The following is a 60,948-nucleotide window of genomic DNA, read 5'->3' as shown; positions in this document are numbered from 1 at the left end:
TTTTGGGGACACTTTCACATCTTCAGCCAGGGGTCTGCAGTGAGGGTGCCCAGGGACCCCTGCTTTGTAGCTGGCCTGTGAAGCAAGGTGGCCATGGAGGACTCTTCCCTCAGACTGCGCAGCTGGCCTCAGTCCCTTGAGATGCCTCTTCACAGAATTCATTTTAAAAAATTTATTCACACACTTGTTACCATTCATACTCAGGTTCATAAAACCAAAAACGTTTTAATTATGAAACATAAGAAAAGAATGTTTAATTTCAAGGCCAGACTGGCCTCTGATCCGCCTGTGTCGACCAACAGTATTCAGCAGGTGCCTACTCAGGCACGCTGGTCGGTAGGTGGTGGTCAAGGCCAGTGGGCAGGAGGCAGGGCCCCGAGGGGGACTTGAGAGCACGTTTCTGTCACTCAGTCTCTGAACAGACATTATGGTGTCATTTATTTTGAGCTGCACGGCTTTACCCATCTGTCATGGGCTCCCAATTTATGGTGCTGTGCTCAGATGTGTGGGGGGCGGGGGGACCAGGCTCCTCTCCGAGCTGAGGCGCCCCTCCCTGTCCAGGCCTTGCTGGGCGGCTGGGGGCTGGGGGGAGAGGAGCGAATGGAGGAGGGGCAGGTGAGTCTTGAGGGCTGCCAGCAGGAGCCCCAGGGTCAGGGATTCTCCGAGGGCCGGGTGGCTGCTGTCCCTGCACCTGCCTGACCACCAGTGAGGCCATCAGGCTGTGGGTTACCCGGGGGCCTGGGGGCTTGTTCAACTCGGGCCCCACCTTGGCTGTGGCTCTAAGTCAGGATCCTGGTGGACCCCCCCAGCTGCCAGGGCTCCCGTTCTGTTCTTTCTCTCTGACTCGTATTTTCCTGCCAAACCATCCACTTGTTCCTAAGTTGGGGGTGGGTGGGAGGGTGTCCCCAGTAAGACAGGTTGTTCCTGACCCCCCATAACCTTCCCTGGAGAGGAAGTCAAGCTGAATTGAAGTCATCAGGGTGGGCCTTCATCCCATGTGACTGTCCTTATGAAAAGGGGAATTTGGACCCAGACCCATGCAGGGACCAGGCTGTGTGAAGCCAAGGGCAGAGGTGGGGGTGAGGGTTCTGCTACCAAATCACCAGTCACCACCAGGAGATGGGGAGGGGCCTGGGTCAGACGATCCCTAGAGCTGTTGCCTGCTGGCCCTTTGTCTTGGACTCCTTGTCTCCAGAGCCATGGGACAATACCTTCTGTCACCTAAGCCACCCACTCTGCTGTGTTTGCCGGGGCATCCCTACAGGGGTGAAGGAGCGGGTGTGTGTCTTCTGAAAACCTCCCACCCTTCAGGTGACTCCCAGGTCCTGCTGGCACCAAGAGCTGGACCCCTGAGGTGTCCCTGCTGGGCAGCACTGTGGTCCATCTCCCCACCATGGAAGACCAGGAGCCTCCCCAGCCAGAGGGGAAAGCCCATGGCTCAGGCTGCTCCTAGGTGACCAAGAAAGATGACGTATCAGGGACGGTCACCACCTCAGTGTCACTTCTGCGTGGCTGAGAGTCCTAACAGACTCACTCCAGGGTTGCGAGGTGGAGTGGTGGGCTCTGCACCCCGGGGGCCAGGTTCCCCAGAACTCCCGGGCCAGGCTTGGGGGTGGGGAGCTGCAGAACAGGACTCGGGGTGACGAGGGAAGTGACTTCCTGATTTCCTCCTGCCCCTCCTTAGGGTCTGCTGTGGGCTCTCCCTTGCCTGTAGGTCAGGACCATGGAGAGCAGTCCCAGAGAAGGCCTGTCCCCTTTGTGCACCTGTAGGCTGGGAAGCTCTCACTCCTAGCGGAGACCCACTGGGGGAGCACCCAGGACAGGCGCGTCATGTCCCAGGAGCCAGCAGTCAAGGCCGCGTCCAGGGTCTGCAGTTTCAGCATCACCATCGTGTGGTCTAAGGCCTGCAGGCTTCCATTTCCCTTCTTCCACCAAGTGCACAGCAGGAATGTCACCATCCAGGGACAGAGGCCACCTGTGGTGTTCCCAGGCAGACCTGGGTCCACGTCCATTCCACCGGGGAGCAGTCCTGTGCCCTAGCTGCAGAGCTTCTGCCCAGGAGGAACCGGGAGTGGCCTGGGGACAGGACACCGGCAGTGTGTCTGCCCTGGTGGACATCTCGGGGGCTGCCTGGGGCCAGAAACCCCGGGAAAGTGCTCAGCTCTGGGAGCCTGCCCTGGCCTTCAGGAGTCCACCGCTGAAGAAGAGCCTCATCAAAACGCTCCCACAGTGAGCTCCTGCTGTCCCCTGCCACTTCCACCCTAAGAGGGTGCCCACGCCCAGCAGATGGAGAAGGGAGCTGGCCGGACATGAGGGAGTCCAGGGGAGGGCAGGGCTGGTCCCTGGAGCTGTGGGGAAGGGGACAGGATTTGGGGGCCATCAGGGTGCCCGGGCTCTCCCTCAGCACAGCTGGCTGCTCAGTGCTCCAGCTTGAGCTGCACAGCTGTCCCTGGCGGCCCCTGGGCCCTGGAGCTTTGGCTCTGCCTGAGCTGCAGGAAGCTGTGCCTGCTCCATGCCAGATGGTGGCTCACAGGCAGCATCTGCTCTCATCGTCTGGAGGGCAGAGGTGTGAGTGGAGGTGTCAGCAGGGCGCATTCCCTCGGTGGGAGGAGAGCGCGTCCCGGCTTCTCTCCCAGCTTTTGGTGGTTGGCTGCAGTCCCCAGGATGCCTGGCTGGAGAGACAAGCGGCCTGGCCTCGCCTTGGTCTTCCCCGGCTTCTCCTGGGTGACGGGCTGTGTTCCGTGAGCCTTTGAGGAAGGAAGTCTGCATCACTCCTCTGTGACCTTGTCCTGGTCAGTGACATCTATGAGGACCCTATTTCCAAACAGAGGAACATTCGGAGGCGGCAAGGGCGGGCGAGGACGTCAATGGTGGACTTTGGGGGAATGCAGCTCAGTCCCTACCACAGGCCAGATCCCAGGAAGAACTCCAACTGACATGATGGCTCGCCCTCGTCACCAGGCCCCAGGACTTGAACACGCAGTGGGAGGGGACAGCAGGCACTTTGCCCCACGCCCCTGTGGGGAGAACCACCTTCCACTCGGAGAAGCCAGGACTCCCGTGGACAGTCCCCTGGGCTCTGGTTGGCAGGCAGGGCTCTCCTGGATGCGTTTTGGCTTTGTCCCCTGAGAGCACCGGGGTTCTGGCCTGGAGGGGGGTCCCCCCTCCCTCATGGCTCCTGGCTTTTCTTCTCTGAACAAGGATGTCACCTGGGTCCAGATGAAGTTGGTGAACACACACTGACTCAGCTGGTGACCTCAAACAGGAGCTGGAAGCCCCGTGCCCAGCCCCTTGGCCTTGACCCTGCCCTTGGGGAGAGAGGAGGGACAGCCCCTTCTGGGTCAAGGCCCTTGGGCAGCGGATCTTCCCTGCTGTGCTGTGGAGCAGCCGCCTGAGCGCCTGTGCTTAGACTGACCCAGGAAGGCTGGTCCGGGCCAGGAGGGCCATCCTGAGGCTCCCTGCCTGGGAACTCTGTCCCAGGGAGAGCACAGGTCTTGGGGTCAGGAGGCCAAGGGGACACTGCTGTCTGCCTCCTCTGGCCAGGAAGCCCCAGCAGCTCCAGCAACAGACCATGTGCGGCTTCTGAGGTTGGTTGAGTTTTCCCTGTTTCTCAAACAGGGATTCGCTGAAGGCTCCGGTGTGTGTGAACAGGATGTCCAAGGAGGGTCTGACGAGGCCCAGGCTTGAGCAATTTACAGCCGTGGAAACTGGGGCACGGTGACGTTAGGGACTCGCCTGGGTCACTGGCTGTGTGGGCTGGAGCCTGGTCGGAGCCTGGATCCTCTGTCCCAGGAGTGAGGCTGTGAGCCCCACCTTCCCTTGAGCCTCCTGGGCCTTGGTGTCCTTGTCCCCGTGGGCTTGCTGTGTTGACCACGCGAGTCAAGCTGCCCACAAGCCACCTGCTCCAGGCTGCGGTGCTCCCCTTCACTGGGGCTGGGGGCCGCTCCTGGCCTCTCCAAGTGGACCTGCCTCTGAGAAGGCTGGGGTTGGCCTTGGCTTCCTCGCTCCCCCAGCTAGAAGCCCCTCCTGCCCAGCCACCAGCAGGCCACCTGGAGCCACCAGCTGGTCATGGCTTTGCACCTGGGCTGGGCAGGTCACCGGCACAGCCTGGACCTCAGTGCCAACAGCAAGGCTGGGCAGCCGACTGGCTTCAGAAGAGGCCTTCCCCTGCCGACCCTGGAAAGGCCATGTGATCTGGTGGCTCTGGGGCTGCAGGTGGGTGCCTGGGAGGAGGAGGAGAGGGTGGTGGCCTTCCCCATCACCTCCCAGTGCCAGCTGCCCCAGCCTGGGACCCGCCCTGACTGCTTTCTCCTTCTGGCCTCCTTCTCCCCATGACCAAAGCTCGTCCAGAACATTCCATGCTACACCTGCTGCCCCCAAGCCCACCCCTCTCCAGCTGTGTGGTCAGCTAGAGCCGAGGGCTCCCCGTGGGCCCATGAGGGCCACTCCTCTCTCACCACACCCTTCCCGAAGTGTGCCTTCAGGGGGCTCAGCACCTCACTCCAGGCAGGTGACAGACTGTGGAAAGAGGAGAGTCGCCAGCGCTCCTGCTGGGGCCTGTGCTTGGCCCTCTCTGGGGGGTGGTTGTCTAACAAATCCTCACAAGAGGGTGTGTCCTGCACCCGGGAGCCACAAGGCTCCGTGATGCTGTGGTCCTAACAGATGTGCTGTGACTCCCCAAGTGGACTTCTCGGGGTGCCTTTGGTCACCTGCATTGGCTGTACTTCAAGTGTTCACAACCATGTGTGGCTGGTGCCGCCATGTTGGACAGTGGCCACCTAGGTGGTTCCACACCACAGGAAGTTCCACTGGGCAGCCCAGCCCTGGATGGCCCAATGGTGCCACTGACTTAGCTGCAGAATTCTGTGAGTGTGCATGGGGTAGCCCTCCTGGGTAGCCATCCAGGGAGTCCACGGTCATCTCCAGCTACCCAAGGGCATCCCCAGGTGGAAGATCCAGCACCATCAGAGCTGGCCCCATGCTGTGTGACCCGGAGGCAGGCCGGGAAGGACTCTCCTGGGGACACCTGGGTGTCAGCACCAAGCTACTGGGCCATCTCTGACTCTCACCATGGAGAACGAGAGCAAGGCTTTGGAAAAGTCCTGACTCCTGACAAAGAGGTCAGACTCCTGATGGAAGGCCAGGGGAGCCTGGAGGGGAGTCCCCTATGTCCCTTGGTGATCAAGGGTCTTTCTTGCCAACTCTTGGTGGACTTGAAGGGGTTTCTTCTGGTCCCACAGCCCTCCTGGGAGAAATACAGCCCAGGTGTTGGGGAGCAGAGGCCCCTGTGTGGGGTAAGCCTCTCTCTTCCCTCTCCACCAGAAGGAGCTCCGGAAGTCCAATAATGAAGAGCTTATCAAACTCTTGAGGTCGGGCTGGGTGAAGGTCTGCCTGGAGCACAGGCTGCTGCTAAGCTGGACGTGAGGTCAGGAGATGCCACAGATGGAGCTGAGACCTCACATGCTCAGCCAAGAGGCGGTGGGGCAGGAGGCACAGTGGGCGGCCCCATCAGCGCTCACAAACGCTGTCCAGGGCTTTCCTCTCGGGGTGCAAACCACCCAAGGGGTCCATGCAGGGGCCCCTCTCAGCAGCCTCTCTGTGTGAACAGGCCTTCCTCGACCCCTGAGGCTGTGGGTCCCCAGAGCACACGCACACACCCACACGTACACACACGGATGCACACGCCCATATGCACACACACAGAGGGGTGGAATCCCAACTCACAGAGGTGGAAAGGCTCCGATTCCTTCTTCCGGTCCCCACAGCACACGGCTGGCGTCCCACTTTGATTTGGTAATCATCTTTTCTCCTTTCAATAGCTGTCAACTGCCAGCTGGTCCTTTGAAAATAATACTGAAAAAAAAATGAAAAAAAGCACATGAGACTTTTCAGAAAGTTTTCCCTGGACAGCCCAAGCCGCTCAGTGGCCCATGAGGGGCCACTCCTCTCTCACCACGCCCTGCCCAAAGTGCACCTTCAGGCTCATCACCTTACTCCAGGCAGGTGACAGAAGGTGGAGGTTGGACTGTGGTAAAAGGAGAGTCCTACGCGCTCCTGCTGGGGCCTGTGCTTGGCCGGCTGGGGGGAGGGGGGTCCTCTAACACCCTCCTCCTCACCTGCTGCCCCATCTGCCCTGCAGCTGCCCCCCTGAGCCGCCTCCTCCCTGTCTGCACCCCCTGGCACCCTCCGCTCCACCCTCACTTCCTGGATTCCTTTCCCGGGTCCAGTCCACTCTGGACACAGCCCACAGCTGAGAAGCCCCAGTCCTCCCAGTCCTTCCGGGTGAAGTCCAGGAAGGAGCTGGCCTGGTCCCAGAAAAACAACTGCACACCTCACACCTCACACAGCGGCTTACCCGATTCTGACTGAGATGTTAATGGGATCACGGGGGTTTATTTAAATTGTAAATGACAAATAATTGACCGCATTGACTTCGCTGCTCTTCCTGGAGGCCTCCCTGCCGACTATTTTGGGGTCCCCAGGCCTCAGAGGTTAATTATCCAGGATGCTCCTCCTCAATATGCAAGCCCCAACCTCAGTGCCCGGTCAGTGCTGAGTGTCCTTCATAAACACCGCCGCCCATTCAGGTTTCTCAATCAATGTCACTTAGAAGACCAGGGACTGCGGCATGAGGAACGCTTAGCTCACAAAGTCAGTGTGTGGGGAGCCCGTGTTGGAGGAGGGCTGGAGGGAAGCCTGGACGCCCCAACCCTGCAGGGGGCCCCCAGACCCTGCCTCAGGCTCCTCTGTGACCCCCTTTCCAAAGTTCAGCTGCCTCCCCTCCGGGCCTCCTGCTGGTTTTAGGGGAGGAGAAAGAGAACATTTAGAAACAGCACAGTTCTGACCCACACCAAAAATACCCACATCAGAGCCTTACCCGTGACTCGGCTGGTGTGAAAGACGGCCTCCTTGTCACGGCTCAGTCACATGAGCTCAGAGACCAAAATAGAATGTTTGGCAACTAGTCAAGTATCATCCGTCGCTGCACAGGGAAGGAGGGAGCGCCAGGAGCCCGGGTGCAGGGGTGGGGGCTGCGGGCTGCCTGCCACCTGCCCTGTGCTGGCCCCGGGGCCTGGGGCAAGGCAAGCCCTGCTTTCGTCAGGACAACGGAGACCGAGGGTGGGTGCCTTCCACAGACCCGCAGAGAAGGCTCACGGTGGGGGATGGCCCACTGCCTCAGAACGTCTCGGGCCGGCATCTTCTACTCCCGTGAAAGAGTCGAGAACTCAGGTCCCATGGAGACAGGGAGCCACCTCAGCTCCTGAGAGCCAGGCCTCTCCTTGCCAACTGTGCACAGCTTTCGTCAGTCCATCAGCCGAGAGGGTTGAAGACCCAAAGCACAATGAGGTGGTCCTGCTTTCCAGAGGGCAGCTCAGCAGCAGGGTGACCACTTCCCCCAGTCCAGCTGCCTTGGCTCCCCTGCCCTGGCACCCAGTCTTGCCTCTGGACACCGTGTGGCCTGTGCAGGGGACCTGCACCCCAGGGCTCCCTCTTTCCCCTCCGGCACCTCCTGGCTTTCCCCACGGGGCCCTCCGCGTCCACCCCACATGCAAGCGGCCCCCTTTCTTCTTCCTCCAGCTCCCGCTGCCTCCTCACATGGTGCAAGGACGAGGGTCTCTCGGGCCTCTTTTATCAGGGTGCCGAGCCCTCCTGTGAGACTCGTGAGCCACCCCCAGAGCCCCACCTGCTTCACCCCTGCGTGGGGTCAGGGCTGCACATGCTGAGGGGCCGTAGCGGCCCTCACACTGCGCCCACTGCTGTTCTCCTGGTCTGCTCTTCCCGTATCATCACCTGTGAAACCTGCCTGCTGGGGTTGGATGGGGTGGCCCCCCGGGTGGATGTGGAACTGGTGGGGGTCCTCAGGTCGCTGTGGTGTGCCCGACCCTTGCGAGACCAGGTTACTGGTAGAAGCCTGTGCCTGGCCCTACACAGCCTCCCAGGCCTCCCATTTCCAGATGTGATGGCTCCGCCATTGCCATTGCCGAGAGGTGGCACAGCCAAGAAGGCCCTCCCAGAGCTGGGCCCACTCAGGAACCCCATTTGAACCTCCCAAACTGTGAGCTGAACAATCTCCTTTTATCAGCAGCCCGCCTCAAGTTTTTAGTTATAGCAACAAACGCTGATGATACGCTGCCCAACGTCTAGACCCAGTGACGGTCTTTAGCGGTGCTACCGACGGGAGCTCCCTGGTGAGACGTCCAGCCACTGTCTCCACACCCCAAGCACAGAGGCTGAAAGGGGCTCCCGGATACAGATCACTGCTGCAGCTGTTCACTCACAGACCACGTACGCCCTTGGGAGGGTTCTCATCCCTCAATGGGTTCTCATTCCCCTCCCGCAGGCCTGGGCACAGGGTCTGCGTAGCTGGGCTCAGCCATGACCCAGGAACCCAGATCCACTGGCCCAGCCTGAGATGAGCAGAGGGTGAGCCTTCCAGGCCCTGCTCCTGGCCTTGTGATTGGTACCTGCTGACGCAAGGGTCCGCCCCTTTCCCACTCTCTCCTGCAGTGCATGAGGGTCCTGCCGCTCCACATTCTCGCTGGCCCTGGAGCGGCGGTGTCTTGGATCTGGTCGCCCTGATGGGGCTGTGCTGGCATCGCATCGGCACTTCCCTGGTGCCCTGCATGTCTGGCGAGGCGTTGTGAGGTTTTCTTGTTCTCTCCTCATTTTCTTACTGCTGAATTAGAGTCCTGGGCACGACGTGGGTAACGGTCTTTTATCAGATGCATTTTTTTGCAAACATTTTCTCCCGGTCTATAGATGGTTTTCTCGTTTTTTGACATGTTTTTAATTTTGCACAGGTTTTTAATCTTGATGAAGTCAGCTTATCGGTTCTCTCTTCCACGGATCGTACCTTCGATATTGCTGTTTAAAAAGTTACCACCAGACCCAAGTCACCTGGGTCTCCTCCTGTTATCTGCGGGGAATTCTGTAGTTTTACATTGCACACCTTGACCCCTGATACATTTGGGGTTGATTTCTGTGGGGGGAAGGTCTGTGTTCACATCCAGCTGTGCCAGCACCATTTTGAAAAGACAATCTTTGCTCCTATTTCAACTCTACCCTTTTGTCAAAGATGAGCTAACTGTATCTATGGGGGGTCCACTGTGGACTCTCTATTCTGTTCCATTTATCATTTGTCTTTTGTTTTTCCAATCCCACACCGTCTTGTAGCTTTATGGTCAACCTTGGAGCTAGGTATGGACAGTCCTCAGACTGTGTCCCTTTTGCCTCTCCAGCTAAACTCTAGGATCAGTGTGTTGATGACTACAAAATAACTTGCTGAGTGTGCCATCACATTTCCATGACTGTGACAAAAATACGGGAGAAAACCAACTTAAAGGAGAAAGGTTTGTTGGCTCACAGCTCCAGAGGTCTCAGCCCACACTTGGCTCCATGCTGCGGGCCTTTGGGGAAGCGGCACTTCATGGCGGGGAGTGTGCAGCAGAAGAGATGAGCTCACCTCCCAGCATCTAGGAAACAGAGAGGAAAAGAAGGAGAGATTAAGGGAGTGTCCAGGGACAAAGTGTGGTTCCCAAGGGCACAGTCCCCAGGACTCTCTCCCCTCCACTGAGCCCCACCTCCTGTAGCTTCCGTCACCTCCCTGTATCCCATCAGGTTATGGGTCCATCAATGGGTCGATTCATTGATGATGTTAGAACCCTCACGAGGCCATCATTCCCCAAAGCCCCTCTTCTGAACTCTGCTGCACTGGGGACCAAGCCTTTGGGAGTCATTAGAGATTCAAGCCACAACACTGAGATTTGAATTGTGATTGTTCAAATCCGTAGATCAAGTTGGGAAGAACTGATGTCTTGGCCACATCGAATCTTCCTATCCATGAACATGGGATGTCCACTGATTTAGTTCTCAGGAGATGTCCTTCTCTAGAGTCACATAGCGTTCCTCATACGGCTCATGTAAAAATGGGCTTAGCTTTATCACAAAATATTTCCCTTTGCGAGTGCTTATATATATGGTAATGTGTTTTTAATTTTAAAATCCATTTGTTCTTTGCTGGAATATAGAAAACCAATTGGCTTTTGCAAATTAACTTTGTGTTGTGCAATGTCTCTATATAATCAGGTATTCACTCCAGGAACTTTTGTCAATTCTTTGGGGTTTTCTACATAAATGATCATATCTTCTGTACACAAGGACAGTTTTATTTCTCCCTTTCCAAACTGTGTACCTTTAATCCCTTTCTTGTTTCCTTGCAGTGTGTAGGCCTCCCATGTGATGTTACAGAAGATGTGAGAAGGGGAATCCCCCCCCTCTTGTGTCTGATCTCAAAACCATTCTAGAGTCAAGGCTTCCTGCAGAATGCTGGTTCTTGGAGTCTCAGCAGAGCAGAGGCGAAGAACTGGCTACTGCTGCTTAGTAGGTGAGGTGAGGCACAGCTTGGCTCACCAGTAGCCAGGCTCATGGACAGGGCATGCTGGGCAGCACGGTTAATTAGCCATCCACTTTGCCATAGCCAACTGGAAGCTTAGAAGTGTGAACTGTGTGGACTCAGGGGGAAAACCCAGCTCTTGCTCATGGGAGGGCTAAGCAGGGAGAAGGCGGGCAGGATTGACAAGCTCTTGAGGGGTTGGTGTGACTTCCCATCCCTGGTTGAATCCGGGAGCTCAGCCCCAAAAGAGATGCTGGCCCCTCTGAGGTGAATGTAGGAATGGTCAATGGGAGGGAGGGGACCCTGGTGGCTCAGGGCACCTTCTCGAGAAGAGATGTGGAGGGGAAGATGTCCAGTCACAGCACCCTCGAGGGCAGCCAGAGGGCAGAACCCAGTAGCTGGGATGCTGAAAGGGTGGACACATGGGGCAGTCCTCAGGCCTGCTCCTTGTGTCCACTCACTGCTCCTCTGGGGAACCCTGGACATGTGCTTGAGATGGGGGGTTCTGTAAAGTGGGGGGCGAGGGACAAGGTGTCAACAGAGCCAACAATTGGAAGGAATAAAATGAGATTCTTTTTTTGAGGTGGGAAAATCAGTGCCCGGCAAGGACCTGACCAGCCATCCTCAACATTGTCAAGGTCACAAGAGACAAGGAAACTCTGAGAAACTGTCCCAGCCTCAAGAATCCTAAGGAGGTCTGAGAGCCGAAGGTCACATGGGACCTGGGAGGATCAGGTGAGGCCTGAGGAGGTCCCGGTTCAGCCTGGGCCTCAGTGGATGGTATCCCATCTGAAGGGCCCCTTCTGTATCGCAGATCGGCAGCCGACTCCTGATGCTAACGGCAGGGGACACAGGCTGTGAGGTGCAGGGGAACCGCTGGTCACTGTGCAGATTTTCTGTAAGTTCATGACTGCTCCGAAATAAAGCGTTTCTTACAAATCTCCCTCCGTTTATCTAGAGTGTTCAAATTCATAGACGCAGACGTAGGGCAGTGGCTGCCAGGGGCTGGGGAAGGGGCACCGGGAGCTCGTGTCTGATGGGGACGGAGGAGTGCTGTGGGTGGAGTGTGGGGACGGGGCGCAGCAGCTGGGCCTGCTGGATGCCGCTGAGCTGTGCAGGCAGCCTTGGCCAAGGTGGCCTGCTGCACTCGTGTGTGTGTGTGTGTGTGTGTGTGTGTGTGTGTGTGTGTGTGTGTGTGTGCCGTGATTGATGGTTTTTAATTCCCTCCTTCCTCCCGCTGTTGCAGCCCCACCCTGTGTTATGGGCTATTCTGGAAACCCGCTGACTGGCATCTGTCCTCCAAGCCCTGGGGTCCTTGGGGTGCCCAGCTCAGGAACGAGCGTCTACACCCAGTGCTGTCTTGTGCTGGGAAGGCACGTGCCGGCCAGGTGTCTGCACCCCTGTCTGCAGGTCAGCACCCCGTGGACCCAGCCTGGTGCTGCACTGCTGCTGGCCACAGCTTCACAGCCTCCCAGTGTCCTGCGGAGCATCCAATAGGTAGGTATGTGGCCGCCTGTGGTTGATGGTGGCTTCTTCAGGACCTTCATGGGGGGACTCTGCTGGGGGACTCTGCTCTGGGCCTCTCCATCCCTGCCAGAGTATGGAGACCGTTTTCCTCACAGTTTCCCTTTCCTGCTTTCACGGTGTCTTTCCCACCCAACGTCCCCTCCCCTCTGGTGACAGCCGTTCACTGCTGGTGGCAGGCTTCCTCCGGGCGTGATAAGTCGTCCTCATTGTCTTTCCAACAGCCCCACAGCCAATAAAAAGCAGCCAAACAGTGAAAGGACACTCAGACTGGTCCCCAGAGGGCCATGCAGACCTGAGATGTTGCTGGTGGTGATCAGGGGTTCTGTGCCTTTAAACAAACAGCCCAGTGACAAGGAGCCTTCAGTGAGCAGGGGCAGCGCCTGGGGGCAGGCGGGGCTGGGGCTGGGTGCACTGGGAGGGGTGGGAGCTGCCTCGGGGGTGGCCTAGGACACAGGGCTCACCCAGCCACTGAAGGGCAAGGACTGCTCTTTCTGTCCCTGACTGTGTACCTGTGGTGACTGGGCGTGGCACCCCTAAGTTCCCAGGGAATGTTCACAAAACCCACGTCCAGGTCTTGGCCTCCTCTGCTCTGGGGCAGGTGCTTGGGGTGGGGGGCGGGACTGCCAGGATCTGTGGCTTGAAAGGCAGGGTCACCAAAGGCAGCCAGGTGAGGTCACAGGGCAGCGACCTGGGGCGGTCAAGCTCATCTCCCTTCTCAGGCGCCTGGCTGTCAGCTGCTCCCCATCTTGTCCCCCTCAGCAAGGGACAACAAGCCCTTTCCTGTCTCACCAGACGTGGGAGGGGAAGGAGAAAGTGCAAGCTCTGCCCGATCCCTGTGCCCGTCCAACTCCTCTCCCCTCCCAGTCCTCCCTGGGCCTGGATACAGAGGAGGACCTGGCAGGGCAGCACACCCAGGTCCCTCCTGGCCCTGCAGCCCACACCTGTCCACGCTGGGGTCCAGGATGAGCCCTGCCGGGGTGGGGACAGCAGAGGCTGCAGCAGTCCGCCAGCCGGGCCTTCCCGGGGTGAGCGGCAGAGAGGGCTGCCGGGGGCAGGCTCGGGATGGGACCTGAGGTCCTCAGAGCGTCCAGAGAGGGCAGAGTGGGGGAAGGGGCTGGGGTTGGCGTGGGGGGAAGAGGAGGGGAGCTCCAGCGGGCTGTAGGGGTTGACGGAAGGCCATCTCGGGGCACGAGGACACCCAGAGAGCTGGTGGAACACTGCTTCCAGGAGCCTCAGTGAGGGCGCGTCCCCAGGAGGGTGGCCCGGAAGTTGTGCCCTGAGCAGGGCCTGGGTCTCGCCCTGCCATCGCTGGGGTCGGGATAGAAGGGAATGGCAGAGTTGGGGCCCTCGTCCTCTCCTGGCCTTGGACATCAGGAGCTGCAGAAGTGTCGTCCCCCTGGGCACGGCCCATTCGACGTGGCTCAGTGGAGCCACTGCCCAGTTTCTGGCACTAAGGACTGCCTCGTCACCCAGGGCTGCGGGCTGCACAAGTCCATCTCCCTGAGGGGGCGCTGAGCCCTGGCTTCCTTCCCCCTCATAGGACTCTGAGGGACACGCAAGCTCCAAACAGAACCCCGAATAGAGATGGTGGACAGAGGCTGCTGGGCTGCTTCTAGGGCAGGCAGGGCCACAAGTCCTCATCTTTGTGGCCCTGCCTCTGGCCTGTGCAGGACCCTGGGCCAGCTGCGTCCTGCTTGAGGCCACAGCAGTGGCCCATCGATCCCATCTGTCCCCGGAGTCAGGAAAGGACCTGGGACTTTAAAAATCCCCAGAAGTTGACACAAAAGGCCCTTTCAGGGCATTTCAGCTAACGAGGGACCTGAAGTCCAGGTCCTGAGTGGACGATCTCTGTCCACACTGCCCTGAGAGAAAACAGACATCAAAGTCAGCCAGGCCCACGCTGCAGGTCTCCCTGGGGGCTTCAACCCTGGCAATTGCTGAGATTTCCCCCTTCACCACACAAGCTGAGTGTCTGGATGTCAGCCGCCCTGGGCACCCACCTCCATGTAGAGCAGATGTGCAAACTGGTAGCCCAAACGAGGTCAGGTCAGCCACCTCTGACACCGTAAGTGCTGCCTCCAGTCAGGCTGCTTTCTTCTGTGGGATCTTTGGGGCTTCCTTTGACGTGGCTGTGGGCACAGGGCTTCCATCCCGCAGAGACGAGCCAGCATCCAGAACGCAGCTCTTGGAGTCAGTGATGGATGGGGTCATTTCTGGAGCACCCCAGCTGGCCCAGCTTGGCCTGGACACGGGCCCTTCTGCCTCCCCATCAAGGGCATTGGTGGAGGCTGTGGGATCCACTCAGGTATCCAGTCATTGGAGCTCACGGGGCGTGGTGATGCGGTTCACACTACCAGCCCCTGTTGTGCACACGGTGGGCATGGAAGGAGGTGAGCACAGTCCTGCCCCACTCCAGGTCTGTGCGCAGAAGACCGGAGGCCATTAAAGCACACCAGAGACGAGCCGGCTGTTAATGGAGAGGCTACTCAGTGCTCCACACTGTCACAGGCAAGTGGCCTGAGGTTTGGACACTTGGCTCCACTTTGTAGGTGGGGTTTGAAGACCCCAGAAGTGGGTCGGGACGTGGCCTCTGCCCTCACTCTCCCATCAGGGGTGGCTGTCGCTGGGCTGTCTCCACCATCAGCCAAGGGAAGCCCCGGCAGGGATGAGGGCGGGCCCAGGTGCCTCTCGGGGATGAGCAGAGGCTCCTGGCACTGCCAGCACAGGGCACACGCTGGCCCAGGGTGGGTAGGGTTTGGACAAGAGGAGAGGGCCACTGGATAGGAGGCGAGAGCCGAGAGTGGAGCCGGGGTGGTGCTGGCCGCCATCAGAACCACAGGCTTGGAGTCCCCGCTGTGTGCAGAGAGCAGCCCAGGAGACCAGGGAGCCCTGGCTCACACCGCGCAGTGGACGCCCCCACTGGCCACACCTACTGGACCACGTCAGGACTCTGCAGAGCTGGAGGACACAGAGCCCTGGCCCCGGTGGGGACCCACAGCTCAGGTCCCAATTCCTGCTGCTCTGCCCCCAGACTAGAAGGGTGCTCTCCAGGGAGTTTCCCATGGGTGGAGACCCTGCCCAGGGCCTTGGCCACAGCAGCCAGCTCCTTCCTGCCTTTCAGCCTCCTGCCAATCCAAGCCCAGTCCCCGGGTTGCAGTCTGCCACAGCCGGCCTGCTCCCCACTGCAGGCTGCTGGGTGCCGGGCTGTTAGTGCTTTACGTTAGTTTAGTGCAGTTGGAGTCCAAGTGAAAGGAAGCTGGCAAAGCTGAAGCCCCAACTCTGCTTTGGATAAAAGAGGCAAAACAATTAAGTTGTACATAAACGTATCAAAAAAGTGCAAATAAAGAACTTCACAATGATAAACAATTATTAGATCTGTGGTTAGGAATGACCTTCAATATTGCTACAAATGATGATCTGTTAGAACACATAAAATAAATACTTAACACTTAATATCTATATGCAACACATTTAAGATATTATGCAATATATTAATATATTAATAACACTAATATATTATGCAATATATTATAGTGAATTTAATTTGATCATATAATAAAATACTTTGCATAAGAAATTGCTGTTCTAAATGAAATAACTAAATTTGTCTGACTTAAAAAAATAAGTTAAGAAAACATCTTCACAAAACAAATATCCTTCAGTTTTTCTTTTTTAAAATATTTCATTGCATATATGACATACTGGGGTAATAATGATGCCTGACACTGACATACCCCTGAAGACTGCAGAATACTATTTGGTCATGATCTTACACAACATATTAGATACGTGATCTCAATTCTAAGATTTTTCTGGCTCACTTTTCTTCAAATTTAACTACTGTTTAAATTTAAATTTAAAATTTTAGCTGATAAAACAAAAAGCACCATCAGTCAGAAGTTCACAATGATTTCTGATAATTTTTCATTTTAGGATGGATTTTCCTAGTGGTACAACTGTTATTGGCACTGTGACAACATTGGGATAAGTTTCTGATATTTTATTTCAAAATATAACCTTTAGTATATCTAGAGCCGACGATTCTCACACAATTTTTCTATCAAGATTTAACTCTCCATACAAATCAGTTTTAATTAGATTCAGTGTGAATCCGATTTTAAATATAAATAAACACAGTAGCATTTTCCCTTACAGACACTTATTTTTCTTACAATTATTCAGCCATATTGATTGCACAAATCAGTGGCTTCCACAGCTGTATATGACCCTCCCTCCAGCCCTCTCACCCCCTCCCGTCCCCTCGCTCTTCCCCAAGACTCTCTCTTCTGTTTTCTTGTCGTTTTCCCCACATATGAGAGAAAATATGTGATATTTGTCTGTTTCAGGTTAAGTTTTCTTAATATGACTTCCTCCAGTCCTATCCGTTTTTCTGAAAAAATGACAGGATTTCATTCTTTGTGGCTGAATCATACTCCATTTTGTACATTTACCACTTTTTTTTGCAAGAGTTAAAGGAGTAAGATTTATTTAAGAATAGAAATAGGAGCAAGACTCTCGCAGGGTGAGAGGGGACCCAAACAGCAGGTTTCCATATATATATAAATGTGAGTGTGTGTGTGACTGTGTGTGTGTGTGTGTATTCGTTCAATTCCCATCATATACATATACATATGATACTGGGAGTTGATGCCAGGTATGCCTAGCCATGGAGTGGCATCCATAACCCTTTTTAAAATTCTATTTACAGACAAGGTCTTGCTGAGCTGCTTAGGGCCTCGCTAAGTTGCTGAGGCTGGCTTTGAACTTTCTATCCTCCTGCATCAGCCTCCTGAGCCTCTGGGATTACAGGTGTGGGTCACTGTGCTCGGCATACCATATTTTTTTAAAGCCATCCATCTGTTGATGGACATTAGGCTGATTCCATATCTTGGCTATTGTGAATTGTGCTGCATTGAACATGGGTGTGTAAGTGTCTCTTTTGTAAATTTTTTTTTAGTTGTAGATGGACACGATTAATTGATTGATTGATTGATTTATATTTATTGGCCATTTGTACTCCTTTGAGATGGGAGCTCAGATCACTTACACGCTCTCATTCTTTTCAGCCTTTTTGAATCCTTTGTATCCTCTGGATAGCAACCCTCTGTCAGACGAAGGGCTGGCGAGATTTCCTCCCCGTGCAGGCTCTCTCTGTACTCTGTGGACTGTCTCCCTGGCTCTGCAGAAGCTTTTTAATTTGACGCGATTCCATTTGTCAATTCTTGCTTTTAGATCCTGAGCTGTTGGAGTCCTAGTCAGGAAATTGTTTACTGTGCCTACATCTTGAAAGGCTACCCCTGTTTTCTTCCAGCAATTTCAAAGTGTCAGGTCTTACATGAAGGTCTTTGATCCATTTTGAGTTTACTTTTGTACAGGGCGAGAGGTAGAATCCAGTAAGGAGAAGAAATTATGTACGTCCCATCACCAAGCTCATCTTTGCCAGTTTGGTTCCTTTTTATTAAGTGAAGGGTTTCACTCTTCTGTTATGGGTTTTCCAGCGGATTCTGGTTCCTGGCTGTTGTCCTGCTTGGCTTCTTACATGTGCTGGACACTGAATCCTGCAGAGGACTTGCCACCTGTATCCTCCTAAAGGCAGAGCCTCCTCATCAACAAGAGTCCCAGTGCCCTCAGTTCTCTGTCACCTACCTGGAGAAACAAGCTTGACTCCGGACTTGTTACTACGTTGTGAAATAGGGTTTACCTTTTTTTGTCTTTTTGCACCTAGATTATTGGTGAGGTTGGTCTGGGATTTTCTAGTCTCACAGTGTCCTTGTTCAATCCTGATCTCAAATCATGCTAGTGTCAAACCGAGTCAGATATTTTGTTTGTTTTATCTATTCTCAGGTACAAGCTGTGTAAGGGAAACAATTCTCTGTTCATTGAAGCTTTCGTAAAATTCTCTTTGAAAAAATCACCAGAACCTGGCATCCGAATGATTTTTATAAATTTGGTTTTGCTTACAATGCTGTGTAAGTTTTCAATTTTACTACCAGAAACAGCTACTGATGACGTTCTCGATGCCTAGCGTTCCTGATGCGTCTGTGAACCCTTTCTATACTCCTCCTGTTCCTGCACTTCCTATTTTATTCCCTTGACCTTGACCTTCCTACTCAGTCGATTTTTTTTTCCATTTGTTTCCAAAGAAATAGCTTTGATTTTATGGATCGTCCACAGTTTGTCTGACTTTTGTTTGTTAATTTCTGCCCTTATTTATTATTTCCTTTTTCTCTCTAATGGATCACTCTGTTTTAGAAGGTTCTGAAATCAAATAATTAACTGGTCGGCTTTATAGCCTTATTTTAAAAATGCATCAAAAGCTATGAGTTTACTTTTAAGGGCTGCTTTAGCTATGTCTCAGGAGTTCTAATGCCAAGTGGCACTTCATCCCAGCAGTTTTAGATATTTGGTTATTGACACCCTGATTGGTTCTGTGATCCATGAAGTATGGTTTAGTGAATCTTTTTCTAATTATTGTCAACTTTCTCGGCTACTTGGATTCCAGCATTTCTCCCTCCAGGGGCACATAGAAGGTTCGTGCATTATCTAAGTAGGTAACACAGACTCCAGAGGCTTTGGAAGGTCATTTGGCCGCATTGACCCTGCTCTACCCAGTACTTGCTCATGTTGTCTCCCTGCCGTGGCTCTGGCCGCGGGGATGCAGTTTTAGTGATCCTGTCTGGCTCTGGTTTGGGAGCCATTGAACTACCTCTCCCCGTGTATTCAGTCAACTACAACACAGGGTTCTACCCAGCATTTTCACGACTATGACTGAGAATGCTGACAAGGGCCATTTTAGAGGAGGAAACACCTATTTGAGGCTCGCCTTTTCAGAGGTTCCACCCACAGGTGGCCGGCTCTGCTCCTCAGGGCTTGGGCACGTCATGACGGAGAGCGGGGCAGAGGGAAGTGCTCCCAGGGTGATGGGGAAACAGAGACTGAGCTCAGCTCACCCATATAGAAACCCCAAAGCCACCCCCAGGGACCCACCTCGCTCAGCCACACCCAGTCCATCCTATGGGGGATGAACCACTGACAGGTCAAGGCTCTCCTGACCCAGTCATCTCACCTGGGAACCGGCCTCACTGTCTCTTCCATGAGCTTTTGGGGGGCACCTCTTCCCTAAACCACAATAAACACAAGCTGTTGATATGACAATGTTTTATTTTCCTAATTCAGTCTCAAGTTATTTCATCTTTACCTCCTTCTCTCGCTGGTCTCACCCCGTATTTTGATTCAATTTTCTTAAATAAATAATTCTCGTCAGGGGTTCAATAGATTGGCCACAACCCTTTTCTCCATTCCTCTGCCTGGGATTGTCTGTAGCGGGCTGCTCTGTCCCCTGCGGTCACTTATCTTCTGGCTGGACTATGTCCCCTAGCAGCTTTCTCCTTAATGATCTCCAAGGGGGAAGCTTGTTCCCCTCTCTGAACTCTGAGGACCTCCTCTGCCCTTGCCCCTGAACAGCAGTTTCAGGGAACTCCGAGGACCATATCCACAGTCCTCCTGGCACGTCGAGGCTGCTCACTCCTTGTCCTCACACACACATCTCATTGCTCTTCTTTTGGAATGCCTTTTCTTCCTCCTTTCTGCACTGTAACTGTCATCGTGATCGACACACTTCCTGCCTAGCACTTGGTCTGCTCATTAACTCAGAGCTCCTGATTCTTTGTCCAACCTCGAGGATTTCTGGCCACCTGTCTTCAAATGTCGCTCCTTTGCTATGTTCTTATTGTTTTCCGTGTGTACGTTGGAAGCTCATTTCATTTTCTGTATCTCTTCTCTATTTGAAGTAAAAAAAAAAATCATCAATTAGATATGAACTAAAAATAGATCCATTATTTTAAGAAGCCAAATTAAGGATCCTAGGAATAAAAAATAGAATCATTGGAAAATCATTTTTTAAACCCCAAGTGGAAGTGAAAGAATTTGTGAACTGGAAAGCGGCCCCTGAAGCTCATTCTGAATAAAATACCTGGAGGCAAACCTCAAGACGTGGGGGTTGAAGAGATCCAGAAAGCGCACTGGGCGGTCAGTCCCTGGCCCTCACTCCTGGTGCTGGGTCACTCTCGGCTTCAGGTGGACTTTTGTCGGAGCCCTTGTCTCCTCTCCACCACGTGCTTCTTCTTCCGGTCCGGGGAGGGCCGTCTTCGCCGTCTGAGTGTCGATAATCCCTGATGTGTGTAAATGATATACATGTAACATATGGCAAAGGAAAGGTGTTCCAAAGAGCAGCGACGGGCGTGCGGACGAGGAGGGAGCAGCGTTGGAGAGGAGGCACAGTTCCAAGTCTGAACTGGATGCCGAGTGTCCTGGAGTCCAGCCCCATCACCCTAGGCCTCCTCACTGGAGGTGTCTGGGCTGAATGAATGTGGAGGAGCCACTTCTCCAAGCCCCTGACTCCAGGGGCTCTGGGTCGACTCCCTCTGAGGTTGAGGCTGCAGAGAGCCAGCCTCCGGTGCCAGAGGGGACCAGGGCATGGTGCATGTCCAACCCCGAGGCCACCATGAGTACAGGTCGGGGTTTCCTGCCTGCGTCTTGAGAGCAGGCTGCTGGGCAGCCTAATGAAGATGGGGTGTGAGGCTCTGCTGCAGTGGGACCCAGCGAGGCTGCATGGACAGGCCAGCCAGGCCGCCTTTCCCATGGGGCACAGTGAAGCTGACCAGACCGACTGCACTGACCTGAAGAGGTGGTCAGCCAATTCCCGTCTTGAAGTCCATGAATCAGCTGCTGCCTGGTAAAGAAACACTTGATCTGTCAGTGCTGTGGGCTGGCCAGAAGCGGCCGGATTGCTGAGGGTGTCCGCCATGGCAGGGAGAGGTGGATCCCCAAGCAGGGCATGCTGCCCCTCTTGGTAGAGGTTGCAGTTACAGATCAGCGTGTCCCACCTACTTAGAGCCAAACCCATGACTTCGTGGAAATTGGTGAAATATTTGTGCCAAGGGGCCCCTGCTGAGTGCCCTATGGAGACAGTCTGCCATGGGGCAGTGCTGCCCTGACTTCAGGGGACGTGGGAGGGGGGATAGCAGCACGGGTACCAGGTACCTGCACCATGCATGCTCAGCACAGTGTGACATCCGTTCTCCATGCCAAGGGGACTGATGGGCATACTTGCAGCAAGCGGAGGCTGAATCAGTGGCCAGTGAAACAGTGGCCACACCTTGGCCTTCTAAAAATCCCATCAGTTTAATCTCATTTAACCAAAACCCCATCCTGGGAGGATCTGCAGGCAACTGAACGGCGTTAGGCTGTGCTGAGCCGCGAATCTGACTTAGGGAAAAAGGTAGAGGCTGCCTCAGCCAAAGCCCAGCCACTTGCCCCCTGCGAAATCCTACCTGCACCAACTCTGGTGGACGAGGACCCGTCCCCTGGAGCATACCTGCAGCTGGAGCTCATCCTCTCAGGAAATGATGCTGAACCTGGGTTCTGTGTTTTAAGATATGCTGGACAGGCCTGACGCGCTGGTGCTCTGGTCACTTGGCATCAAGCCTGGCCCCAGCAGGTCACATCTGCAAATGAGCAAATCGATGAATCAGGGGGTTGTCAACTGCCTGGTTTGGTGGTGACTTTGAAATGACCTCAGCCATTACCCTGGGGAATCGACCTGCAATGTCCCCTGCTCCTTTCATGTACCCTGGGGACCTGCCCCGCAGGGGCCACTTCCCGAGGGCGGGCTGTCTTGTGGGTCACCGTCCACTGCGATGCCCTAGACGCCCGCGTCAGCACAGGCTGCCGTTGTCTTGGAAGTGCGTTGCTCCCTCTGCAGTGAGATAGCGGCTTCCGTGTGGGTGCCTGAAACCCCCAGCCCCGGGCAGTGCCACCTCGGGTCGGGGTGGGCAAGCCAGGCCAGCTTCCTCATCTGGGGTTCCCTCCCTGCTCTCCCTCCTGCAGGTGCCATCAGAAAATCTGGGCCCCTGGGAAAGCAGGAGGAGAAGGCTTCTCTCTGTCTCCCAGGAAGCCCAGCCGTTGTTCTCATCAGGCTCAGAAGAACAGGACCCAAAGGCGCGGTGCAGCTCCTGCTCAGCCCTCTCCTTCCCCCCCCCGCCCCGGGGATGATCAGCCCCCGATGGAACAATGCAGGAGAGGACGCCCCAGGTTGCACTCTGACCTCCACCTGTACCTGCAGTCACTGACCTCCACTGGCAAGTCAGGGCCCCAGGCCTGGAGGGACTTTCTACAGCACTTTCCAGTAGATGGGGTCTCATCAGTGGACGTGAGACAAAGCGTGCGGCAGCTGCGGGCCGTGTCAAGGAGTGACTTAGAGACAGCACAGGGGACAGAGGGTGGGAATTCTTGAGTCCGCACCCTCTGTCCCCATGGGAAACTCCTTTGGCCCTTCTTTGCATGATGCCCTTCTATGGGCCGCCAATGCGCCAGAGCTGCTGCTCTTACCTGCAGACTTTGAGTCTGGGTCAGGCAGCACGAGGTGGCTGACCTCCTCTCGGAGCCCCGGGAGCTTCTGGCCGAGCAGGAGCGGCTTTCCCTGTAGATCATGTGACACACCGTGGCAATTGAGGGTAGAGCTCGACTGTGTGCCTCAGGTCTTTGACCTTCCATTTTCTCTTCTGCAAAAGGGAACACGGACCCCGAAGCTCACGGTTGCAGAGCACCTTGCGGGTTTGACAGTGTCCCTGAATGCTGGCCGGTGATGGCAGCTCTGGTGGCGGCTACCACGGGGGGTCACTGGGATGACACAGTGCTGTCACTTTGTGCAGGTCCTGTTGGTGAGGAAGGCTCCGTCACAAACATTTATTGATCAAATACCTGCTTCATGGGGACAGCACAGGGTGCCCACGCCACCAAGCCAACATTGTTCTCTTCTTCTTTCTCTCAAAAATCTCCAGTTGGGTCTGATGATAGAAATTTGCTCGGTAGATAATGATCCTCCAAAGACACCCAAGTCCTAATTCTAGGACTACCTTGCCTCATGCAGCAACTGGAGATGATCCAGGATTCTCTGGGTGGTCCGGCAGAACCTCAGGGTGCTCACAGTGAAATAGGGAACCCGGGAAAGTCTCAGAAAGAGGGCGGCAGGAGAGACGGGCGGGTGTGCTGCCTTTGGATGGAGGAAGGGCCCTGAGCCCAGGGTGTGGGCACCACTGGACGTTGCAAGGGCTGGGGGCTGTGTCCTGCCCCGGAGCCCCCAGGAGAGGCTGCCTGCCCCACCCTAATGTAGCCCACCAGGACCCACCTCTGACTTCTGACCTCCAGAGCTTTGGGCTGCTTTGTGCCACTGTTTTGGGGCACTTGGTTACAGCAGCCATAGACACGAACCCACTGGGAATCTGACACAAGTTCCCTATGTCCAGCCAAAACTGGCCAAGTGCTTGCTATAGCAGCCGCCGTAGCAGCTGCTGAATTCGTGGGAGGAAGGGGCCGGGGCCAGGCTCTGAGCCCCCGCCTGTGTGGAGCTCACGGTGCCACGGGAAGACCGTGTCCAGCACGTAGTGGGACACCTGGGAGGGGTGTGTGCTGGATTAGGACGTGGGGAGTCTTCTGTGGTCCCAGCCATGCAGCGGTCACTGAGACACTGCGGCCCCACCCGGCCACCTTCCCTTGCTGGCCGCAGCAGGTGGGCAGAGTCGGGGCTGGAGGCCACGGGTCCCGGGTGCTGGGAGCTGAGCAGGGGCAGTGCTCCATGGAGCCCAGCACCTGGCCGGTCGCCCCTGACTGGAACCCCTTCCTTCTTCTCCCTCCGCTGTCAATCAGTAGAGAAGACACAGAGACATCTAGGGAGCGCGGCTAATCAGCCAGGCACTCCATTAATGAGGCACCATTTTCTGCACTTGATTCTCATTACAGTGAGTTTATTTTCGTTTCTTGTGTAGGAGAGAAAAAAACAGGTGCTCACATTTAGCCTCATCAGCTTCCTGTTACTGTTTGATTCACTTATTATTTTTAAAATAGGTCTATTTTGGAGGAAATGTGACCTGGAAGAGACCCACGGTATTTACTCTGGCGGATGCTGGGCTGCTGCGGGAGGGCATGTTCCCGGCGGGGGTAGGAGGAACCAGGGAGCCAGCTGCAGCTGGCCACACACACTGGCCGTCGCTGGTGTCCTTTGTCTGTCTGCACAAGTTCCTTCTCTTCCTTTCTCAGAGGGAAGGGCCTGCGTTGACATCTCCAGGTCAGGTGACCAGGGCAGGCCCAGGGCAGGCTGCTGTGTGTGGGGGGGTTGCACCAGTTCCTAAAACGGGACCCTCTGTTCCCAGTCAGCTGGGCACCCTCCCTGAGGGCTCTGAGCCCACAACTAACCTCCTGCCCTCACCTGTCCCTGTCCGCAGTCAGGGTCCCTGTCCACCTGCAGATCCCAGATTGGAGGTGTAGCTTAGGGACTGCGGTCCTCGCTGAGGGGCATTGGCACACAGTGACCACAGCTCAGAGTCTTCTTGCAAACAGAAGGGACGCCCCGTCTGCCTGCCCATGCGGGATCCGTGACACTGGCCTCTTGTTGGAGGGCAGATGCGCCATCTTTCAGCCTCATCCCAGGATCGTCCCGGCCTCCCGCCTGCCCTGTCCATTTCCTTCGTGAAGGGTGGGCTTCATATAAAAATAGCCCTCCCGGGCATCGTGGGGCTCCTCGCAGGTTCCCATAGAAACCAGGCAGTGCAAACATGTGGAGGATTTTTTCTCAAATGAGCCCAAAATTTTATCCTCCAAAGATTCAGGGTCATTCTGTCTCACAATTTGGAAGAACCCTTGGCTGCTTGCAGAAGGTCTTTAAAAAGGAATTGATAAAGTGCCCTCGTCCTCTCCGTTTCTCCTGCACTCTCACACACTGGTTTTGTTCCATTTTAGAGGAGCCACAAAATGTCACTTCCTGAGGTTTCCAACTAACCCCTCAGGAGCTGGGAAAAAAGCCCTTTTGAGATAGAACTCTCCCTCCCCAGACTCGGAAGGCAGAATGGGAAGAGATGCGTCACTCCTCCCGTTTCAGAGCTTGGCCTCGCCCGGGTTAGGTCACTGGGAAACTGTCCATCAAGGAAGGGAACCTGGCCTCCAGCTCTGAACGGGTTGTGGGAGGCAGGTGACATGGAGAAGCAGGGCCCCTCACGGCCCGGGGCACCCTGCCTTGCGCAGCCCAGTTCAGTTGAGGTCAACTGCGCTTGGTCAGCGGAGGCCTCTTCAGGGCGTCGAGCTGGAGGGTCAGGAAGACGTGGAGCCAGGGCTTTCGTCCCTGTCCCTTGGTTTCCTTGGAGCTCATGCTTGGCACAGGCGTGGGGGGCCGGGCCGGCAGACAGGAGCAGAGCCCAGCAGCCAGGCCATGAGGTCATCCCTCCAGGCCCAGCCGTCACTGGTGGAAGCCGCTCCTTGCAGGGAGGACAGCCCTGCAGAGGTGTGCTCCGGCTTCGCCCTGAAACCAGGCCAGGGCCACGCTCCTCTGAGTCCCCCTGGCCCAGGACAAGGGCATGGCTTCCCTGGACAGCAGCCCCTGACTGAGTCCAGCCCTGACCTGCAGAGGTCCTCCCCATGGGTATTTTAAAGGAAAAGGAGCTCTCTCTTGGGTGGGGTGGCTTGCAGCCCCCGTGAGGCGGAAGTCCTGGCTCCCTGGACCTGCAGCTGTTCGGAGAAGGAAACAGGGTCTTGGTAATGTCAGGTTGGGCCCATCCAGGGCGGCCTCAGCCCAGGAGGACCCAGTGTCTTGGTCAAGGCCTCCATCCTCCACCAGCCGCCAGTCACACTCCTTCCCTGAGTCCTGGTCACCCTGACCTTGACCGTGGCTCTGCCTTGCCTGCAGCCTGCCCGCCCACCCTGCCGTGTGCTTTCTAGAAGTCTCCATCCACCAACCCCTGAGCCTCTCGCTCCCCCTCCCTGAAGGGCTCTGCTGCCCTGGGTGGGGCGCAGCCCCTCTGTGTGGGCACCTGGAGTCCTCTTCTCTCCTGTCCACAATTCTTCTCTGACACGGAAAGGGCACAGAGGGAGAAGGACCCTCACACACCCGGGGAGGACACCATGTAAAGACAGCCATGGCCGGGTGGCGACCCTACAGGTAGCAGGGCCAGCAACACGCAGAGCTGGGGGGCTCGGGGACAGGCGCTTTCTCGTGGGCTCACAGGGCCCAACCTGCCTACACCTTGACCAGGGACCACAGGGCTCCAGAGTCTGGCGAGGACCCATTCTGCTGGTGAAGCCCGCAGTCTGGGGTACCTTTGATATGGAGCAGGGCTTGCCTGCTGCCCAAGGCACCAGACGCCTGCAGGACGCCTGCAGCACTCGGTTCTGCACAAAGAAAGCACTTTCATTGAAGGCTGACCCAGGAGGGGGGCACACTGGGGCCGCCTCCCCCTCGGCTGGTGGTGGAGGAACTGACACATGGGGAGGGAAGTGAGTGGTTTGAACAGGAGTCCTGGGAGCCGTCCATCCCCGCAGCAGGAGGTCGGTGCCCAGTATGCCACTGTGGTGGGACTGGGGCTACTTAGGGTCCCTCTGCAGCTGTTGACGACACTCTCTTCTTATCCCCCCCGGGGACCCGCGCTCTGGCCTCGGGTCCCATTCGTCAGAGACCTCAGGTTCCACCCGACTCTCACGTCACCCCAGGCCAGGCCTGGGTCTGAGTCTGGTCCTGAAGACGCTTCTCTGGGCGTCGACGTTGCTGTTTCTAGGTCGAGCCTGGGACTGTGTCTTTCATCTGGCCTGTGCATCCCGGGCATCATGCCTGGCCCCCAACCTTGGCCCTTCTTGGGTAACTGAGCCCCGGGTCATCAGTGCCCAGAGCTGCATCCCCGCAGGATGTGGGTGGGGGGCAGCAGGGTGCTCAGGGAGCCCAGGCTGGTGGAGGGCTCCACTGGGAAGAAGGGGCTGCTGGCTGTGTGCAGAGGGGCCTCGTTATAAAGCCCATCTCCCCCTCTGCAGGTGTGCGAGGAGCACTCACCTGGGGAGACCTTGAGAAGCCATGTGCAGCCCGAGTCTGTCTGGAAGGAAGGGCGGGAGGGTGCCTTCCCCGCCGGCTGCTCCTCAAGGCACTTCCCGACTTGAAAGAGACAGCGCCCAGTGCTGCACCGAGCTGCCCGCCCTTGGAGGCACTTCTCCAGGGGAACGGCGATGCTCAGCTGGCTGTCAGTCGCGGCCCGTGATGGGCCGGGGAAAGCGCTACGCTGTGAATTAAGCTGACTGATGGGGACGCCAGTTTTATTAGCCTTCTTCCTTGGGTGATAATTTCCATCTAGGAGGATGAGTTACTAAAGAGGTCCTGCAGGCGCCTGTTTGGATGATAGAGGCGTTTTAATAAAGCCTGCCTTTCCTCCTTCGCTCTGGTTTTGAATATTTGATCTTTGTTGGGGGAATTGTTTCCATGCTGCTGGCCCAGGATTGGGCAAGAAGTCGACAGCGCAGGCCGTTGGGCGTCTGGCCACCTCAGCGTCGAGACTCATGGCTGAGGGGCCACGGTCCTGGGCAGGGTGCCTCTGGAAGAGGGTTACAGGAAGTCATAGGAAAACGGAGAAGTGGCGCTCAGACATCAGCGGTTGGCCGCAGGGACTCAAGCCCAGCCAGGAGTGTCCTGTGTAGTGAGAATATTTCAACGTGTGCGTCTACCCCCCATTTCCTGTGTGTCCCAAGCCAGGAACCCACTGAAGGCTCCGTGGACCCCTCCCAACCCCTGCAGGGACCCCTTGCTGAACAGACCCCACACCTTCCCCTCCAGAGCCGTCCGCTCCAGTGTTGGGCTGTGCTGGTGACCGTGACTAGAGCCTCTAGTAGTTACCAATCCCCTTGTGATCACCCGAGTTGCCCCCAGCCGGCCAGAGGCTTCACCTGCCCCCTTCCAGCGCGGTATCTCCTGAAGTCTGCCCCTGGGCCTTTGACCTTGCTCTACCCTCCTCCCTGTGCACCATCCCCGGAAGGCTCCATGGCTCCTCCCTTGTTGGATTGGTCAGTGTCCATTGTCCCTCAGAGGCAGCCTCCCTGAGCTCCATCCCACAGCTCTATGCTGTCGGGAGTAACCCCAGAGGTGGTTTGCACCCGTCTCCTGTGCACTGATTTCCTGCACATGCTGGAACACCCTGGAGGGGTGGGGGGACTTGGCCCTGGGTCAAGGACTGGAGCAGGGCTGGCACCCACGGGAGCCGCTCATAGGTCCTCTGCAGGCAAAGCCATCCTGGGGGCCTCAGTGGAGGGCAGGACCCTGTGACGATGTGACCTGGCTGCTCCGGAGGACTTAGGTCTTACCAAGAGCCCTAAGCTTCGTCCACGAGAAGAGCAGATGCCCTGCTATCAGAAGGGCAGCCGGCCCGCTCTGGTCCCGGGTCTGTCCCCTGACCAGCCCTAGGAACGAGGGCACAGGGATCGACACTCTGGGCTCCTGAACCAAAAGGCCTCTACCCAATTGGCCTCTGGCATCATTGTCCCCCCAAACCGAAGCCTAGACAGTGCGTGTCCCCTGCTCAGGGTGACCCTGTTCACCTGACCCCGTCCATCAGCCATGATCACTCCTTTGATCTGCACACACGGCTCAGCTCTGCACGTGTGATGGTGAGAGGCCGTGAGCATGTGTGAGAGCCGGCGTGAGTGTGTGCAGCAGGAATGGGAGGAGAGGAGAGTGCCAGGTGTGAGGGCTGTGGGTGAGCAGGCGGGTGTGCGGGCCCTCTGGGTCTCGGCAGTCTCGGGAAGTGTCAATGAGGGCGTGTGTGGAGTGAAGTGTGGGTGGGTGTGAGGCAGTGTATGTGTGTGTGACAGCCTGGTGTGTCGGTAGGAGTGAGAGATGCTGGGTGTGATGACGGAGGTGTGAGGAAGGTGTGAAAGTGCATGTAAGGTGGGTGTGTGCACTGTGCCAACGTGCACGGTGAGTGTTCACCCAGCATGGTGTGCATCCTGCCATGATGTGTGTGTGTAAAACTATACCGTGCAGTGTGAGTGTGCACATGGTGTGGGTGTCGATGTGTGTGCATTGTGTTACACACGTGTGTGCACAGGTGCGTACAGTGCGTGTGGCCATGGGTAGGATATACATGTATGCATATGTGGTCTGTGGATAAACGTGGGGTGTATGTGCAGTGTGAGTATAAACATGCCTTATGCATGTGTGGGCACATGCTGTGTGTGAATGTACATGTGTGACATGTGTGCACATATCAGTGTGTGTGCAACCCACGTGTTATCTAGGTATGCACACGTGGTGTGTATGAGCATAAACTTGTATTTTAATACACATGGTGTGTAAGTATGTGTGACTGCACACGTGTAAACACCACATGATACACTTGTGCACACACCTGGTGTGTGCGGGAGACCCTGCTGCTCGATGCACAGACGTCTCACTCCTGCCCCTGCAGAGGAGCAGTGGTGCCGGAGAGCCTTGTGCCTGGAGTTCCGTGCTGTGTGCCCGGTGCTGGGCTCGTGGCAGGGTGGGCTGGGCAGTCCTGATGTGACTTCTCTGGCTGCTGAGAGAGCCGCGGGCTGTCGTGTGCCTTTGTTTCCAGGAACTTCACCGTAGACACAGCAATTGTGCCTTGTGAGCAAAACCAACTGTCCACATTCGGTACTATTTAGTTATGTTGAAAAAGTCCAGCCTTTTGCACTGGTGCACTGCCAAGTGCCCTGTGGTCCTTGCCCGGTCCCCACGCTGCAGAGCAGGGGCTGCCCCTTGACATGCTGTGCTCTCTGCAGTCAGGATGTGCACGGCGCGGCTCTGCAGATGGGGCCAACTCTGCACCCTCTGTGCCCTCTGAGCCCTCTGAGTCCTCTGAGCCCTCTGTGCCCTCTGTGCTGGGTGCACCCTTTAGAGGAGCAGGTCCTGCCTGTATCGTGCAGCCTGGGGACGGCTGAGGATGTTCCAGGGCTCATCTCTGGCAGAGAATTGTGACACCAGCCAGGAAGGGACTGGGAGCTTTGCAGTCTGGTGTCGAGTTGGGTTTTCAGCTTTTAATCTCACAAGATCTCTGTGAAATAAGAAATGCATCTGTGCGTACATCTCTGTCCCCAGTTCCTGTCACACTGCACCTCACTTGTCACTCCCTGAGTGTCAGGGGCCAGGCGAGCCTTTTGTTGGATAGTTGGTCTCTGCCCTGGTTCCTGCAGCAGAGATCCCGACCCCGTGCTGGTTGCCGAGTGCAGGGAACATTTTCCATCCTCGTGAAACAGGGCTCCTGGGCTCCTGGGATTTGGCTAGCCCTCCCGGGCGTAGCCGGCCACCACAAGAGCCCAGCCGTGGCTAGAAGCCTGGAGCCATCAGGGGCCCACTGGATCAAGGGGAAGGAACATTCTGGTGGGTTCCCAGGTCGCTGGCAGGTGACGTGTGGGTTTCCAGGCTGAGGTGGCGACAGGCGCTCGGCTCACTTTGGGAGAACTGGGGGGCAGGCCAGTTCCTGCCTTCTCCCCCAAGGGTCCTGTCTTAGGACAGGTCTCCGGGACTCCAGGTGGCCAGCAAGGGTGGTTCCCCAGGTCCTGGCATGATGGGACCAGAGTCTGCGCCACCCAGATTTATGGGAAAGCCTCACCCGGGGAAAGGCTCCGGCTGTCACCAGGGAGGAAATTACAGAAGGAGCAGCCCAATAACTCAGAGCGCATGAAGGGTGACCTATCGAAATTTGTGCTCCTTCTACCCGCCACTCCCTGGCCTTTCCCCCCCTCTGGCTTCCAGGGGGCCATTTTTCAAATATTCCAAGCACCTTCAGACTTGCTGCATCTGCAGTCTCTGGGGTTAGAGGACGGAGGGGAAGAGAAATGGCCGAGCTGCCCCTTAGCCCCAGCCCCGGGAGAGGCGCACGCAGGCCGGCCCCACCGCAGCGTGTCTTCAGTCATTGACGTGGAGGGGCCGGGCAGGGTATGGGGAGGAGGACGAGAGGCCCGAGTCCCTGGTTCTGAGAGCAGCTCTGACCCGGGCAGCTGGTCCCCATAGCGCCCTCTCCTTGTCCTCAGAACGTGACTGTGTTTGGAGGCCAGGGCCACAAACGGTAATGAGGTCTGCGGTGTGGCCCTCTCCTGCAGGACCGATGACCTTAAAAGACGGGATTAGCACACACGGGAAAGACCACGTGAGGACCCAGGGAGAAGACGGCACCGCAAGCCCAGGAGGGACCCCAGAGACGCCCGTCTGCTGCACCTCGATACCAAACCTCCAGCCCCCAGATGCGTGGTCGAAGTCCCCTGGACTGTGGCTTCTGTGGCACCAGCCATAACCAAACCAGGTGGAGAAGTGGCTGTAATTGTGGAATCGCCCATTAACACAAGAGTGAGCCCAGGCTCAGCTTCCTTCTGGCCGGGTCCCCAGGGCCTGTGGCCTCTCCACCAACCCCCAGGCCCAGTGGCCTCCTCCACCAACCCCCAGGCCCAGGGTCAAGGTTCTGTTGACAGAAGACTCAGTGGAAGAGGCCAGCTGTGAGGACGCCCAGCTTCATTTCCACGGACGTCCTGGTGAGTCCAGCCTTCAGCCAGCCCAGCCCGGGGCCAGCTGAGCCACCGTGGTTTTGTAAGGCCCCGATGATGGGAGGGTCCTGAGCAGCTGGCCCCCGTGGGAGTCGGCTTCTTTGCCAGGCATCCAGCCAGCTGGAGACTGAGGGGGACGCGTCAGTGCCCCCCGTTCTGCTGCATTGTCCTGGATCCCACCACCCATTTGCTCAGAAGCTCTGGGATCCTCCACCAAGCCCCAGTCTAATACCCACACCGTCTGCGGGATGATGGACTGTATGAGAGCTCTGGTGGAATACAGAATCCAGTGACCGTGGGGTCTGCACACCGAGGGGAGCAAAGGATGGTGTCCACAGAATGGTGTGAGAAAGAGGTCAGAAATCTGAGAGCCCTGGGATAAAATCACCACAACAGCTCGTGGGTCTGCATTTTACAAGGCATTCGCTGGCCCAGATGTAGACAGGTGCCAACAGCTCTGCCTCAGTCCCTTAGGGCTGTGAGGCCTGGAGTGCCATCCTCACCCGGGGCCTCCCCTCTCAGGCCCAGGGAGATCCCTGCCCCCAGCAGGCGCTCATACGGAGGCTGAGCCCGGGACAGGGTCAGCCTTTCACTGCCCGTGTCCTCCCATGTTTCACAGCAGCCTCGGGAGGTCCGCGGGGCAGGGAGCAGAGGGCCTGTGACCAACTGTGCCCAACGTCACCCAGAACAGAGCCAAGTGGGCCGAGGCTGAGTCCTAGGGGGTGCACCTGGAGCCTGGAGCCAGGGAAGCACAGGGAACAAGAGCCACTGCCCGGGGCTCCAGCCCACAGGGACTCCTGGCCAGCGGTCACATGGCTGGGGGACAAAGGAATCCCTGCCAGCTGCCTGGGCCTCAGAGTCCCTCCACCTCTTTCCTGAACGGTGTCATATACCCGGAGGCCAACCATCCCCGACCTCAGCTCCAAAGTACTGGGTGGGCTTCTGGCCCCCAGCGTCTCTGTGGCCTGTCCCTAACCTCTCCAGGGTGACCCACAGATACTCTGTGTCTCAACATGTCACCACGTCCAAAACAGTCAGCGTCCCCCACCCCCACAGGAGGCCTGCCTCTGTCCCTAGGGAGGGGAAAGGTGTGTGTGGCCATGTGCAGGACATACATGTATGCACATGTGGACTGTGGGTCAACGTGGGGTGTGTGGAGGGCGAGTATAAACATGCCTTATGAGTGTGTGCACACGCACTGTGAGTGAATGCACATGTGTGACATGTACGCACATATCGGTGTGCGTGCAACCCACGTGTTATCTAGGTGTGCACATGTGGTGCACATGTGAGTGTAAACGTGTATTTTAATATACATGGTGTGTAAGAGCGTGTGACTGCACACGTGGGGGGAAGGGCACCTCCGTCCACGGTGGCTTGTGCCAGAGACCTGGGGTTTCCCTTGACCCCGTATCTCCCTTGCCCCAGAGTGGACCCCTCTTCAGGCCTTGCCAACGTGGCCTCCTACTCAGCCTGGATATTGGCTGGGAGATGGTTACCTGTGTCATGGACCGAGTGCCCCTGTCCCCAAAGCCACATGGTGAAGCTGGGACCTCCAGGATGGCCGTGTTTGGAGATGAGGCCTCTGAGGAAAGACTGAAGTGGAATGAGGATGTGACAGTGGGCCTGCGTGACAGCACTGTGTCCTTACGAGAGGGACTTACTGTCTCCCCAGGTCAAGCACAGAGAAGAGACAGGACTGTGACTGCCTGAGGTCTGGGCATGGGTCCGCAGCCCCGGTCATGGCAGCTGGAGTGGACAGACAGAGACAAAGGTCAAGCTGTGGTTTTTTTATTACACTGTCTCGTTTTGTAAGAGAATCTTTCCAGAAGCCTCGTATTCTAATGTCGTCAATGTATCCATTTCTTCTCAATGATTTTCCTCTTGCGTCTCATTTAAAAACACTTCTTCTCTGTGTGGCATGACCCTCTTTGTTTCACTAGAGATTCTGCTACCAACTCTCATACCTCTGGGATCTGCCTGAGGGGTGTGTGTGTGTGTGTGTGTGTGTGTGTGTGTGTGTGTGCGCACGCATGTGTGTGCGCTCACATGTGCATGTGACAGAGGGGCTCTTCTCCCACTGTTTCTGCCCCCTGCCCCCTGGGTTGGGTCGCTTTGCCACCCCTGTCCCCTCTGTAAGTTTGGGGCCATCCGATCGCAGGTTTGGAGAGCAGCCCTGTCTGGTAACTTCCTTTGCTCTCAGGAGCAGCTCTCTGAGCATTCCCTGGTCCTCCAGGGTGGTCCATGCTCTACCAGAGGGAGGCTGCCTGCCAGCGTATCTGGGACTGGACAAGAGGCCCGGCCACCTTGAGAAGGCCGTTAGAGGATTGCTCATTCCTGCGCTGGCTTAGCCCATTTCCTGCAGCTGTAACAAAGTATCAGAGAAGAAAGTCTATTCCGTTCTCAGGTTTGGAGGAGGAAAGCCCAAGGCTGGGCAGTCCATCAGGTGGCTTAGGAGTGCGTGACTTCATGGGGGTAGCGTGTGTCAGAGGGACATCCCATGGCATGAGAGGAAGCCAGAGTCCAGGACCTGGGGTCCTGGGGACACCCTCAGGCCACACCAGCCGGCCCTCCAGCTCCGTGCTCCCCAGAAATAAAGTGACGTTTGGCTTTTGCAGAGCTTTGTTCTGCGGCTGTTTTCCTGATCCACGTGAGTCAGGGCAGTGAAGGGCTCGCTGTCTCGTTTTGTCCCCAGGAGGTGACATGCAGCAGTGACCCATCAATGAAATTCCATCATTTTCTCCATTGTCGCCATTCACCCTGACCTGGTGGGTCCGTGGCCTCCTCGCTGCTCTGTGGCAGTCCCTGTCCTGGGGGTGGCGGTCTGCGTTCCTTCTGTGCCTGAGGACTGGACCACCTGTCCACCTGTCCCAGGGAGCACCCCGCTTCGTTGCCTGGTGTTTGGAGGCCCTCCATGTTCCCAACTCTCCCTTCTTCCTCGTGGCTCTCAGAGCAGGATCGTTGATTCCGTGAAGAGCCCTGTTTGGGTCTTTACTGAAGTGCGTGGGCTCTGGCCATGCACGCGGCGGGCGATGCCCAGAGACTGCGCCTTTGTCTCTGAGGAGCTCTGTGCATGGCCCCGTCGCGGTCTCTGGGGGCTTACTGTCCGCACCTGGGCTTGTCCCCTGTTGCCGAGGATGGGTGTTCCAAGCGCTGGGTTTGGTGTCCTTAATCTTTGGACAGAAGGCATCGGTGCTGGGCTCGGGTCGCTGCCTGGACAGGCCCTCTCATCTGGGCCAGAGTTGACCGCCGTTTCCCTGGGCTTTCCCTGTGGCTGCCAGGCCACCATGGACAGCGCTGACCTTCGCTGCTGCCTCTCCAACGCTGCATTGGTGGTCTGCTTCTCCGTGCGCAGTCTGGGCAGACCTCCAGCCAGGGCTGGGGACGAAAGCACGTCCCTCTCCGTCCTGACTCGACCATGACCATGGCTCCCAGAACGTCGTGCTTGACGCGTGTTCTGAGCAGAGACATGACCACAGTGGCCTTCACCAGCAAGACACGGTGCCGCATGACAGCAGCAGACGCTGCCGCGTGTCTGACAGGAGCCACAGGAGACATGTCTGGCCGACTGCCCTACTCCTCGCCCCAGCCCGCCGGCTCTGTTGCAAAATGTGCTGAGTTCTGTGAGGTCCCCTCTCTTGGCCCCAGGTGCAGGATCTGAGGACACAGCAACGGGGCTTCACGGTCTGGGGAAGTCCTTCTGCCGGGGAGTGTGTTGTGATTCAGTCACGAGTGGACCCGCTGGGAAGGCTGGGAGGCTGGGTGGGGGACTCTGGGTCCCTGGGTCGGGGTTGGGGGCTCCAGAGCTTGAGATTCCCGCCAGGACCCCGGGGGGTGCAGGAGAGGCCCAGATCAGCTCCTTCCCGTCAGCCGTGACTTTAACCCGCTGGGCTGCCTGGCGCCTCCCGTGGCTCCGCTGGTCCCGTCTGTCCTGAGCCCTCACGGTCCTCGTCCTCTCCTGCCTTGGTGGGGACGACTGGACACTCCTGCTCCCTGGGAGGGCCCTGATGGGTAGGGCAGGTCTGGGTCTGTGGCCATCACATCCAGAGGAGTCCCTCGGCCAGGAGGACAGCAGGGGCCCTGCTGTGCGCCTGCAGGACGTGAGGTGCGCTGTGGGCGCCTGTTGCCAAGGCAGATGCTTCTCTCCCAGACCCAGCATGGTGCTGGGCATCCTCCTCCCACCCCAGGTGCGCCACGTCAGGGCCACACTCTATCCGCTGGGTGGGTTCTGTCACGCCTGCTGTTGTCTCGCAAAGTCCAGCTCCCTGCCACCTCCCTGCCACCTCCCTGCCTCCTCACCACTCACCTCCCCTGCCAGCCTCCCCTGCCAGCCTCACTCATCTCCCTGCCAGCTCCCTGCCTCCTCACCACTGCCCTCACCCACTCACTCACCTGCCTGCCTCCTCTGCCTCCCTTAGCTGCCCACCTCACCCGCCCACCTCACCAAGCCTCGGCTCTGGCAGCCCCAGTTCTCTCTCGTGGTCAGGCCAGGGCCTGCCTCCCTCCCTCCCTGGGAGCTGAGTGCCTGCCACAGCCTTTGGTGGCACCGTGTCTGGCAGGTCAGGGACGATTTGGGGGAGCCAGGCCTTCCAGGACTATGGGTCCAGCACAGTCCGACTGTGACCTTCTCCTGCCAGCAGCGTCCCGTGGCTCTGCCCTCAGACTGCCCAGGCCTGCGAGCTGTCCCGTCGCCCTGGCCCCGGCCCACCTGGCCTTCTCCCAGCTCTGCCCCTGCTGCCCTGGCCTCCATGTCCCCAGGGCCCAGGTCGGGCCTTTGTGAGGAGTCCGGGAGCAGGAGGAAGGGCTGTATGATGCATATTTCTCCCTGGAGGGGCCCTGCTCCCCAGCGCCCGGGCAAGCTGGCACTGTGTGCGTGCTGCTTCCCACACTGTCACTGCCGTCCCCTGCCGGCAAGGGCTGTCCTGACCTGTTCCCTCTCCTCACCGCCTCTTCGGCACCCGTAAGGCTCTGTCCAGAGGCTGCTTCCTCCAATGACCCGCTCTCCTGCCCCAGGAGCCTTCCTGCCCAGGGCTGTGACCTCCACTCTGGGCCAGAGGCAGAGACAACCGCAGCCCGCACGGTGCACCTCTGCCTGGCCCTGCGTCTCCGGAGCCTGGCGCTGCGGGTGGCACACAGCGCAGAGGCTGGCACGGGAAGCTGGGCGGTGCGGTGTCCACAACTGGGGCACTATGTGACTGGGTTCTGGGTTCTGGGTTCTGGGTTCTGTGTGACTGGGTTCTGGGTTCTGGGTGACTAGGTTCTGGTGACTGGGGTTCTACGTGGCTGGGTTCTGGGTGACTGGGTTCTGGGTGACTGGGGTTCTACGTGGCTGGGTTCTGGGTGACTGGGTGACTGGGTTCTGGGTGACTGGGTTTTGGGTTTTGGGTGACTAGGTTCTGGTGACTGGGGTTCTACGTGGCTGGGTTCTGGGTTCTGGGTGACTGGGTTCTGGGTTCTGTGTGACTGGGTTCTGGGTGACTGGGTTCTGGGTTCTGGGTGACTGGGTTCTTGTGACTGGGTTCTGTGGACTGGGTTCTGGGTTTGGGTGACTGGGTTCTGGGTTTTGGGTTCTGGTGACTGGGTTCTGGGTGACTGGGATTCTGGGTGACTGGGTTCTGGGTGACTGGGTTCTGGGTTCTGGGTGACTGGGTTCTGGGTGACTGGGTTCTGGGTTCTGTGTGACTGGGTTCTGGGTGACTGGGTTCTGGGTGACTGGGTTCTGGGTTCTGGGTGACTGGGTTCTGGGTGACTGGGATTCTGGGTTCTGGGTTCTGGGTTCTGGGTTCTGGGTGACTGGGTTCTGGGGGACTGGGTTCTGGGTGATTGGGTTCTGGGTTCTGGGTTCTGGGTGACTGGGTTCTGGGTGACTGGGTTCTGGTGACTGGGGTTCTACATGGCTGGGTTCTGGGTTCTGTGTGACTGGGTTCTGGTGACTGGGTTCTGGGTTCTGGGTGACTGGGTTCTGGGTTCTGGGTTCTGGGTTCTGGGTGACTGGGTTCTGGGTGACTGGGTGACTGGGTTCTAGGTTCTGGGTGACTGGGTTCTGGGTGACTGGGTTCTGGGTTCTGGGTGACTGGGTTCTGGGTGACTGGGATTCTGTGTGACTGGGTTCTGGGTTCTGGGTTCTGGGTGACTGGGTTCTGGGTGACTGGGTTCTGGGTTCTGGGTGACTGGGTTCTGGTGACTGGGGTTCTACATGGCTGGGTTCTGGGTTCTGTGTGACTGGGTTCTGGTGACTGGTTTCTGGGTTCTGGGTGACTGGGTTCTGGGTTCTGGGTGACTGGGGTTCTGGGTGACTGGGGTTCTGGTGACTGAGGTTCTGGGTGACTGGGTTCTGGGTGACTGGGTTCTGGGTGACTGGGTTCTGGTGACTGGGGTTCTACATGGCTGGGTTCTGGGTTCTGTGTGACTGGGTTCTCTGTGACTGGGTTCTAGGTTCTGGGTGACTGGGGTTCTGGGTGACTGGGTTCTGGGTGACTGGGGTTCTGGTGACTGAGGTTCTGGGTACTGGGTTCTGGGTGACTGGGTTCTGGGTGACTGGGGTTCTACATAGCTTGGTTCTGGGTTCCGGGTGACTGGGTTCTGGTGACTGGGTTCTGGGTTCTGGGTTCTGGGTGACTGGGTTCTAGGTGACTGGGTTCTGTGGACTGGGGTTCTGGGTGATTGGGGTTCTGGGTGAATGGGTTCTGGTGACTGGGGTTCTACATGGCTGGGTTCTGGGTTCTGGATGACTGAGTTCTGGTGACTGGGGCTCTGGGTGACAATTCCAGACATGTGTACAGTGTGCACTGATCAAAGCCAGCCACACTCTTTCCACCCCACCCCAGCACCCTTCCCAGGCCCTGGCCACCACTTTCCCACTTGGAGGCCGATGCTTCTTCAGTGTTCACCTTTCTGTTCTGGCTCACTTCACTTAATGTCCTCCAGCTCCATCGAGTTTGCTGTAAATGACAGGACTTTGTTCTTCTTTGTGGCTGAATAGTACTCCATTGTGCATGTATCCCCTGAATTTTCCTGTCTATCCATCTGTTGACGGGGACCTGGACCAGTTCCTTAACTTAGCAACCGCGGATGAGGCTGCCATAAACACAGGCAAGTGTTTCTTTTGCATTCTGATTTTTCTTTCCTTTAGATTCCCACCCAGGCGTGGGTTGGCTGGACCAGGAGGCAGGCTGTCTTAGAGTTCCCAGGAAACTCCAAGCTGTACCGACTGCTACTCCTATCAGCAGTGCCCGAGGGTCCCTCTTCTCCACACCCTTGCCAGTATTTGTTGTTTTTTTGTGGTTTGTTTTTTTTTAAAATTCACATTTTAAAATGCATTCATTTACTTGTTCCAGCTGGTTCTACATGAGGACAGGATGTCTTTCAACTCGTAGTACACAAACGGAGCCCAAGTTTTCATTTCTCTGGTTGGACACGAAGTCCAGCCACACCATTCATGCCTTCATACATGGACCCAGGGGCTTTTCGGGTGCTGTATTTCCATGGCCCTGTCCTGGTTGGAATTTCATTTTGCATTCCCTGTGGACAACCACACCCATCACTTTTCTGTGCACAAGTCGCTGTTTGTGTTTCTTCTTTGGAGAAGAGTTCCACTCAGATCATTTCCCCTTTTTTTAAATGGGACTGCCTGGGTTTCTGTCACGAGGCCCTGGGTTCCTTGCAGATTCTGTCACTGACCCGCTGGCCGATCATGGCAGGCAAGACTTCCTCTCGTTTTCCAGGTCATTTCTTCTCACTGCTGACTGTGTCCTGTGTGGTGCGGGAGCCTTTTAGTTGGACGTAGCACCATTTGTCGAGTTTTGCTTGTTGCCTGTGCTTTGGGTCCTACCCAGAAGGTCTCTTTCTGCACCGGCATCTGGAAGCATGGCCCCCTTTTCCTCCGGTTCTTTCCTCCTTCACACCACCAGCCCCTGGCTGCTGAGCTGGAGGCCAGGGTGTGCCTGCTTTCCCAGGTTCTGCAGCACAGCCCTGTGGGGCCCAAGGAGGGGGCGCTCAGCCTCCCAAGAGCTGGGTCCAAACTGGAATCTTTCAGCAGCGCTTAGGAGCCTGGTGAGTCCACTGCCTCGCTAAAAGGAAAGTTTTCCGGAACTCTTTGTTCAGGAAGTGGGTTTGACTTTACTGACGGCTGATTCCCTGCAGGTAACAGGGAATTGCAAAAAGGCTCTGGAGTTAAGTGTCCACTTACTCTCAAAGACGAGCCAGATCTGCATATGAAATGTACAGTCTCGTGCTTGAGCACTCTTGGGGAGGTGGCTTTTAAGCCTCCGTGGCTCTTGGTGCCATCTCCCGCAATTTCCCACCCTGCCACCGTGGTCATGCTGGGGCTGGGGGGACGCCATGTCTGGCATTCCAGGGTCCTGGGCAGGTCTAAAGGGAATTCTTGATTCAGAAATGGATGAAATAAATCCAGACCAAAAATACTGCAGTGCGGGGGTGTGCACGTGAGCTATTTGTGAGAAATTTCAAGTCTTTTGAGGTAAAAATCAATTTACGAAGAAAACAAGCCCAGCCTTGGAAAGTCACCGGTTCTGTTCACTCTGGGTCCTATTTGCATAGAAAGCAAGCTGCCCAACAATGCTTTAGCCGAGTGCAGATTAACACTGGATTTGCATACTCTCGTGCCTTCCATTTCTGGAGAGGTTGAAATGAGTTGCTTGATTAAGCCTTGGTCCATCTCTTAATTTATTCGATTTTTTTAAAGTCATCAGCTCTGTTTAAGGTGGAGCACCTCGGAACCTTGGAATGAAGCACTGGCTGGTGGGGTGCTTTGTCCCCTTCCATAACCAGGTGTGACCCACTCCCACTCCTACAAAGGTGTAAGGGTCTGGCGAACGATGGAGGAAGAGACCACCAAGAGACCGACTCATGCAACAGCAAAAGGGGATTTATTGAGGATCCAGTGCACTGGGGCTCCAGGCTCACTCAAGAAGGGACAGCGGCCAAGAGCCCGGAGCAGGGGTTGAGCAGTGCTTAAGTACACTTTTTGGGGAGGGTGGGGGCTTTGCATACATCAGAGCAAATCATCATGAGGTGCGGGAAAATCAAACAACGACTCTCAAACATGATTAGTACATTCATTGGCGGGAACAGGTCGGGCGGGAGTGATAGGTCACTCCTAAGGAGGGGGATACATTCAAACTGATTGGTTTGGGCCCTGAGGTGCCTACATGCCTAGCTGCACAGGGTCCAAGTTGTTAAACAACTAAGTGGTCAGGGAGGATTATTTAATGGGCAGTCCCGGGAATTGTCCTAACAGCTACAGGAATTTCAGGCTTTGAGTGTAGCATAGAAACTTAACAATACCTGTTCCTTTACATTTTAACTCAGGCTTTGCAGCTTAGAAACTCTACAATACCTGGTCCTTTACATTTTAACTTCAGTTTCTTTTATCCTTTCAAAGGGACCTGTAAATGTTGAGGTGGGATTGCAATAAATCACTCAGTCAATCTCTAAGCCGGGAATGGAAACTTTATTCACCAGCCTGTGGTCCAGATCCACCAGCGGGCAGGCCAAGGGCAGGCTGCAGGTCTACACCCTTCGACCCTCTCGGGGTCTGAGTACACCTTTTATAGTCCAAAACCATCTTAAAGTAGAAGTGGCTGTTGATATGATTCAAAACCATAAACAAACGTCATGAGATCTAAAATCCTAAGCAGAAAAGGGAGTGGCCAAAAGGTCCCTAGTTGTTTACAAGTTACAGAATGGTCACCAACGTCTAGAGAGTCAGTGTCTGCCAGGGCACATGGTCCAGGGAAGACGGGAACTCAAGAGAGAACACTTTTACATTGTGTAAGAATCGCCATTTTGTGTTGGCAAACATGCTATGCTAGGCAACTGTTGACAGGCGCAGAGGCAGGGTTTTCCCTGGGAGAAGGCTTTCTAACATGACGTGGAGGCTCAGGGCAAAATGGAGTCTGTTTGTTCACTGCCCACATAGCCTGGGCCATGACATAATCGGGCCTCAAAAGTTCTTTTGTTGTTGTTGTTGTTTTTTATTTATTGTAATTTGTTATACCTGACAGCAGAGTGCATTATAATTCATATTACCCATATAAAGCACAACTTTTCACGTCTCTGGTTGTACACATCGCAGAGTCACCATCCATGTCTTCATGCATGTACTCGGGGTAATGATGGCCATCTCATTCCACCATCTTTCCTACCACCCTGTCCTCTCCCTTACCCTCCCTACCCTTTGCCCTATCTGAAGCTCCTCCATCCCCCCATGCTCTCCACTCATCCCCTTAATGGATCAGCATCTTTTGGTTTTTGGGCGATTGACTTTCTTCTCTTAGCATAATATTCTCCAACTCCATCCATTTACCTGCGAATGCCTGGATTTTATTCTCTTTAAATTCTGAGTAATTTTCCATTGTGTATATGTACCACATTTTCTTTATGCATTCAACTATTGAGGTGTATCTAGGTTGGTTCCACAGGTTAGCTATTGTGAATGGTGCTGCTATAAACATTGATGTGGCTGTGTTCCTGTAGGATGCTGTTCTTAAGTCCTTTGGGTATAAACCGAGGAGAGGGATAGCTGGGTCAGATGGTGGTTCCATTCCCAGTTTTCCAAGGAATCTCCTTACTGCTTTCCATATTGGCTGCACCAATTTGCGGTCCCACCACACCCTCGCCAACACTTACTATTGTTTGTCCTCACAATAGCTGACGTTCTGACTGGAGTGAGATGATGTCTTAGAGTAGTTTTGATTTGCATTTCTCTAATTGCCACAGATGATAAACATTTTTTCATGTATTTGTTGGTTGATTGTATATCCTCTTCTGAGAAGTGTTTGTTCAGGTCCTTGGTCCATTTGTTGATTGGGTTGTTTGTTTTTGTGGCGTTAAGATTTTTGAGTTCTTTATAGACCCTGGAGATTGGTGCTCTGTGTGATGTGTGTTGGTAAAACTTTGCTCCCATCCTTAGGCTCTCTATTCACCTCACTGGTGGTTTCTTTTGCTGAGAAGAAGATTTTAAGTTTGAATCCATCCCATTTATTGATTTTTGTTTTTAATTCTTGAGCTATAGGAGTCTTATTAAGGAAGTCAGGGTCTAATCCTACCTAATGGAGACTTGGGCCTACTTTTCCTTTGTTAGGTGCAGGGTCTCTGGTCTAATTCCTAGGTCCTTGATCCACTTTGGGTTGAGTTTTGTGCATGGTGAGAGACAGGGGTTTAATTTCATTTTATTGCATGTGGATTTCCAGTTTTCCCAGCACCATTTGTTGAAGAGGTTGTCTTTTCCCCAATGTATGTTTTTGGCTCCTTTGTCTAATGTAAGATAACTGTAATTATATTGGTTAGTCTCTGTGTCCTCTATTCTGTACCCCTGGTCTATAAGTCTATTTTGGTGCCAATACCATGCTGTTTTTGGAACTAACAGATCCACCCCAAGGCATATCATAATGAAAATGCAAGACATACAGTATGAGGAGAGATCTGTTGTGATTTTGTACATTTGGCATCCTATAAGCGTCTTGTATTGGATTTTCCAATTTATTCTTCATGTTTGGAAATTTTCTAATATTATTTCATCGAATAGATGGCTCCTTCCTTTGGTTTGGATCTCTATGCCTTCCTCTATCCCAATGATTCTTAACTTTGGTCTTTTCATGTTACCCCACAATTCTTGAGTGTTCTGCTCATGGTTTCTTACCGTCCTCTCTGTGTGGTCAACGTTCTTGTCAAGATGATATATTTTGACAAGAATTGTCTGAGCTCCTGTCTTCCAAGTGATCTAACCTGTTGGTGGGGTTGTCTATTGAGCTTTTAATTTGGTTTATTGTTTCTTTCATTTCAAGGATTTGTCTGTTTTTGTTTTTTCGGAACCTTTGTCTCCTTATTGAAGTAATCTTTTGCTTCCTGTATTTGCTTATGTAGCTCTTTATTAAAATGGTCTTTTGCTGCCTGGATTCGCTCTCTTATGTCATCCTTTAATTCACAGAACATTTTAATCACGTAACCCTGCACTCCTTCTCTGTAATTCCTTCTGCTGTAGTGGCCTGGAGTCTAATAATGTAGAACCTTGGTTGGTTTGGGGACACTTTCTTCCCTTGTTTTTTTTTTTTTATGTTGTTTGTGTGCCTTCCCTTCTAGTACTGCAATCTGAGGGTTTATCATTTTCACCCTACAGGCTTATAGTGTCCTTGCAGGGTTTAATACCTGTCCTTTGACGGGGAGGATAATCTTAACAGACCCCAATACAACCAGTACAACCTGAAACCAAATAGCTGCTATGAAGACGTATACAGTTTGGTCACCATGTTCGGAAATAGTTCAATTATTATCTTCAATATAAACAGTAGGTTTGCAAAAGGGTCTACAGTTTCTGATGTGAACAAAGAACTGGGGGTGGGGGTTAGGATGAGATGTTGAGGGGGAAGGAGGTGAGGATAGAGTTATTACATCTTAGAAAGCCTGAAAAAGAAATCTAAGGGAGTTGGTTAGTAGCAGGAGAAGAGAGCGGAAGTGATTGGGGTAGACAAGTGAGCAGGAGGTTAGTAGAGCACATGAAACAAACACACACCAATATCAAGAAGAATAAAAATGTAAAAATAGGAGATAAAAGAAGAGACAACACCACCGGAATGCACTATTCAGACCTCCCAGTCCTAGGTAGCCTGGTTCATGAAAAGCAGTTGGTTTCACAAATGTTGGGGACGTGAGGGCAGGAGAAGAAAGAGCAAGAGGAAAAACCTCGAATGAGGAAACCAGGATTATTTTTGTTGGAAATCAGTACCTCTCCCACTTCCCTTCTCATCCTACAGGGGGGTTGTCTGTCCTTAGCTGGTTTCTCCACCCTCAGGATGGTGCAGGTTATTCGGGTGGGAGAGCCGGTCTCAGGTGCGGGGCTCCTGGAGGTGGGGGATGGCACTTGCCCTTCCTGATGGGAGACGGCACCCCAAGGATCTCTTCTGGGGCCCGCTGGTCTGATGTGGGCGCCTGGTCTTTCTCCTTATATCACCTGTAGGCCTCACGGTTCCCGGTCTCTAGTTTAGTCTCTAATCTGTATCCCACTCACCCCTTCCTCTCTACTTCCTAACTGGGGACCTTTCTCTCCTAGAGGTCTTGTGGGCTGAGCCCTGGGGACTGTGCACCTGTCACCGGAGAGCTGTTTTGTATCGGGCAGTCACTGTGCCAGGTGGCAGGTGCTGGGCAGACGGGGAGGCTGGATACTGTCAGGACCTGCCCAGCCAGAGTTCCAAGCTGGGAGTTGTCCCAATTAAAGATGGTAATGAAGGTGTCCCAAGATGGAGGTGGCTGCTTTCAGCGATGAGGAGAGGGTTGTGGTGGACATGGTGTTGGGCAATGTGTCATAGACGTGGCTCTGTGGCATGCAGTGTTGTGACTGTCGGCTGTCTCCAGATGTGGGTGCCTGTGCGATGTCCTCAGTTGCAGGCAACCTATAGCGTGTAGGGGACTATGGTAGTGGCTGCAGAGTCCCAAGATGGAGGTGACCGGAGGAGCCCCACTTTGGTGGATGGGGGTCCACATGGGGGTGGCAGCCAGGGTTCCTGCACAGAGGCAGTGGCGGGTGTCCTGTGTGGGAGTCTTGCCGGGATTCCTGCTCCGATGGGTGGCCGGGAGCCCTGCTTGGATGCTGATCCCGGTAGTCCAGCTGGGGTACCCGGGGTCCTGCACTGTCGCTGAGGCCTGGACCCCTGTCCGCACAGCAGCCATGGTTCCTGCCCAGGAGCAGCTGTGGGGGTCCTCGATTACTCGCAGAGTGGAGCCACACAGAACATCGCCTCCCTTCAGCCGGGTCTTGCGGCTCCTCCTCGACAGGTTCTTTGAAGCCCGTGGACTACATTTCCCTCCCACGGCCCCCCAAGGGCCAGCACCATGGGTGAACCGGTGTGCCCGACTAGGGGTGCCCGACTAGGGGTGCCCGACATGGACTTGAACCCACTTCCTGGTAACGAGAGCTTTGTGAGTTACCAGCTGCCCTGTGCCTGTTCCCTCCCTCGAACAACATGAGAGGGTGTGGGGGGCGGAGGGGCGCCCTGCAGCCTGGGTCCCTGGAGCCCTGAGCCTCGCCCCCGCAGGCCTTCAGGAAGCTCGGTGATGACCTTGCAGTGCCGCTGTTGGGCCGGCCACCCTATTGGCCTTCTGGTCATTTGCTTTTGTCCTACGTCTCCACGGGATCAAAGTGGCTTTGAGAGGCACTGGTTGGTTCCTGTGAATCCAAGTGGCATTATTTCTCTTTTCTAAATTTCTTTTGTAAAGTGACAAATAAAAATTATATATGTTTATGGTACGTGGAGCCGAGTTTGAAATACGAGGGATGGCCCAGTGAGCTGATGACCAGGTGCATGGTGGTGAGCAGCGTTGACTCTGCATCTGAGGCTTCAGTTAAGGACACATTATGGTCCCCACATGCTGTTGAACCTGCTCTTCTAACTACAATGACCCACACTCCCCACCACCCTCCAACCTCAACTGGCACAGGCGGCCCTGACTCTGAACCCTCCAAAGACTGAAATGGATGCTCCCTGGGCACGTTTGTTTCAATCAAGAAAGACTCTCATTGTTCCCAGCTGTCCAGAGTACAGACAGAGGCCACTGGCCCTTGGTGAGGGGAGGACATGGTTTTTAGTCCTGTGTTTGTGCCTGGACCCTGTCTATCTGGGCGCCAAGCACATGCTTGCAGGGCGATTATTAAATTAGGTTCACATCATCAGTGTGCAGTGGGGACGGGTGTGGGCAGAGAAAGGGGGCTCCCTCAAGTCAATGCCCAGCTGGGCACTGACCCTGGAGCTGCCAGCAACCTCCACCAGCTGCCATGTGGCTTGACAAGGCCTCCGAGGTGCAGAGTGGGAGGGCCCCAGCCACACGCCCTCCATGGCCCAGGCCTCCCCCCAGAGTCTGATCTTCCTTCCTTTGGACCTTCACCACCTGCTCAGGGTCAGGGGTCCCCGGAGTTCCAGCCTGGGGCTCTGACCTACAGGATTCTCCGTGACACACTGCCCATGGCCCCCACCACTCCCAGGCTTCAGTCCTACCTCGGACACGGCCCCGTGTGGACGTTGACAGACTGAGTGAGGCAGAGGCCATTTGCTCAGAGCTTGCAGGGAGGGGCCACTGGCCTCACTGGCATTTGGAGACACCCAGGGGTGGCAGGGGAGGAGCCCCATGGGAGACTGCTGCCCTGGGCCACTGGAGGTGACACAGGGAGACAGGGTGTCCTGAGGGGCTGGCTGGGAGCATGACTGTCTCTGGGGTTCCTGAGTTGGAAGCAGGAACAAAGGGGCAGGTGTCAGCGATGAGGACGCCCCGGCTGCTAGAGGCTGCTTGCCACAGAGGGTGCAGCTGGTGACCTGGGCACTGAGTGGGTCGGAACTCTCCATCCATGAGCGGACTGGTCTTTGCACCTCCAGCCACACTGCTGAGCCTCGGAGTCCACGGCGCAGTAAGAGGCTTGCCACCTGTCCCCTGCCCAGGGCAAGTCCCCTTCCTCCCTCCCAGGCCTCCCCCAGCCAGGCCATCCAACCCCGGGCCCTGCTGACCCCTCCTCCCAAGTATCTCCTGACCACAGCCCCTTGCCCCTGCCTCTCACTGTTCAGAAACCCAAATCACCTTTCTGGGGCTGCTGCTCTCCCTGCCCAGACCCCTCCCCTCCAGACTTGTCACCCAGCTGTGGGTGGGGGATCCCCCTGAAACACAACCTGGTCAGGTGACTGCCCTGTCTCCCTGGTGGCACCTTGGCTCCTCTTGAAAGGCCCATGGCATGCAGCAGGGACATGGTGGCTGGGGGCAGAGGCTGGCCTGGCCTGCGGGCTCCACTCCTCACTGGTCTCCTGGAGCACTCCAGCGGGTGGCATAGACCTGCGAGAGCTCCAGTGCTGGCTTCCGGCTCCCCAGTGTCCACTCTCCAGCTCAGGGCCTTCACCCACATGTGGATTGAGGGCTAGGGAAGGACAAGGGGCCCTTCCCCTCCTGTCTTGGTGTGGATGACTTGGACGAGGTGGGCGGCGAGGGCTCTGCCCTCCTTCAAGTGGCAGCCTGGCAGGTAGCCCTGTGGGAAGCCCGCCCCTCAGGGACGCCCCAGCTCTGCTCAGGGATCCCCAGGAAGTGGCTCTGGGATGACCTCATTCTGCAGTTAGGCTATACCTGGCCTCAGGTGACTCTCCTCCCCTCTGAAGCCCCAGTGTGCAGCGTGGAGTTGGCCCAGCAGCTGCAGTAGGTGCTCAGAGATCACCTGTTGCACGAGCAGAGCCCATTTCCCCCAGCCCCCTGCATCCTGGGACAGACACCTGCCTCCTGCAGGGCTCCACAAACAATGAACAGGAATCTTCTAGAAATCCAGACAAGAAACCCAGTCCGCCACCACCGCACACGGGCCCCATCACCACCGCCCCTGCTCTGCTCATCCCAAAGGGCTCAGTGCACTTAAAGCCCAGTGTGCCTCAGAGGCGCCCCCTCATGGAGAGCCACAGGAGGCGCCCAGGCCCCATGCAGGAGGTGTCGGGGTTGAGGTCCTGCACCCTGGCAGTTGTGCCATGTGTGAGCAGGGGGCGGGGTTTGGCCTGGAGCCCCTGAGGAGGGCAGTGTCAGAGTCCATGCTCTGCAAAGGCACAAACGGAGGCAGGAAGTCCTGTGGCCAGGGCCCTAGGCGGGGAGCCAGGCTGAGCAGGGGTGGAATCTTGGCTTCAGAGCCACGTTCTTCACCGACAGTGGTGATCCCCCCACAGACAACGGTTACAATTTCACACACAGTTCTGAAATTTGCGTTTTCATTTAACAGATACATCACGACTACTTTTCCATATATTTGAATATTCTTCGACAACATAATTTTTAAGCCATATAGTATTTCATGGCACGGATGGAGTGTAATTCATCTTACCAGGTCTCCATTCTTCAACATTTGGGTTGTTTCCAATTTTTCAATGGTTATAAATATCACTGCGAGAAGCACCCTCACAGATAAATCTCCTTCCTTCTCTGTGGTTATTTCCTCTGCAGAAAAATCTCAAAAGCAACGTGGTTGGACCACAGAGTTTGCCATTTTAAAACTATACACACATTTGCAAATGTGAATTTGTGAATTTCGATGATCAAAACTGTTTTTAAAACCTGTGAGAATTAATGTATCAAAATACCATTTGCCAACTCCCATGGAACAAGGAGTTAGGTTCTATTCACACTGGAATTCTGAACACAAATAGAGGGTATGGCAGGTCGTAAAACAAACCAGCGGCAGGACTCACAGGTTAGCCAGAGCCCAGAGGGGATTATCTGAGAGTAAGATGGTGACGATGACGAAGGTGGTGGTGATGGCAGTACATCTGTGTGGACAGTAAGGCAGCCTGACACGCTCAGCACTTTACTGTGCTCCTCATTTGCTCCTCCCAGGAAGCAGGGGGGTGGCAGAATGGCCTTCAACACAGACCGCCTGTCCCTTCTGCCTGCCTTGCCCAGCAGAGCCCAGCCTTGTTGTGTGTGGACAGTGCCTGTGCTGGTCAGAGACCCTTGTCCCAGTCTCCCTTGCTGGTGGAAGTGGCTGCTGGACTAAGTGGTCACCAACCCTTCTGGAAAGGGGATGTGAGTTCTCGAGATCCTCTACTCCCCCCCTTGCCCTCCATTCTCTGGATTGTGAGGAGGACATGGCAGGCTGGCCTCCACCATGCAGAGGGGACGGTTCGCGGTGATGGGACACTACAAAAACCAGCATGGGAGAAACCCTGGTCTCATTGAGCTCACAGAATGAGGCCACCTGCCTGTGTGTTGTTAGGTGAGAAGAGGCAAGCATTCATCTCGGTGCAGTTTTGGGTCTCGCCGAGCAAAACAATGTGCCTCCGAGACCAGTAACTGAGGCCAAGAGCCTGTGACCAAGCAGGGGCGGGCAGAGCCCCTCCAGACTCCGGGAGGGGCTTGCTCACCCCCAGCCTCGTGCCCAGAACTTCAGAGAGAAACAGATGCGAAGGCTGGCCAAACCCTGGCCACTTTAGATCAGTCCTTCTGGAATATTCCTTGGGGAGGGAAGCAGGACCCAGATGCCACAAGCCTGTGCCTGAGTTCTGTTGCCATCACCTGCCAGGGACACTGGGGGGCTCCTCAGGGCATCACCAAATGTGGCCCCTTTGAAAAGGTGACAACGTATACATCTCAGTCTCCTCTCTATGGAGGGTGAACACGGAAGACAGCTCCGAGGTTTGGAGCAAAACCTGAGATACAGAAATGGTTCTCCAATGGACATTTTAATTTTGTGAGACCTTCACCCTCGGTATCCCTGGGGGATCAGACTGCAGGACCCCCAAGGACACCATGTCCACCGAGCTCTGGTTCCTCGTTAGCCATGTTTGCATGGCACCTGCAGACAGACCCCTTGCTGTGCATTTCAAAACCTCCCAGAGTTGGTTACCGTGTCTGATTCAAAGTGATGGCAGGGTCGACAGCTGCAGGGCCTCCTGGTCTGGGTGACATGCATGTTCACTGCCGATGCTACGTTTCCACATGTGTTGGATTCAAGTTGGGTGAAGCCACACAGGCGGGGCCTGGGGACACTTTTCCATCATGCGACACCCAGCCTGATGCTCCCCACAGCTAAGCCCTGGGTGCTCCCCATACCTCCCAGGGTGGGTCTTGGCGCCTGGCCCTGGGCCCCCACTGGCTTGCACTGGGCGGGAGCTGGCCCTGTGGGTGGCCTGAGCTGGCCTGAGATGGCCTGAGAAGAGGCGTGGGTGTGCAGAGCTCAGGAGCCAGGGCCAAGTAAGCCCCTGCCCACAGATCAGCAGGGAGACGTCGCTGTTCTGGGTTCTCACCAACCACGCCCCTGCCTGGGGACACTGTGGCCAGCAAAGCAGGTGCAGCAAGGTCCCTCCAGTCTGCCACCTGGCCTTGTGCTTGCATTGAAGTCCTCAGGACACTTGGCAACACGATGAAGAGAAATGAGGCGAGGAGGAGGAGAAGGCCGAGGGCGAGGCCACACGATCACCCTGTCACTATTTATTACGGAGTGTAAAGCAGGAAAATTAAAATGTGCTTGCAGCTAGTAGCTTAATGTGATTGAGCGCTTCAGAAAAATGAAACCAGGGGAAGGACAGGTGGTGAACCTGACTGAGGGGCAGGAATTACCTTCCTCTCCCAAGGAGAGCGGCCCTCACAGGTGTGGTCCGCCGTCTCCGCATCCTGCATGCAGGGGAAGTCTCTTCCAGACCTGGGGAGCCAGGGGCAGGTGCTGCCGCCCCACTTGGCCTGTGGTCCTCACCCTGCTGAGCCTGGGGGAGCCTCGGGGCGTGTGGGAGGCAAAGCAGACTGCGGCAAGCACAGAGGCCTGTTCCCAGGAAGGGCAGAATGTTCCCGAGGGCAGGCACCAGATGCTGGGAAGTTCTGTTGATGCTGGGAAGTTCTGTTGCTGAGAGCCAGCCCTCTGCAGTCAGCCGGCCTGAAGGAGGAAGGAGGGGGAGGCAGGAGGAGGCTGTGGATCAGCCAGGCTGAGACCACAGACACATGGCGAGCGAGGGTTTGCACGTTGACACCTGGGAGAAAATGCGTCGCTCCACATGGGACAGAGAAAACTACCAAATAGATATTAATAGACTTTTAAAAGAAATAAGAAATTTCTTTTCCCCAAGAAGGGGAAAAACAACCCAGATGTACGGGAGACGTGTGTTTGTCATAGACTCGGCAACAGTGACCACAGCCTGGGATAGCAGGAGTGGCCCAGCCTACAGTCCCCCTGGGGGCAGGCACGGGACAGGGCTCATGAGCGCAGGAGTGGGACATGCTGGGTATTTTAACTCTCTGGCCCCCAGCACCCTCCTTCTCCTATGGCCAGGGAGAGCGCCAGGGTCCCCTACACATTCCTGCCACAGGGCACAGTCCAGCCACCTCCATCTTCTCCTGGAAGTCTCTGGAAAGGGTGTCTTTGGTGGCTGGGGCACCACCTCTCCTGAGCCCAACTGCAAAGGGCAGAGGACTCACTGTCCTGTGGCGGGCAGGACCACAGGGCTCTGCTCCTTCGGCCTCCAGGGCTCCTGTGAGAAGCCCCTCCTGGGGTTCTGCCTGGGCTGGCCTCCAGGATGGCAGCGCCCACCCCACCTCCCTCACCTTTGTCCCTAGCACCTTTTAAACATGACATTCTCTAGCCATTTACTCTGCTGTGGTCTGTCTCCCTGACAAAATGTCAGCTCTGAGTGAACAGCAGTTCCCCTCCCCTCCCCATCTTTCCGTGAACTCTTTCTTCCCGGGACCTAGGACCGTGCCTGGCACACACTAGGTGCTGAGAGAAACTCCCCCAGAGTCCTGAACGCCCTGGGACTTGCGCTCCCAACACTAACCTTGCTCTTCTTCACCTTTGGTAGGTGCAGGATGACTGCGACGTGAGCGCTTGCTCCCCTGTGTCCTGGGTTCCCACACCCACCTGCCTCTCAGGGACCCACCCCCAGCTCCCAGATGGCACCTTGGAAAGGTGGAGTCTGGAGCTGGTTGACCTGAGCTCTCTGGAAAAGCCCGAGCCTCAGCCTCAAGCAACTTGGCCCAAACTTGGCGGGTTTGTGCAGGAAGGGACGCAGGGGCCTCCTTTTCCTGATGAGTGACCGTGTGTAGGAGCCCATGGGTGACCCAGAGCTTGCACTGGGCAGCAGGCAGACTCAGGACGGCTCTGGGGACTGCGCCCTGGCCTAGTGGGAAGGGGAGCCCTCTTCTTGCACCCGGTTCTCCCCTTCTAGCCCAGGTCCCTGCTGTGACTCAGCTGGGCACCTCCTGCACATCCAGGGCTACTAGGGCCATATTGGGTGGGGATCAGAAAGGCCGAGCCAGCCCCGTGGGTGGGACAGCCAGATCTGGGGCTTGGTGCTGACCTCAGGGTGGAAGAGGCCAGCTGGGGATTTTGGAGGTGCACATGAGCACCGTGGGCGAAGCCCACGGCAAGCCGAACGCAGAGGCTGCAAAACCAATGTCCAAGCAAGGGGGACTCGAGGGCTGGATGGAATGCCCACCACCAGCTGCCCGGAGCTCTGGTGTACCTGCAGGGAGTGAGATTTCTAGGTTTTGGGTCTCCTTGGTCCTGTCTCCCACCCATTGGCCACATCAATCAGGCCCTCCCTGGCAGGCTGGGGTGGGGGCTGGACTGTCCCCAGTAGGTGCCTGGTAGGCTGAGCCCATGGCCTGACCTTGAGCTCCCCTCCCCCCCGGCTGGTCCCCTGGTCAGCTGACCAGCTACACCTCCCTGGTCCTCAGCCAGGGAGCTTCCCCCTCCCCTCAAGCCCTCAAGGTTGATCAACAAGCCAATCACATGCTCCCCCAGGACCAGGGACATCCTACCTCCCTGTCACTGCGAGGCCTGCCTCCCATGCCCTGCCTGATCACTCTGCCCCAACTGCACCCCGTGTGGCTCTGCATGGCCAGCCCGTGCTCCTCCCTGGCTGTGAGTCTGGTGACTCACAAGCTGCTGATCCCACTGCCACTCCAGCATCAGGTGGGAGTTTTGCCCCCACCAACAGCTTGGAGCGGAGGCGGTGGTCAGATCCGTTGCACAGGAAGAGAGTCTGTCCAGGACAGGAAGGAGATGGACAGCAAGCCTGTGCCCACCAGCTGTCCTCCAGGACAGGGAGGAAGGCCGGGGTGAGGGACCCAGCTCGCCCATGGGATCCAAGGACACAAGCCCGCATTCCCAAGCCCACTGTGACAGCCCCTCACGGCTTCTCCTGCCCACTGGGCAACCAGGCTTGGAGGAGGGACTGGGCTGTTCATAGCTGTGTCCTTGACCCTGGCCCGGGGCCTGTGTGGACAGAATGATGAACAGGGAGGAATGCGGGGTCTGCCATGACGCTACTGTCCCAGGCCGCAGGGAAGGAGGGAGCTAGGGGAGCACCCGTTGGTGACAGAAAGGGCAGGGAGCTTGCGAGTCCTTGTGCCCAGTGTGCACTGTGGACTGTCACTTGGCCATCCAGAGAAGGAGTTCTGGCCCAGTGCAGGGGGGAAGCTAGAGGAAACAGGGGCCTGGACAGCAGCCTGGTATGCGGCTGTGTGTACGTGAAGTGGCCGGAATAGGCAGGTCTACACGGCCAGAAATGGACCGGAGGCTGCCTGGGCTGGGGCCGGGGATGGGATGGAGAAGTGGCCACCAGGGTGCCAGGCTGGTTTGGGAGTGAGCGTTCAAGATGGGAATATGGTTGAACTACTCTGTGGTGTGTCTACGTGGGCGTGTTGGGCTGTGGGGGTTGCACCCCGGTAATGTGTGTAAAATGTAAAAGAAAAGAAAAGTAGTCGGCAGAGTCAGGACACAGGGAGAAGACGCTGCTGTGTTAGCCGTGGTCTGTCCCTGGGACCACAGGTCCGGATGAGGGCGACTCAGAGAAGTTTGTTCTGCGTCAAGGTTTCAGAGATCCAGTTAGTAGCAGGGCAGCTCCATTGCCCTGGGCTCGGTGAGGCAGCCCATAATGGGGGATGGCAGGCTGAGGAGCTCTTCTCTGCTCAGGGTGACTGGGAAGCAGAGAGGGGAAGGGGCGGAGGACAATTCCAAGGCAGCCCCCGCGAGCCTCCTCCTCCAGCCCCTCCCACCTGCCCCAGTCAGGCTCTTCAGACTGGGTGGACAGATCAGAGTGCAGCCCACACAGTCCCGTCACTTTGCCTCTGAATGTTCCTGCACTCACAGGATGGGGACCCCACAACAGACAGGAGCCGCGGGAGAACCAGCCTGTGATCCTGAGGTTTAGCCTCTGGAACTGTGAGGCCCTAAGTCTCTGCTGCTCCAACCACCCCGTCTGGCTGCCGTGCTAACAAAGGCCGTGGGGGAGCCCACCTGGCCCTCCACGGTGCTCTGAGATGGTGAGCCTGGGGCTCGAGGTCAGCCGGTCAGGCACAGCCAGGAGATGCTGCGGTAAGGGCTCGGCTCCTCTGTCCTCTGGGCTCACCTGACAGCACCCGGGGAAGGAGTTCTGAGCAAAACCTGACCAAAGCCTCATTTCATGCAGAAAGGATCCTTTATTTTTTTTTTAAAAAAAAGTAATTTTCCTTGAAGTTTTCTTCCAAACCTGCACATTCTGGACTGCTGGGGGGACTTATCCAAAGACTCCTCTGTGGTGGTTTCCAAGAGGAGCTTGGGCAGTATCAAGGTCTGGAGAAACCACAGTGCTCTCTGCTCACCAAGGAACCGCAGGTGTGGGCTAATGCTTGTGGGGGATTAAATATGACCACCAGTCCCCTTTAAGAGGTGCAGTCCCTTTCCCCTCACCTTGAACCTGGGGGGTGTGGGGAAATGACAAGTGGATTTAGGAGCTACCTAAGTCGGGGATCCACAGAAAAACAACCCACAGGACACGCACACACATACACGCACACGCGCACACACACGCGCACACACACGTACACACACGTACACACACGCACACGTACACGAACACGTACACACACATATGTGTGCGCGCGCGCGTGCGCACGCACATGCAGAGGTCACGGTCCCTGCAGCCCTGGAGCTGTGGACATGAGCCATGGGGATAGAGCCCCTCTGTCTGTGAGCTGGTGCCCGGGTCTAGGGGGGCAGCTGCAGTCTGGGTCTTGGCAGTCCAAGGCCAGGAGAAGACTGATGTCCAGCTCCAGCCCTCGAGAGAGCGATGGCGCCTTCCCCCGCTCAGGGCAGGTCATCTGGAAACACCCACAGGTTCACCCAGAAAGAAGGCTTAGCCAGACCCCTGGCCACAGTGGCCCAGCCCCGCTGACCAGTGACGTGACCACAAGGAAGGAGCCTCGGCCTTCGCCCTGAGTGCTTCCTGAGACCACCTTGCCCAGGAGGACTGGAGAAAGAAGCCCAGGTGGTGCTGCCCAGCCCAGCCCAGCCCTGCTGACCCTGGAGGAGCCACCCCGCAGGAGGCCAGCAAGGCCAGCCCAGGATGCCTGGTCAGCCCAGAGCGTCCCAGGGACATACAGCCACCACAGCTTCACGCCACTCCCTGGGGCTGGTGTGCACACAGATGGCTACAGTGGATCCACAGACGTCCCCCCAGACCCATGTGTGGAGGCCGGAGTCCCAGCTGGTGGTTGGTCCAAGGAGGTGGGGACCGGCAGGAGGGAGGAGCGAGGCTCTGGGGTGCGCCTCTCTGGGGGCTTGGGGGCCCCAGCCGCTCCCTCTGTCTCTTGGCTTCCTGGCCCCTGTGAGGCCAGCAGCCTTGCTCCACGGCACACTCCAGCCACGATGTTCTGCCCCACGCAGCAGAAACCCGCAGGCCCAACCGGCCACAGCGGAACCTCGGAAGCCAGGAGCCGTGGTAAGTAAACCTTTCCTCCTTTCACTTTGCTCTCTCAGGCTCTTTGTCCCAGCAGCGGAGAGCTGACAGAGGCGGGAGCTCTTCCAGTCAGTGGATGAAGACGGAGAGCAGACCTCAACCTGAGGAAAGTTGAACTTCCAGGATTCAAATAAAAAATTCTAGTTATATTCTTTTTATCCCCAAACTAATGGAACAAAGACATCGTCCAACAAAATTGCTCAGGAACACGGGGCCCTACAGTAATGGTGTGGAATAATTTGTGATGTCTTATTAATCATATCCAAATGGTGCTTCCAAGGCTGGGAAACAATCGATTATTTTAATAATTTAAACAATGCTCCTGAAATTCTTTGCAACATGGTTTACTTAGCAAAATACTTTCTCTTAAATCATTTAAGGAAAGTCTTTGGTCTCCCACAAATTGGTAACATCACCAATTCCCCCACTGCTCCTGCCCTGCAGAGCTCCCTTCCCCTGTGGGGACCCGCCCTCTCCGAGGCAGAGCCACACACCTCCCAGGGTCACATCCGACGAGGTTGACCACGACACCCAAACGAGGGGGGTTGGTGGCACTTCCTGAAGATGCTGCTGGCACCTAATCCATGGTGGGTGCACATGTGTGTGGGGCGTCTGTATACGTGTGTCACTGGGTGTGTGTGTACCTCTGTGCAAATATCCACGTACACGTGTCTGTGTGTGTGTGTGTGTGTGTGCAGTAAATATGCATGTCCCAAGTGTACGTGTGTATGCATGTCCCAAGTGTATGTTTGTATGCCTGTCCCATGTATATGCATGTCCCATGTGTACGTGTGTATGTGTGTCCCATGTGTGCGCTCCCTCTAAACAGCCTGAGCTCTGTCTGTTGGGCAGCAGGCTCAGACCAATGAGGTGACATAGCATGGGGGCTGGGCTAATGTCCCAGACCAGATGGTGTGGCTGTGGGGCCGTTTGTGACCTGTTGGTTGTCCACTGTGTCATCCCCCCAGGAATGCAGGTGCCTGCAACAGGATGCAGGGAGCTGAATTAAAATAGGAAAATCCTTAATTACCCTGATCTGACCTTTAGGCATCAAACATGCGAATGGCATTATCACACTGAGCCTCAGACACACGCACAATTAGTGCATGTCAATGAGAAGCACTTTTAAAAACTGCAAAATCAGGACCAGAGCTATTGGGGACCTTCACCCCTGGATGCCTGGCCCTCTCTGGGGAGTCCCTGGGCTGGGAGACCTGAGGGGGCACAAAGAGCACTTCATCTGTGAGACTCGCTAGGACAGGCAGATGGCGGAGGCTGGCCTCGCCCCCATCAGAAGGGCTCCCCTGAGCTGTTGTGGGGTCAGGAGGCTCCCCGCCCCCAGCCGGCAGGCCATCCCTTCCCTAATTAGCCCGAGGGGTGATGGGATTCATGGCTGAACCGCGCAGCCCCTCCGCTGGTTCTGGGGAGAATGATCAAAGAAGGATTTAATTAAAGTTTCATATTTAAATTTCTTCTTCCATTTTCACTGCCTCCTTTTACTCACAAGATGCTATTCTGTAGGAGCTGAAGAGTCGCCCAGGAGAGCAGAACTCTGTCGGAGGGAGGGAAACGGGGACTTTATGGGTTTTCTTTATAGGGCTCCCATCTCCCATCTCACTCAGCTCAGAAGGTGCACCTAATTTAGGGCAGCAGCGTCTGAATTATGAATCGACTGCTCGCGCTCGCACTGTGAATTAAACATGCAGCTCACGACCTCCCCCTCGGCCTCCTCAGGCGGTGCAGGTGGAGTCATTCACACCCAAACCAGGCTAGAGCAGCGTAGGAGAGTGCAGGGGGCACAGGAGGGCACAGCCCACCACCTTCACCCAGCCAGGCCCGGGGGCAGGGGTGCCTCCATTCACGACCCTCACAGTCCACAACGCGGTGTGAAAATGCATGCAGGCTTCCAAGGAAAGCGTGATGCTTTATGGGGTGCTATGGGGGTCTGAGGGGGGTCGAGGGCCTGCCTGTGCATCAAGGAGATGGATGTGGTGGACAGAGGGTCCGTGCTGGGGAAGGGTGTGCCTCTGTAGCTCCCTCGTGGAGAGGGTCTGTCCTGAGACCTGCCATACTCCGTCGGCAGCAAGAGCCCGCCCAAGCCAAGGCGTGCAGCAGGCCAGGTCAGCGGGGGAAACTTCCTTCAGCCTGGGGAGACCGCGTGCTCGCTCATGATCCCTGTACTTATTGCACATCATTCTCATCTGCTTGTTAGACCAGCTGTCCCTGGGGACAGCCTCCCGCTACGCACTTGTGTCACCTAATTGGAGCTGTGTTTCAAGTGCAGGAAGGGTCTGTGGGGTCAGGGGAGGCACGGGTCCCTTAATTCTGAGCCTCCAGGTGTTGCAGACCCGGTGCTGAGACCGAGTGACTGGCACACCTGCAGCCAGGTGAGCTCTTGCTCCAGGGTGCTGGCGAGGCCACCTTGCTGCTGTGGTTCAGCTGTAACTGCCGAGTCCATGAATGTGGTTTCACTTAGGGTCTCCGCAGATGTGACGAAGTGAAGATGGGGTCATCCTGGACCATGGAGCACCCCAAATCCTTGTAAAAGGAGGAGAGGACACAGGGAGGGAGGAGGCTGTGATAAGACAGAGCAGAGATGAGAGCAAGGCAGCCAACCCCAGGAACACGGGATGGCAGAGCCACCGGGAGCCGGCAGAGACCAGGAAGACCCCTTCCCAGAGCCTTGAACAGCGCATGGCCCCGCTGACAGCTCGACCTTGGACTCCTGGCCTCCTACAGGGAGAGATAAATGCCAGCTGCCAAGCTTCAGCTCAGGACACTTTGTTGAGGAAGCCTGTTAGTCAGCTGGTCCCCACTGTGACCAAGTCACCAGCAAGAAGAGCCGAGAGCAGAGAGAGAGAGAGAGAGAGAGAGAGAGAGAGAGAGAGAGAGAGAGAGAGAGAGCGCACCAGGTAACAAGACATGACCCTCAAGGGAGGCCTGGCCCCCAGTGACCTATCTTCCATCCACACCCACCACCCACAGTTACAACCCAGGGGTCCATTCAGACTATTAACTCATACACTGGATTAATCCACTTCTGAGGTGAGTCATTCCACCTGAACCTTGCTGTGTCACCTGACACATGAGCCTCTGGGGACAGTCCAGATCCAGCCACACACAGTCCCTTTCCTCCTCCAAAATCAAGACCTCCCAGACGGCAGCACCCTCCTCAGACCCCGGTCACCTCCCACAGTCCCTGTGAAGTGTGGGGACCATTCACTCTTCCCTCTTAGAGAGAAGATCCAAAGCCAAGAGGCCAGATGACTACGCAGGAGGGAGGTCGTTGGGGACAAGTGGGAAACGGGGTTCAACTCAAACCTGGGTGTCGTTACCTGCTCCAGGAAGAGAGGACCCCCGCTCTCAGTCCAGGTGAAGCGTCCTTGGAAGCACTGGGCGGGGGAACAGTGCCTGTGAGGTTCAGGGCCAGCTGGATTTGGAGTCAACTGCGGAAGGGACCCCAGGCCGAGTGCCCTCAATGTCTTTCTTGTGACCTGCCTTCTAGGGTTGTCTGGCCACGAAAGACCCAACTGACTCTACGCGTAACTTAGAAACTGAATTCAAGGTGATGGTGGTGACGTCAAAAGCACAGTGACAAGGGCAGGCAGCCTGACAGGCTCATTTTACAGTTAGATCAGCCCCCAGGGTTTGGGGAGGAACGGGCCCGACACAGGAAGCCAGTCTTCTCCCGTCCCAAGGCTCCCTCTGCGGTGGCAGGGCACCTCCTCTCCCTTCAGGACACTCTGTTTCCATCCGAGGACCAGGGGCCACAGGCAGCCGCTGCAGGGACCTCTTCAGAGGTCTGGGCTCTTCCAGGGGACCGTGATCCTGGCTTTAAGGCTCCGGCAGTGCAGTGGCCCTGCTTGGCCTACGTCCCCGCTGTCCCCAACCTTCCCCTGTGGGGGTGCTGTGTCTCCCTGGGAGCTCTTGCCCTCTCATCTCAGCAGGAGGGTAGGAGAGGGAAACCAGTCCCACACTCCACTGGGGCCTGTGAGAAAACCCTGACAGCCTCTCTGAGCCCCAGCCTCCCGTCAGCATGAAGGGGCACCGTGGGGTCTCCCTCCAGCACAGTTGGGGGATTAATGGGCAGGAGGTGCTGTGCAGGGCCTGCGCTGCTCTAGAGGCCCACAGTGGCCGGCCCTTCTCTCCCCACTGGTGCTGCAGGCTGGGTCTTCCGGACTCTGCTCTTCAGCAACCGGAGAGGGCAGGGCTCCCCCAGGACACTCACACTGACTGCTGTTTTGTGGTATGGACACGGTCCAGTGCAGAGGCTGAGATGTGGCTGCCAGGGCAGGCTCTCTGGCCTTGGATGGCCCATGCTGGCCTCTCCCCAGTCTGTGGCCTCGGTGTCTCCATAGCTGAGTGTCCACCTCAGAGGCAGAGAAGGCGAGGGAGTGGCTGAGTGTCCACCTGGAAGGCAGAGAAGGCGAGGGAGTGGCTGAGTGTCCACCTGGGAGGCAGAGAAGGTGAGGGAGTGACTGTGTGTCCACCTGGGAGGCAGAGATGGCGAGGGAGTGGCTGAGTGTCCACCTGGGAGGCAGAGAAGGTGAGGGAGTGACGCAGCCTCACTGGGAGGAATCTAAAGCTGCCCCTCGTGTGAAGTAGGAGCCCAGCAGTCCTATCAGGGCCACTTAGAGACAAGAAGTGCTCTCAGCTGCCCGTGTTCCCACCAGCAAGTCCCGGGCACCTTCCTGGCTGTGGGTTTACTGTGAGCCTGGTCCTGCCCTGAACGCCGGGCCCAGCAGAGGAAGCAAGAGACACACGGTCCTCGTCCTCCAAAATGGATCCAAATGACCCAAAGGCCCATGTGCTAGACTTGGTACCTGGGCGGTGCTGTTGGAGGTGGAGCATTGGAGGTGGTGGGACCTGGGGGCGGTGGGGCCCAGGGGGTCTCCGGGTCTTTGGGGTGTGCCCTGGGGTGCACTGTGGACACTATCCCCCTCTTCTCTTGCTTCCTGTCTGTGAGGTGAGTGGCCTCGCTCTGTCACAGGCCTGGAAACAAGGGGGCCAACAGACCACAGCCTGGAACCCCCAAACCCCTGTGGAGGTGGGACAGGGCAGGGCGTGCCGCAGATGAAAGCCGCGGACACTGGGCAAAGGCTGAGCAGTTGCTGCCCATCCACGACCTCGTCTCAGCTACTTCTGACTCTGTTGGATGGTTGTGGTCCACCCTCTGCTGGCATTCCCTCCTGTTCATTCAGCTGTCTACCTTCTATCAAGCACAAGCCTGTGATCAGGGCATCGTTCAAGCCTGACCTTCCTACAGCGCCAGTGTCCACAGCGCTGACGTCTGGGGCCTTCTTCTGTTGACTCCTTTACCTCTTGACAACAGATTGCCTTATTCTCACTCTGTATGTGGTTCATGGCCCTGTAAATTAAATGCCAGAGAGGAAGTAGGAACAGAGTAAACAGGGTCAACACTCAGAAATGGTGATC

The 60,948-nt window shown here is 56.1% G+C and overlaps 3 long non-coding RNA genes across 7 annotated transcripts; 2 read left to right on the top strand and 1 right to left on the bottom strand.

Annotated features, from left to right (window-relative positions):
- Positions 1–411: 411 nt before the first annotated feature.
- Positions 412–6,136, bottom strand: LOC144372298 (uncharacterized). Its single transcript, XR_013432313.1, has 3 exons — positions 5,990–6,136; positions 5,725–5,853; positions 412–2,747 (listed from the first exon to the last, which is right to left on the bottom strand). It is a non-coding gene; the product is annotated as an uncharacterized LOC144372298 (long non-coding RNA).
- LOC144372297 (uncharacterized) lies at positions 2,644–30,912 on the top strand. 5 transcript variants are annotated; one of them, XR_013432312.1, is made up of 7 exons: positions 2,644–5,120; positions 5,241–9,350; positions 10,221–10,384; positions 10,977–11,128; positions 11,208–11,291; positions 11,640–12,283; positions 12,680–12,890. It is a non-coding gene; the product is annotated as an uncharacterized LOC144372297 (long non-coding RNA). The 5 variants fall into 5 exon arrangements; XR_013432311.1 differs by lacking the exons at positions 2,644–5,120; positions 12,680–12,890 and adding an exon at positions 30,842–30,912 and having other exon boundaries at positions 6,176–9,350; positions 11,640–11,890; XR_013432310.1 differs by lacking the exons at positions 2,644–5,120; positions 12,680–12,890 and adding an exon at positions 26,771–27,165 and having other exon boundaries at positions 6,176–9,350; positions 11,640–11,890.
- Positions 30,913–54,973: 24,061 nt separating this feature from the next.
- LOC144372302 (uncharacterized) lies at positions 54,974–55,661 on the top strand. Its single transcript, XR_013432324.1, has 2 exons — positions 54,974–55,494; positions 55,533–55,661. It is a non-coding gene; the product is annotated as an uncharacterized LOC144372302 (long non-coding RNA).
- The last annotated feature ends 5,287 nt before the right edge of the window (positions 55,662–60,948 follow it).

Source organism: Ictidomys tridecemlineatus (assembly GCF_052094955.1).
Source record: "Ictidomys tridecemlineatus isolate mIctTri1 chromosome 12 unlocalized genomic scaffold, mIctTri1.hap1 SUPER_12_unloc_2, whole genome shotgun sequence".
NCBI classification, from domain to species: Eukaryota; Metazoa; Chordata; class Mammalia; order Rodentia; family Sciuridae; genus Ictidomys; species Ictidomys tridecemlineatus.
This window is presented reverse-complemented; position numbering and strand designations above follow the sequence as displayed.